We start from the raw sequence: 72,089 nt of genomic DNA on the forward strand, positions 1-72,089 counted from the left end.
TATTTATTTCGCCTGATTACATGTTTAGTTATTATTAACGAAATAACCTCTAAATAATATAATCAGAGCAAAAGTGTAAATCGGGTAACTGAAGGCCATCGTGAAAAAATCCCGTTCCATCTTTCTGCTGTTCTGTACATGCTGCAATAATGTTCATTTTGAGGCTCAAAGAAAGCCCGCAAAACAAAGCCTCGCTCGACTAGCTACGCCGCAGTTATTCTGTTAGTTTTTTTTTTTTTTTATTTTATCACCCCTCTCGGCGTTTCTTATCGCGCATGTGCACATCATGCGTCAGCTGTTAGCGAGTCCGGTGCAGTGCCCTGTCTTGTCAGCAACGTTTCTTTTTCTCTATCTCTTTTAGTTTACTCACTATCACGAACTCGCCCAAAAACGTGTCTTCTTATGTATATCACCTGTTACCTGCTTTGTCAATGCCTTGATTTTACCGAACTAAGAATAGCGCCCTCGTCCAGGCTATATACCGACTAGCTTCACAATGATCCGCTCTCATCAATCAAAATTCTTGCACATTCGCCCGGAAGAACATCTGTGCGGGAGTCTTTATAGGCGCAACTGCGTTCCTCAAAAGAGACCGGATTGTGCTACCAAACTGTGTTGCCCTGTGCACGGCGTGACACTGAATGTCTCTTTTTCACTGTGTGAGCGTTCGAGAGACAGTGCGTTAAAGCCACTGGATCTTCGAAAAATAGCGAAAGGCTTTGATCTCGCCGGCCAGCTAGGCTTTTGGAAGGTAACCTCGGCGCGCTTCCTGGTTTGGGCCAGGAGCAGCTAGTAGAGAGAATACGCCCCCTGCGCGCGTCGTTCTCCGTTCTCAACCAGCGCTCACGTTTGCGCCCGGTCTCGCCCTATGATCTGATGTAGCTTTAATACGACTATAACTGCCTTCGCAGTTTCCGCGTTCTTCTGGATCTTCTGCTTTGGTCGACGCAAAGGGAAAAGAGCGAACAGCTTTAAAGAGACGCCGAACTCCAGGATTGGGCGCTTATTGTCATGCAGCTGCTTAATGGCTCACGAGTCGTAGGGCTCACGCGCATAAATCTCTTTCTCGTGGCACAAACCAAGAGGCGCTGCCAGCAGTTGTCGCTACATTTAGAAGATTCCGGGGCTTTATTGTGCGTGAGAGCACACATAGAGACAATCTTACGTGTTTGCGTCTCCCCACTGTTACATTAAAGCGACGCTCTCCTTGGAACAATTTCGGGCTTCGCTTTTCGCCTATTGTAGACTAGCTCAACGCAGGACAGCACATTCATAACTATAATAGGCTTATATGGTCATCGCATCCCTTCTGCTGTTGTGTCCATAACCAGCTCTGCTTTCTCCGCAAGTACGCAATGGAACAAGAATATAAGTACCTAAATATTGTGACTGCCACAAATATGCGCCTTCAAGCGCGTCGTTTCTTTATGAAAGCCAAGCTTTCTTTGTCTTGGGCATCTAATCGGTCAATTTCACGGCAAGTGCACCGATCTTACAGATATTGCCGTAGCAAAGTGGGTCGCTTAGGAGAAAGTGTAGACCACTGTCGCGAGGGTCACGGGGGCCCCGAGGGAGGAGTGGGGTGTAAGCGCATATGGTCTTTCTGCCGGGCAGGCGCTTACTTGTACAGTTGCAAAAGGTGGTGCAGCACAAGAACAGTCGCATGTGAGATGCCCCGAAGCTAAGGAAAGAGAGCGACAGAAAGCACCGACAGGATAAGTTGGCAGATCAACCAGACGAGAACACGCTGTGGTGGTGTAGTGGATCATATTTCGGCCACCGTGGTCGCATTTCGATGGGGTAGAAGTGCGAAAACGCCCGTTTACCCTGCTTTTGGTGCACGCTAAGGAACCCCAGGTGGTCAAAGTTAATCCGGAGTCGCCCACTACGGCCTTCCTCACAATAATATGGTGGCACTGGCCCGTAATACTCCATACTTAACAAGGCAAGAGTCTGGTCTGCTACCCTCTACTGGGAATATGAAAAAAAGGGGGAATAAAGAGAAGAAAATAGGGAAAGAAATAACGCTTCTCTCACGTGGGAGGATGCACTGAGGGGTCATAAGCGGTCACTTAGATCGTATCAGCTTAAAAAACGCACTAGGGCGCGATTAGCTTCTTACGCCACTCATGGATGTTATCACGGCCGGGTTTCTTTGATTGAGGAAATATTGTTTGAGTTCAGCCCGTTTTAAATTGTCCGGAGAGACGCGCGATGCCAAATGACACAAAGCATTTGTGATGGGGAAAGAACAGGACCAGTTCTATGTGCGTGCTTGGAAATCAAATAAAATTGCACCCATCATTTGTATCATCGGATTGCTATAAATTGATATGATTAAAGCAACGCTCCAAGCTTCGTTCATTTGCACCAGTGCGTTGGATCTGTCGTACATTAATTTTTCCCGTACCTTTGACAAATCTATTCCCAACAGAGGGTAACGAACTGATGATACCTTCTTGGTAATCTCCCAGTCATTCCTTCACTTTCAAAACAATGTTTTCTTTGCTGAGTCATGAAACAAGGCCGCCATGTTACAGCACCAATCTAAGAACACGGGCCTCTAGCGCTCTTAGCTTCTTAGCAACGTCGACAAAATCTAAAGAGGATTACGCAGTTGACAAGAACGCTAAGGGGATTAACGTCATTGCATTCGACAAATAATCGTAAAGAAACCTTGAGTGATAGTAACGCTACACAAAAATGGGACGTCCGTCTGATGATATATCGAGAAAAAAAATGTACAGGAGGCAATGGTCATGCTGGACTGGACAGACGCTTGAAGACCTTCTTGAAGACCTTTTTCGTTACGAAGTAGACGATCGTAGATAAGCCAAAGCTTTCAGCTTCACTAGACTGTGACAGGCGAAGATCATATTATGTTACTTCTTAAAACTAGGACCGAATAAGACATGAGAGAGAGAATTTTCTTAAATAACAAGTATGGCTCAGTCACCTAAGCCGAGGTGAGGGTCAGTGGTCGAGAAAAATAGCAAGAAATGTTCGGGGCGCTGAACAGCTACCGGATTACTTCGAAGGCTGCTTCGGGTAAGTGGGGACAGTAAGCAATATCATCCCTTCTCTAGAAAGATTAGCCGTATACTATTCGAGTTGCTTTCCGATTTCTCTCAGGAAGACGGAAAGATAGCGAGAAATTCATTTTAGTTTGGTAGCCGGCTAATTGGAGGAGCGAGGGGGGGGGGGGGGGGGGTAACTCCGCTAAGACGGCGGCCAGAAGCCCTTGGGCTCTGGCGGCATTCTCGGCCTGCTGGACGACCAAGAGTTGGTCTTCAGGGACGGAGCTGAGTAACATGGTATCCCACTGCTTCCAATCCATAATTTTTCGGTCCTCTCGGGACGCCTGAGGGCAGGTTCAGTTAGTGTGATGATAGTCCGCCCTTCTTGGATAAAAGTTACATCTGGCCGAATATTGTCCTGCGTGATAGTGATTATAAGCCACCGGGTTTGGATACGTATTTGTTTGAAGGAGGCATCATGCAACCGCCTGCTGCTTAATAAATGATGGATGTACGGAAAAACTGACCGAGCTTTATTTATTTCAGTAATACGGGGTGTTTCAGTGAACACTTTCAACAAATTATAGAAATTGCCTGTGGTAGATAGGAAAATTCTAGTCAATGAGTTGGTCTACTCGAAGAGGCGGACATTACTTGCATAAAAATTTGAAATGCATTATCGTTTAATTAATAGAAATGCACTAATTAAGTTTTGAAGTAGTTACCTTATGGCACATATTGCAATTTACAGATTCTAGGGTGAGACTGAAAGTAATATCCACTTGAAAAGAATTGTGCAGATGACGCCATTTACGAGATAGGCGCTGTCAAACTATCGGTAAAAATGCGCTGTCGTTCTACTTACTTTCTGAACAAAGCGTAGTTTTATGCATTGAAGCACAAAAATAACTGGAACGCCAATGCGTCTCTCCGCAAATTTCCGGAATTAATATCTCTAAACTGGTGTCATCCTAAGAGTTTGTTCCAAGCGAATCCGGCTTGCCAACTTCCCGGCTAGAAATAAACATGCAAAAAAATGCAATATGTGCCAACCGGTAATTAGTAAAAAAACTTAATTAGTATTTTTGTAATTAGTCAGTTATGCATTTCAATTTTTGTGCAAGTAATGTCAGCCTCTTAAGCCTATAACGACCGTTTCTGCTATAGGCCACGACTACTTCCGATGCTCACTCAGTTACTTTAAATTGTTTTTATTGGAATGATCAATAGCACGAAATGTAATGCAAGTCGTGCCATGAAACCGTATAGATCCCCTTCTGCACTACTGCCCGTTCTACGAAGATGAACATATTGCCCTCCAGACCACTCTAAACCAGCTTCATTTGAGGCATTTCTCGTTGGACAAGGCCTTGAGGTCATGGTCTCCTATATAACAGCCAACAGAAGGTCAAAGCAGTGCTGCTACGATTTCTAATGTCGACAGGACCTAGCCATTGCTTGTGACGTAGCGATGAGAATTTACATCAGGTAGGTGAGAGAGAGAGAGAGATAATTTAGGTTCTGGCCCGCCGCTCTGCACAGGTAAAAAAAGAAAGGGGGCAAAAAAGAGTGATGAAATATGATCATGAGAACAGGAAGAAGGAATGCATATATACACGAACATTGTGGTTTCCTTAAAGTCTTGCGTCTAGTTCGGTGATCGTCAAGTAGTCCAGAGCAGGCCCTTGTAGCTATTTATGCTACTGTACGGTTACACATTGCGGACAAAATATTATTTTCGGACAATATTTGCCTGCCGATAACTGCTAGCGTCGAAGCCAGCATCTTCCGCTGTGATGCGTAGAGAGGGAAGTCGTAGAACTATAGATGTTGGAGAGTCTCAGACACTTGGCAGCGTTCACATTTCGGGCTGTCTGTACAGGCCAATAAGAGGTACATAGCGTCGAGTGAAGGCCATGCCCAGGCGAATCCTGTGAAGCATGCTTGCTTGGCATCGCTTGATTTCAGCCGGGAGGCGAAAAGTGCCGCCACAGTCTATTTCCCGCAGGCGCCTGTACCGATGGTCTGGTTGAGCCCAGTAATGTACTGTGCAATCTCGCGTTAGCGTAGTCAACAAAGAGTTTACATCACTTCGCGAGTAAGGAATCCTTATTTCGACGGCTATAGGAATAGATGTTCTTGCTTCCGCATCATCTAGCTCGTTGCCGGCTATGCCACAGTGACCAGGTACCCATTGGAAGGTGATTGAGTGACCGTTACTCTGAGCAAGATCAAATATGTGTAGGATGTCTAACACTAGCATGTAGTACTGATCTCCACTCGAGAGAGAATCGATAGCTTGCAGCGCTGATCTTGCGTCAGACAGAATAGTCCATGTACGTGGTGTCCGGCAGGAGACAAAACGGACAGCTTCCCGTATTGCGAAAAGCTCTGCAGCTGTTGAGGACGATTTGTGGTCCAATTTGTATTGGCGGGCCGGATGTGCCCAGCTGAGGGATCATGTAGGTGACTCTAGTGCAAGCTAAATGTTAGACTTTATGTTGTTCACTTAGCTTTTATTCTCCTTTCTCCAGTGCAGGGTAACCAATCGGGCTTATGCCCAGTTAACCTCCCTTCCTTTCGTCTACCATTATGAGATACCAGCGTTAGGAAACGACGGTGACATGAGACGGCGTTAAGCTGTAGTTCTTTCGCCTTCACGTCTTGTCTCGTCCCCAATGTATATTATATAATGAAAAAGTATAAACCCCATCGCATTGTGTGAGCTGCTCTCATTTGACCTTTTCTATTTCGTACTTTGCACCATGATCTGTTGTTCTAAAACAACAACAACAAAAATATTTCACAAACATATTCCAACCTGACTAACTGATACATTAAAGAAAGCGAAGCGGCGTGAGCGAGCTTTAACACCCTTCAGAAGTGCTATAGGAGTTTGTTTGCTAGCTTTTCGTAGTGATGATTCAGCACCTGCGCTCAAGTGATGTGGCCGCGTCGGGGCCTCCACGCAGGCAGCGTTGCTTAACGACGTCGTCAGCTTTCACTACCGTGGTCGTACAAACTCCTAGCTGACATTCAACATGGAGCTGGCAAACTACGACGTGACGAACAAAGATTATGAATTGGTGACTACAAAAACGAACAAAAAAATGAAATAAACGCGAAGAAGTCGTCCCCTATCTATTTGAGTGAGATACCAACAAATTTACTTTTTTGTATAATCAATAATATACAATTACGTTTGAAGGCAAGACTTCGGGACATCCGCTCTGACTATGTTGCTTGGGCTTGTTTTGTCGACCTTCGATATGGAACACGCCGCCCTCCTTCGCGGATCGAAAACGGTCGCGGAAATCCCCTTAACATCATCATCATCATCATCATCATCAGCCTATATTTATGTCCACTGCAGGACGAAGGCCTCTCCCTGCGATCTCCAATTACCCCTGTCTTGCGCTAGCGTATTCCAACTTGCGCCTGCGAATTTCCTAACCTCATCATCCCACCTGACTTTCTGCCGTCCTCGACTGCGCTTCCCTTCTCTTGGTATCCATTCTGTAACCCTAATGGTCCACCGGTTATCCATCCTACGCATTACATGGCCTGCCCAGCTCCATTTCTTCCGCTTAATGTCAACTAGAATATCGTCTACCCCCGTTTGTTCTCTGATCCACACCGCTCTCTTCCTGTCTCTTAACGTTACTCCTAAGATTTTTCGTTCCATTGCTCTTTGTGCGGTCCTTAACTTGTTCTCGAGCTTCTTTGTTAACCTCCAAGTTTCTGCCCCGTATGTTAGCACCGGTAGAATGCAATGATTGTACTCTTTTCTTTTCAACGACAGTGGTAAGCTCCCAGTCAGGATTTGGCAATGCCTGCCGTATGCACTCCAACCTAATTTTATTCTTCTGTAAATTTCTTTCTCATGATCAGGGTCCCCTGTGAGTAATTGACCTAGATAAACATATTCCTTTACAGATTCTAGAGGCTGACTGGCGATACTGAATTCTTGTTCCCTTGCCAGGCTATTGAACATTATCTTTGTCTTCTGCATATTCATCTTCAACCCAATTCTTGCACTTTCTCGATGAAGGTCCTCAATCATTTGTTGTAATTCCTCTCCATTGTTGCTCAATAGGACAATGTCATCTGCAAACCGAAGGTTGCTGAGATATTCGCCATCGATCCTCACTCCTAATCCTTCCCAGTCTAAGAGCTTGAATACTTCTTCTAAGCATGCAGTGAATAGCATTGGAGAGATTGTGTCTCCTTGCCTGACCCCTTTCTTGATAGGTATCTTTCTACTTTTCTGGTGGAGAACCAAGGTAGCTGTGGAATCCTTGTAGATATTTGCCAAGATATTCACGTATGCCTCCTACACTCCTTCATTACGCAATGCCTCTATGACTGCTGATATCTCTACTGAATCGAATGCCTTTTCATAATCTATGAAAGCCATATAGAGAGGTTGATTGTACTCCGCAGATTTCTCGATTACCTGATTGATGGCATGGATATGGTCCATCGTAGAATATCCCTTCCTGAAGCCAGCCTGTTCTCTTGGTTGACTGAAGTCAAGTGTTGTCCTGATTCTATTGGAAATTATCTTGGTGAATATTTTATACAATACTGAAAGCAAGCTAATGGGTCTGTAATTCTTCAATTCTTTAACATCTCCCTTCTTATGGATAAGTATAATGTTGGCGTTCTTCCAGCTCTCTGGTACGCTCCGCCATAAAAAAAAAGAAAAAAAAAATTCGCTCACCGTCAGCAGGCGTGAACCTCGGGGTGCTTCCTTAGCGCTCCGAAAATGCAACGGCGCAGCCATCAAAGGTCATTTGCATTTGAAAGCTTCTCACGCACTTATCGCAAGCTGCGAAAGAGCACGGCACCAACTGCAGCGCTGCGTCACCCTCAAAGTTCTCGCGAATAGCGAGAGTGATACTTCACCGACCCTGTGCGTGAACGCGTCGAGACTTCGTTTAGAATTCAGGCGCCCGCATCACCTAACACTTTTGAAAATGCACGTATACTGTTCAGCAGCTCGCTGCTTCATTGCGCAGTTGGCCCTGCTTTTTAGTTACCAGGATAAAACGGCTTGAAATTGCTGGCGCTAAAGCTATCCGCGCACCTACGTCTCACTACACAAAGACGATCATTTGAAAAGGCACCGACTTCGCATTTGGCGAGACTTCACCAGTTTTCTGTTTATTGATTCTTCATAAGCGGTGCATTTAAATCGAGTTGCAATCCAGAATGAGGTATATCCTCTTATCACTTAGGAATACATTATTACTATTTTTATAGGAACTCGTTAGGGGAAAGAATCAAAGAATGTATATGTTACCCACCTGTTTAATAGCCTTCCCAACTCAGCAAAGGAGCAGCAAAATTTACCTGGTAGAAAGGCCCTGAACATAAATATTAAAATAAGAGTTTTCACATGTACACAGTCTCCATTGTTGTAGATTGATTTTTGCCAAAATTATTGCAAAACTATAATATCTGCTATGTTATCACATTTTGTGTTCAAGGTAGATGTTAACTTTATTTATATCTTGGTTCATGTTTTTGATCGTTGGGTGCTACGTGTTTTCATCTGAACATTTTTAAGTTTTGCAGATTTTACATGTCCTACCTGAGAAGCCTGTGATGCTTTTTTTTCTACTTAAAGAACATTGATTTTGTCGTTTAATAAGGTTACGGAAAGAATTGTCCCGCTTGCCACGTTCTTGCCATTCAACTCCACGAAAGCTTTCGGCAGACCTACGAAAGATATGTATACCAGTTGCTTATTTGTAATAAATATGATTATTAGCAGTAGTGCTAGCCTTATCATTATTAATAGTATAACACATGCATTGCTTATCGCTTTTTGGTAACATTCTTTTACACTTAAAAATTATGCAGTGCAGCATACAAGGGACCTAGAAAAAAAAACAGCAGAAAACCACAACAGATGACGAGTGGAGAAGTTGCCAATGAAGCAAAGCAAACGAACCACGGGAGTGGGTGGGGCTGAGTAATAATAAATTGCTAGCAACTCTAACACAACCAGATGCATCAAGGCCTTTTTTTAGAAGTTTGGAGTTGATGTACATTTAGCAATATTAAACTGCAGAGCTTCTCTTCTTCTTTTTGACAAAGCAGCGCCTTGCGCCATGAACTCCAGACCACTTGAGTGGCAGGGATATCAAGACGTAGTTCTTGCAACAGCTGCAACGTTTCACTAGGAGTACAGCACTGCGTGTTCAAAGAAAAATGAACGGAACGAAGAAGAGGAGGTGATATATTAATCATAACTGAAGCGCAGCTTGGGAGATAGTTTATCATGGCCCTTTCCGGTATACATGGACAGCTTTTCTAGCTGAAACGCAATAGAAGACAAATAAAAAAAGCCTTGACAGAAACTCGCCTGACGGAGACGACCTCTCCTCGTGTTCGCATTGATACTCCGGCAAGGTATCTGCTCTTATTTAAAATTTAAACGACGCCGATGCGGCGGAGAGAGTAAAGTGGATGCAGGTGTCGGTAATCTATAATCCACGTTTTACGCAAAACTGATGCCAGTTTACCGCTTGCTTTACGTTTCCTTTCTTAGTTTTCTTCTTTCTTGCTTTTAAAAATTTTCTTGATAATCGATATCCTGCGGTAGTACTAACGTAGAACAAAACCACGAGAGTAGAACGTCTCAAAGGAGAGCAAAAATGTGTTTTCGAAATTTATTTACCATGCTTTCAAGTTGCTTTCTCTTTAACTAAAGAGCGTGGCCCGTATTTACAAAAATGTTCTTGGGCAATAGCTGTCCGCGACATAACATTCCTGCCAACCATGTTCTAGGGCATTCATAGTGAATAGGGCTTAACCAATGGCAAGCAACACTTACGAAGGCAAAGATTTCTGAATTTGGCCCCGTATGTTTAGTGACAGGATATCTGGGGCTACATTAAATACGACCTTCACTGTGGACTAGTTCGCTGCTTCTAAGTCACTATAAAATTAGAGAACGGAATACCAACTTACAAACTGAAAGCATTCGTTAAGAAGCTTATCAATTGGTCTTTGAGAACCTATGAATGTAGCAGTACATACACAGATGACACATTCAGTGTAGAAAGTGCGAGTCAATAAAGTTCTCTCATTTCTATGACGTCACAGCGGCGATGAATTCCTTTCAATGTCGGCGTCTCTCGGGAAATGTGTTACAGCACGGAGGCGCAGAAGAGACATACAGTGGGTTGATTGTGTAATGAATGCGAATGTAACACTCCCAACGGATTGATTCCTCCTTGTACGTGTTCGTGGTTGAAGTTTTCGTCATTTCTTGCAAGCGCGGATCACTCAAGGTAAAGGATTGAATGTGTCCTGGTGTGTAAACGTTCATAACGACAAGGACGGGCGGACAACCCATCTTGTGGTTCCCGCGAGACACTTGATCACATTATAGTAGAGTTTCAAGCATTCCTTGCGCAGCGCTCGTCGCTACTGATGGACTACGGTCTGTACTTGGCCAGAGGTGTGCAAACATCGAAGATTGTCCGTACCCGAATGGTTATGCTTCTCGACGCCACCAGGCTCGCTTTAAAACCTCCTTACTTTCCTACAAAAACTGACTTGGCTGCACCAATAAGGCGCTTGTCAATCTTGACAACCACTCGCTACTAGAGCTTACCACTCATCTTAACAAAGTATGGAGGGAAGGAAACATTCCCGAGGACTGTAAAATGGCCGCGGCTCGTCTGATACCGAATCCAGGCAACCCACCAGCCATTGAGAACCTACGACCAATTTCCCTCACTTCGTGTGTAGGAAAGCTCATAGAGCACACCGTTCTCAACCGGCTACAACCATTCCTGGAGGACTCGGGGAAACTTCCAACAACGATGATAGGATTTCGTTCACACCTTTCAACTCATGACATCCTACTTCAGCTGAAAGAGGAGGTGATTGTACCAGCGACACGCAACTCTCCCAACGCTATCCTCGCCTTAGATCTTAAGGGGGCGTTCGATAACGGCAAGCATACAGCAATCTTACAGAGGGTAAACACGCTGGGTTGTGGGGCCAGGACGTATTACTATATCAGAGATTTCCTCTCAGGATAGAAAAGCCATCCTAAAGGTCGGGGACCAAGCCACAAACCCCTTCTTACTGGGTGAGCACGGCACACCACAGGGCGCAGTGTTATCCCCTCTCCTTTTCAATATCGCCCTAACAGGCCTTCCGCCGTTGCTCTATAACATCCGGAGGATCCGACATGGCCTATATGCCGACGACATTACCACCTGGTCATCCACAGGGTCAATCGGGTCAACGGATAGCCACTTGCAGGAAGCGGCAGATGTGGTGAGCGACTATGCTAAGTCATGCGGCCTCAGCTGCGCCCCCCAAAAGTAGGAGCTACTGCTGGTCTCACCGCAAAAGAAGCACGCAACCGACTCGCCCCCTATTAAGATACAACTGGAGGAACACACCATCGTTCCTGTCTTAGAGCGTAAATATATTGGGAATGGTTTTCCAGTCGGATCGCACCAACACAATATTAATTAACAAGCTTAAGAATACAACAGCCCAAGTTACCCACATGATCCGGCGAATAACAACCAAGACAAGAGGCATGGAGGAGGCGGACACGCTTCGGCTTGTCCAAGCCTTCGTCGTGCCTCGAATAATTTATGCTGTTCCATACTCACTTCTCAACGTGACGGAATTCAAGAAAATCAACACACTGATCAGAAAGGCACATAAGCAGGCGATGGGCCTGCCGATCAGTACGTCCACAGAACGCCTACTACGACTAGGAGTGCACAACACGGCCGAGGAGCTGATCGAGGCAGATTTATCCAGCCAGCGAACAAGGTTGGCGGTTACGGAAGCAGGGAGGTCCATCCTCTTACGCCTGGGGCTCTCTGCCTCTGTCAGCCATCCGCCGCCTCAGACTGTTAGCTTACCCCATGCCATCCGGAGCAACATCACCGTACCTCCTCTACCTCGCAACATGCACCCAGTGCACCACGCACTGCGAAGGGAGGCCCGGGCCATACACAAGCAATACGGGACTTAACCTTCTACAGCCTACACGGATGCGGGGTCTTACCCCAGACGCGCAGCCACAACAGCCACCGTAATCGTCAAAAAGAACATCGGAGCAGCATTTCGCTCACCCGATACAATCCCCTCCAGGCCGAGGAAGCGGCCATAGCCTTCGCGCTCTCCCAAACAGAGGTTGAAGTCATAGTGACTGACTCCAACAGGCGTGCCGCAACTTCGCTAGCGGCAGAATTCATGCCACTACGCTCAAGATCATCAATCAAAAGCCGCCAACCAGATCAGTCATGATCATCTGGGCGCCAGCTCATCACGGCATTCCTGGCAATGAGGTCGCCAACCACGTGGCTGGAGATTTGACCCACAGAGCCGACACCGAGGACTCTGAACCCGAAAGCATGCACCCTCTAGTCTCGTACCAAGGCATCACACAACACTACAAACTAACCCGCAGAACATACGCACCCCCACACAAGTCATTACCTAGAGAACAGGAGCGATTCCTCCTATCTGCACAGGTCAATAGATCCCCCCCCCCCCAACCATTAATCACCTCATAGCCCCTACACAATTCTCTCCACAATACCGCTTGTAGCTGCGCAGAGCTCAGGTCCCAAAGGCACACAGTAGGGAGTTGCAGACAGGCACCACTAAATCCTCCGAACCCTTATCACACCAACGAGCTTTGGGAGAGAGTATTTGCGAGCCCCGACCTCGAGGATCAGCAACCACTGATTGCGAGGGCCCAGGACGCTGCCCGAGCTCAAGGCATTGTGGAATGAGGACGCCTCTCTAAAGCTTCATTTACCCAATAGAGATGTTTATTCTCTCTCTCTCCCGCGTATAACCCATTTTTTTTCATTGCGAGGCACGAAATCTTCCTTAATTTCTTGCTTTCTTAATACTATTTTGTAATTAGTGTGACCAGCGAGCTTTGGTTTTTTCATATAGCTGTATGTGTTTAGCTTTATTTACTGTTGCGACTGACGTACTCTATTCTTGACCCGCCGTGGTGGCGTAGGGGCTTTGGTGTTGCGCGCTGCTAAGAAAAATTTAAGACGCAGGCAGGTACAAACACTAGAAATGTGGTTTTGGCGCAAGGACGACTAAGAGGAAAGAAGAAGGGACAGAAAGAACGTTCTTGCATTCTTTATGTCCCTTCTTCCTTTCTCTTAGTTGTCCACGCGCCAGAACCACATTTCATGCATGAACCAACTACCCCAACATCTTCTGCAAGTACAAATACTGCCGGAGTGACAGTATTGCCGTCGTCTCTCTGCACTCCATTCAGTGCGACTTTAATTGCTCCTTAAAACTAAAGCCGGACTGCGGCAAGACACAAAAGTAGAATATATATATATATATATATATATATATATATATATATATATATATATACTCTGCAAACTGGTGCCTCCCAGCATCATAGAGGAACTTCGTCTCAAACTTCTCTTTTGAGAAATCACGGTCCCATTTCGCATGCGAAGTAAGGCGTTCGTTGAAATGCACACGTATACACACAAACACCAAGCACAATATCTTCTAAGCTCACATTTCTAGCCTTTTCACCAAAGCAGAAGAGCAACGGGAATGGCAAAAAAAAACGCATGGTAAGGTTTGCCGAATTATGAGAAAAAAGTGTAAGGAACGCTATTAATCTTTGCACTGTTACACGAAAGAATTTTCTTCGCTTAATACCCTTCGGGGAGAAACCTGAGTGCCAAGAAGTAAACAACGCGTCTTGAAGGAAGCATCCAGTTTCCTCATCAACGTTGAGCTTCTTGCGTTTATTTCCCTGCAGACTACGTGGCGAGCATAACACGGATGGCGCCCTTTTGTCTTTCGGTGCAGATGCTGACCTGTGCTGCAGTGGAGGAGCGCGAGCCTTGAGTCTGTCGGCGTGGTGCAGGCCGAGCTGCCGAAAGCGCAGTTGCCGCAGTCGTGGACTCGTTATTCAGGTGGCAGAATGTCGCTGGCGCGCTCCTTCTGGGAATGGCACTCTGTTTACGGTAAGACAATGCCATGCATCGCTATTGACAACACCCATATGGCCCGGAGCCCCCCTATCCAACAAACCTATATGAAACATGTGATGCCCATATAAAAAGAAATCCCGTATGTTCTGCCATGCCATGAGAGATTCTTATGGTAGTTATCGGGCATGTGTGTTTCTTTTTCTTTTCGATAAGGATGTGCTTGTTTTACGTCTTACTTCACTGCTTATTGCCTAATTTTCGCTGTTATTGTGTTACCGCTCGGCTTAAAACCCGCTTGCGGTACCCGAATTTTCCTTAGCGTTGTCACCACTTATATTGCACCCTCCTCGGTGGCTTACTGGCTCTAGCGCTTCCCTGCTAAGAACGAGTTAGCGGGATCAAATCAAATCGTAGCCATGGCCGCCGCATTTCGATGGGGACGAAATGTAAAAATGTTCGTGTATCACGCATTGGGTGCGCGCGAAAGAACCGCAGGTGGTCATAATAAATCAACAGTCCCCCTCAACAGCGTACCTCTTAATCAGATCGTGGCTTGGCCACGAAAAACCCCAGAATTAAATTTTTTTTTCATTGTGTAGTGACAGAGGCAAATGTAATCAGTCGTACAACCTCGAATTAACTAGAGCACGAGGGGTTATTCTGGAATCACAGGTTACGCACGTTTAAATAGTTCTAGGATTGACCCGTGAGATTAGGTTGGACTACGCTCGACGCCTGAATGAAATGTTCGCGATTATTGTTGCAATCTGAGTGTTGCTTTACTTTCTGGACACAAATTCACCCTACGGAAGTTAAATTCCTCAATCACACTTTGTAGTGTTAATGCTTCCTTATTGTTGCTACGCCGTAATATTCTAATCTTTCCAGTATGGCAGCCTCTATATAAGTTCAATAAATTGCAGCCGATCCTACTCGATCAACTGAAATTTCTAGTCTAAGTAACAGTCCAACGCACACGACGATAAGTGAGGCTTCCTTATCCTTGGAACTGTTTTGAACACTAAAGAAGATATAATCACAGCCGACCAGATAACGTTAGTTCATATCATTCTTTGATGATAATTATTAGTGGCCTGCGCTGCATGCACAGAACAGTGGAGGACAACTACCAAAACAGATATTTATGCTATATCCTTGGTTCTGTTTAAACACGTGTTCCGTTTGCTTCACGTTACATGTTACCGCTTTCATAGACATAGTGCAACTCGAGTTTATTTGAGCAAAGTGTAATAATGAATGCTCACAATGTCACCAGGCAGAGAAGTCACACAAATTATACTCGTGCGCTTTCCCATTGTTTAATCAAATCTCTGTTTTAAAGCCAAACTTAATTAACAAGCCAAATTCGCGGTTGCCTTGTTAATTCCACTCGCTTTGTCCTAAGCTAATTATCAAGATACTGTTACGCTTCTGTTAAATGTGCGCAAGTGACCGTACAACCTTGCTATCTCAGTTCATCGATATACATCTAACTCTTCAGTTTGCGTGCTTCGTAATTTGCAATGAAAATAAATAACGCAACGCCACGTTTTCTAAACTTCAAATCGTGACAGGAGCTGTCGGTGTAACCTGACACTACAGGACATTTTGCCTGACGACCCTAGCCAGTATGACAGGTCGTCACCGCCAAAGAAGGAAGGTGAGTGTATGAAATGCTCCTACGCCTTCAACTGAACCGTAGACAGCAGGGATCAATTGCACGCAGTTCTCAAGGTGAGCATTACGAGTGATCAAAATCAACTAACACGCCTGCAAAGCGGAACACAAAACACCTTTCACTGTTGAAGGGTGTTATTTTCGTGGCAAATAATAGAATGAACTTCTGGAAATATCCTCTCCGTAAAGGATCTATTCTCGTGCTATTCCGGGAGAATCACTGCAAATCAGTTAAGTGAGAAACCAGCAGTTAAAATCATCTATCGTGATCAAATTCAAGCTAATCGCTGCTAAATTTATACAGAAGCAGGAAATTACATGCGAGAAGTCAGGTGAGCTCCTGAGCTTCAAACAGAAGTGTATATTTTCACCTCTGTTAACCAGCGGTGAAAAAAAAGTAATAATAAAGTCGGGCTCTGTCGACGCATGCAGAGGGGTCTGTGGTAAATTTGAATTCGCAGATAATTGCGGTGACGATGGAAAAAATTTCTTACTTTTATTCCTTTTCTACCATTAAAAAAACATTGATGTCCATTTTGTTGCTTTAACGATCAAGAACCTATTTAGGTTTCCTCTGCTAGGAAACGAAAAAATACTTTACGCAGCTCTAGCACCTAGATGAATTCGTTGAGCAACACGGTTGAAAGCTATGCCAGTCGGCCCATGATTAAAGGTGAAAAACCAGGAAAAAAACAACAAACACAACAAAATAAGGACGTCCAGTCGTCTGCTTGCTTGGGTATGTTGTGTTTTTCATTCGATTTACACCTTGAAAGAAGTCGTTCCATTTATTCGTTATTTCAAGGATTTGTTATAACGTTGCCTGTCAGCTAGTTAGTAGGCTATGTACTATTGATTGACCTGAAAACCTTCACTCTGAAGTGGAATTTGAAAAGACAGTGCTAACTAGAGTTTCTGAATTTAGCAGCAGGCTGTTAAACGCTTTATGAAGTGTAATTTACAGTATGGCATGGTTTTCGCACACCAGGTTAGTACAAATGAGGAACGCTCCGTGACTCTTGGCGCCTTGTCTTACCCGTACAGGTCGCCCAACAGTTGTGCTTTTCCACGTGACCGTCATGAGCTTGGATTCTATCGACGAAGAATCCATGGTGAGCTATACAACGTTCTTTTACCGCATGTCTTTCGCATTCCAGAAAGCATTCGAGCACCAGCTATTCTGCTGGCTACAGTTGTTGCGATTTGAATGCAGCCTGCTTTCCTAGGCACAAGTAACAAAAAGCTTATTATTAGCTCACAACCTTTCGTAGCCTTTATTTCTTCACAGCCACTTTAACGTGATATTCATAACGTTAGGAAGGTACTTGCATCAGAGTGCTTTATGAAGTGTAATTTACAGTTGTGAAAAGTACAAATTGAGCATTAGTAACAAATAAGCAGTTTATTCGTGAAATCAGGACTCACTGCTGGATGCCAATCATAGCTGTTTAGCCTAACAAGTTCGGTGAGGGGGGATGGGGGCTTTGAGGTAAGGGGGATGTAGCGTGCTTCCCTATACATCTTCCTGTTCTTTATGAGTGCCTACCATGGTCACGGAGATTACACTTATCGCACATTTGTTCTAGTCCAACGTTTATTCTTGTACAGTTGACAATTTGAAATTTTTAGAAACAATTAGAGAAATGTGAGGGGAACTTGGTAATGGTGTAGTATCGCAATAAAGCTATGATGTTCATGAATGAAATATGTAGAATATGGCTTGACAAGACCCGTCTTCAGTGGTCTTTTTCTCTGAATACTTCCTGCGCGAGTTTTCCTAACTGCTACTAGGTCCAACAGGCGCGCAGTTTGCGAGTGTCATGAAATCCACCATTAAAGTTTATCTGAGGATCGATACCTGCTATTCCCTTGAATGAGAATGTTTTGCCGTGCGAGATGAATGGAAGCACATTTCACTAAATTGCGTTGTCGAGTACCTGCTTTAAACTTATCTATGAAGAGCTGGTCTGGCGCCCATTATGTGGGGATGATGAAACGACAGATAATTTCTTAATAAGCAACCGTTTCTAATCATTAAGGAAAACTATTTTAGAAGGACCATTTCGCCACATTGAACCAAACCTTTCTGTTCCTAGTTTTCGTTTTTAGTAGAATCATGAATAGGAGATTGCCATAGGGATGTCGGCGCAGCCGTTGAGAAGTGTGTTTGATCCAAGACTATTTATTTCCTTGCTAAATTCAAGAAACGTTGTATTACAAATTTTCTTTGATTCTATCAAATTCATACGTGAGTGTTTCTTTATACTTTACAAAATATATTTCTAACACAATCCAATTCTTGCTCTATCCTCTATTGTCAGTACGAGCCAGATGAACCACGCAAAAAGACAGGGAAACGAAAGAGCGACACGCACACAGGACTGTCGCTCTGTCTTTTCGTGTGTTTTTCGCGATTTGTGTTTTTTTTTTCAATGAGTCACCGACACGCCCAAGCTTCCCCGCTAAGTCAATGAACCAAACTAGAGAGAGATGGAGAGCTCCTTATTTAAATGCAGAGAGGTTTGCTGGCATAGAAGTAATCGCCTACATGCTACCCTCCAAGGGAAGTAGGGAAGGAAAAGAAAATCCCTAGGAGGAGGAGGGTATGAAAAAAAAAACACTTGATATCGTCATTTCGCTTAGCCTCTCCACTTGTCCGAATATATGAGTCTTCTTGATCACCAACCAATCTTCAGACCGCCGTGGCTTTCGCGTAAGAATCCCGTTTCTAATCTTTGCAGACGTTTCAGTCTAGCGTTTCAAATTTAAAGGCACAATGGAGCTTTAGGCTCCGACGTCGGCGCTTTTATTCGTGCCGTCTAAGCGAATACATTGGACCACTAATTTATGCAAAAATATGTCGCAGCAGCATCTTGTATCGTATTCATGTAGGGATATCCAGATCCCCACATTGCGCTCACAGGAACCTTGGGTCAAGGCATAGATTTATGCGGCCACAGCTAAAGGTTACGAAACTGAAATATGACACAGACAAAAAGCAACCAAAAACGTTCGTTTTATGTCGCGGTGAATGGCAGAGCGCTGGCGGTTTGTTTTAGCTTCTCAATACCTTTGCGCTGCTGGAAATCCCAACTTTTGCACCTCTTCCATTGCATTACTTACTTAGGTTGCTTAAGTAACCTAGGTTACTTAGGTTACGTTGCATTACTTACTTAGGTTTGCGTTTTCTAGTGTGGACAAAGGCACTCTAATTATGCAGACTTAAGTTTTATTATTGTACCTTTTTCGATTAGCAAATCCTGCTGATTCATGAAGGTCAGATGGATGCAGAGGGTGCATTTTTTAGACTACACAGAATTTTTATAACGAATCTATTAGCGCAGCGAATGTGGCGTTCTTCTAGTAGGGTTCCTAAGCGAGGCGGAGATACTTTGCCTGTAATAATGTTATCATCATCATGATCATAATCATCATCATCATCATCATCAGCCTATATTAATGTCCACTGCAGGACGAAGGCCTCTCCCTGCGATCTCCAATTACCCCTGTTTTGCGCTAGCGTATTCCAACTTGCGCCTGCGAATTTCCTAACTTCATCATCCCACCTGGTTTTCTGCCGTCCTCGACTGCGCTTCCCTTCTCTTGGTATCCATTCTGTAACCCTAATGGTCCACCGGTTGTCCATCCTACGCATTACATGGCCTGCGCAGCTCCATTTCTTCCGCCTAATGTCAACTAGAATATCGTCTATCCCCGTTTGTTCTCTGATCCACACCGATCTCTTCCTGTCTCTTAACGTTAGTCCTAAGATTTTTCGTTCCATCGCTCTTTGTGTGGTCCTTAACTTGTTCTCGAGCTTCTTTGTTAACCTCCAAGTTTCTGCCCCATATGTTAGCACCGGTAGAATTCAATGATTGTACACTTTTCTTTTCAACGACAGTGGTGAGCTCCCAGTCAGGATTTGGCAATGCCTGCCGTATGCACTCCAACCCAATTTTATTCTTCTGTAAATTTCTTTCTCATGATCAGGGTCCCCTGTGAGTAATTGACCTAGATAAACGTACTCCTTTACACCTCCCTCATGACTCCGACAATTAATAATGTTATACTGAGTAGTTAAAAAACGTTAATTACCTATTATATTAAACCATTTGGGGCAGTCACAGAAGAACATAAGGCAAATTTGGAGGCAGTCGCATTTTAACGCGCCCAAATTTCTTGAAAATCCCCAAAATCGCCCCTAATTCGAGTTAGTCAATCAGTTTTCAAGGCTCAATCCAGGCAATATCGAAACCGACAACGCCACGCTCCTATTCGTCACACGGAAACGTCTAGTGACAAAGCAAGTCACGAGGTTTGAATGATTCCGTGTCACAGCAAATACTGATAGTTTCCGTCTCTGCAGACGCTTACAAGGCCAAATGATATGAATTACATGGTCCGCTTACCTGCCGCGAACGGCCGCGACGTTCAGTTTCAAACTTCCGGTCACGATTTTCGTCACGGGGCGTTTTCGTTTGATTTGATACAGGGCAGGCCTCTTATGCGCTCCCGGCGAGCAGCGGCTGTGTCTGTGTAGTGCAAAAGCCGTTGAACACAACAGTAGGTATTCGTGAGTTCAAATGCCTGAGAAAGGTTGCGTTTAGAGAGGACTTGTTTCCTTCGCATACACTTGCACCAATTTGTTGAGTGAAGTACCAAAACAAGTCCTTCCGCAGAAAGATGTCCTAAAATTATTGGAGCCACACAAAGAAAAAAAAGTTACGCGACTGCGTAGCGGAAGCTTACCGCACTAAACCAATTGGATCCTTTCGCTCATGACCAGTGCTGAGTGACAGCCGGCGGCGGCTGATACATTCTTGCATTTCCCATGGCAGAGGTGTTGCGGGCCCTTCCTAAAAAAAAAAAAGGCAAGTGATGAGCATGTATTTTATCCTTCCGTAATCCGTGATTCCGGGGTCTCGCATCTTAAGACGACAAAAATACACGCAGAGTGATTGCACGGTGGGACGAAATTCGTTGCAATATCCCGCTAAGGGCGCGTTTTAGAGTGGCTCATACTCACCAAGGCAGATAGGTTACGAATCGAACTGTATGAGTAAAAATGTTTGGTATGGTCTAGAAAGCGGAAGAATAATTTTGGGAATGAATGGAATACTTAGGAAGAAGCATAACATTCGGAATAGGAACGGAGAGTAATTGTTGTGACAAACTTATTAGCCCATCGATGGAGAAAGAAAGTTACACTAGCTAGAATAGGCAGCCTAGTTGTAAGTTTTAAATATGCTGCTCCGGTAAGTAATAAAATACCGAGAGTAATTCATATAAAAAGCACAAACATGCATGGACACACAAACACACGTAAACCTCACAGCTCTGTTTGTGCCAGCTTGAGCCTCATTGTTAGAAAAAAAATTCCACGGACATTTTATTTCTTTTTTTCCTGGCCCTTTAACTAGCAAAAAGGAAATATACTAATCATTCGGTTTTATTTGTTTTTAATTGCTTTATTTATCTGGAGTAACAATAACTGGTGTTTGAATATATTTCAACGCAAAGTACATTAACCACGGAAAGTGCATGAACTTGGAAAATTCGCGTATTTGGTACGTAACGTTTGGCAGTGGACAGAGGCACACTGAACTATAATATCAATAAAAGTACCTACTAGCAAATAAGATGCTCGAAATTTTGCCTAAAGTATTTTTCTTGGTTTATTAGTGGAGTATTAAGTATAAGATAAGGAAGATAGTGATTTTAGTGCACTTCAATCATACTAGCACTCTCGGTAAAAAAAATTGAAATGACTGAGAAGTAAACCAACGTGTCTAAAAACTAATTTTCCATGCATAGATAATAACAAGCATATATATATATATATATATATATATATATATATATTGTATGTGCGTGTGCTTGCGTGCGTGTGCGTGTGTTATTGCAGATGTGAAATGGGAACCTCACAAGCATTTGGAATTAATTCCAAATGCCTTGCTCTCATATGGAGACCATTATTCAATAACAAACTGTAGTTCAGTGCTGTCTTGAAACATCAAAGTGTAGATTCTAGGCTTCACTAGTTATGTTGGGCTGGAATTTCAAGTTTAAAGATGGGAGGCAGATAGAATGCGCCTGTTGGAATCGAAGAAATGGCTAATTAAATGCTATATACAACTACATGCGATGACAACATTTGTCTTTATTTAGATTTTTATGCGACTTCTAATCTTCAGCAACGTTAGTGTGCCGCACAAGCCACAACATTATTGTAATGCAATGTTTATATTCAGGCACTATACTACACTGTTCACAAGCTATGCCGAAACAAAATGTTGCAATTGTTGTGCCAAAACAACATAATTATGAGGCACACAATGGTGGGGGAATGTGGATTAATTTCGACCACCTGGGGTTCTTTAACGTGCACCCCATGCAAGGTACACGGCTGTTTTTTGCATTTCGCCACAACCGAGATGCAGCCGCCGCGGTCTGGATTCGATCCCGCGTCGTCGGGCTTAGCAGCGCAATACCAAAACCACTACGCGTCCCCATGGCGGCTGAAAGATGCCGAAATTCAAACACCACCTAAGGCAGATGTACATTGTGAGATGTCCGTGATGTTTGATTCTAGCCGGGGGAAGCATGATGGGGAGAGGTGCCGGCGGAGAGAGAACAAGATACATGTATTGTACCACTTGGGTCACAGTGCAGATGTGTGTGTGCATTTAAATCTTCTGTAATGCTTGTGCAGCTGTGGAGCATATCAATTTCGGGGGACTGCTCAGGAATTTTGTCAAATATCATGCGCTATTCTATTACGAGGTTTATGAGCATTGGATATACCTGTGATGCTGTATTATGTGTAATGTTTTATGTAGTTAGTTATTGTGTGAATATGTATGACAGACGTGCGCGTAGAGGCACTATCATATATGTCGCTAATATGCAGTGCTTGTGCAAATATATATATATATATATATATATATATATATATATATATTAGTGTTCCTGTGCGTAAATGCCGTATATATCCTGAAACCACATATCTATAGTGTGCTACGCAATGAAAGCTTCACTTGAAAACGTCAATTGAGAAAGAACTGAAAAACCACGCAACAAACGATGGACAAACAAATAGTAAGCGTATATAACTTTGCGCAAACGTCAGAGTGCAGACATTAGAGAGCAAACCGGCAAAGCTGATATTCTACTTCAGATTAATTAGGAGATATAGAGTGGAGTTTGGCAGTGCTTAGAACGTATAAGCGGTTGTTTCTTAGAGTAACAGGATGGATATACCAATGGAAAGAAACGTAGTCGACAACGGCACGACAAACGGTAGCATCAAATCAGTAGTGCAAATAATCGACAAGGCGGAAGAATTTTTGTGAAAGAAAAAGAAATGTCATCTACCGGATAAATAGGGCACAGTTCAGATAGTAACGCGGCGGTAACTAAAAGTCTTTGATACCGTGTTCGATCCCGGCTCGGGACGAAATTTTCATAAACCTTTCATCAAGCTTTTTTTTTCGAGGATTGCCCATGTTTCATTCGTGGCTTCGTGCCACAGTCGGGTGGATGACATTAGTTCACTTTCATGCATTAGGTGTTGTGTAGAGGTGCGCAAACATTTCAAATTTTTGGATAACGAATCCACTAGTGCCGTGTTAGATACGGCATGTGAATGTAATAGTCACTGTTAGAAAATAAGAATTCTTTTCACGTAGTGCCCGAATATTTCAAAACGTCAATGGCGTGCAAAGAATCATGAAATTATAGCAAAAGTAAGAGAAATTTCATCCCCGTAGGTGCAGTATATATATATATATATATATATATATATATATATATATATATATATATATATAAGTGTAAGACATCAGAATATAACCAACGGCTACGTGGCCGAACGATCCCTACTTTGCTGGCTTTACAGCAATTGGTCGCGCTATCCTAAATGTCCTGTGTATGCGAACGAACATGCTTCTTTGTTCGTAATGCACCATTTGTGAATTTTTATAAACAACGTTTCATAACGTGGAATGTAATGATGGAAACTTGCTAACAAAATGAATACTGGGATGTGAGCATAGTTTTACATCAGTTGTGAAAATGGCTGCTTGTGATTCGAAAACCATTCGAAAAGTATTTCGAATTCAATTCGATTTTATTCGGTTTCGGCTCTATTTGATTCGTATTCGGCTCGGTCTCAAAAGTGATATTCGCACACCTGTGTAGTGTTAGGAAATTAAGAAATTCGCCGGCACGAAGAATGGAGTTGGATGATGGAAGACAGCGCGAGTTATAAATCGCTGGGAAAGGCCTTTGTCCTGCAGTGGCCATGATATACAATGACGATGCCGATGAATTTTTTTATAACATACTCTTTGCACACTCATTTTTTTATTTCTGTCGTGTGAGCTTTTGTTTACCATAATTTGTTATATAATGTATTATATTGTTTCGTTTATTTTTTATGGTTGCATGAATGTTTTGCCACCGTATATACTGTCATAGACCCTGCAATACGCGCACACTGTGATGCCTCTCCGTAGTTGGTTTTCTGGCTCCACGTGTCCTCAAGCCACTGTCCGTCATCTTTTTCTCAGGCGTACTTTCCCTAATACACTAGTGCGAATAAAAGCATTCATTCATTCATGATAATTAATATGAGGATAGTAGACGTTGTTACGTAGCGTCCACCGTGTACTCTTAAGTTCGTTCCGCGTAGGTCTCACTAAGTAGGTGGAACGCATTCCCAAAACAGTTCTGCTTACTAAGTAGAATTTATGTGAATCAAATATCTTTAAGTGTCGACTCTTCCTTCGGTCGAGCTTCTTTTAACTGTTACTGCTTATCGTTTTTAACCTCGTTCCACATAACGTTCACCCTAATTACTGGAACATGCATCACAATGCCGTTCCACAAACGTTCCACAAAGCAGTGAAATATATTTATAAAAAGGTGTCACTTATTGCAACTGCCGTGGTGCAAAAAGAATACGAGTATATCATTCGTTCTTTGGCTGAATTAGATAATGAGCACAGCTCTTAGTGGGGCGAGGAGCTTCAAGGCCACTAGCATACCCGTTCAGCGGTTTCTTCACCCAGGCAACGATAGGCGTCACGTTGGGCTCCCGCGCTGGCTTGGCCAACTGGCACTCATTATCGATCCTTCGCAGGCGCGTATACGGGCGGAAGGTTCGCGGGTAAGAGAAGGAGTCTTCGTTTCCTTCTTTCTCGGCCTTCTCGTTGCGGCATCGCGATCCGCATGCTCCCGTTGGTTTCTCTGTCGTGGCACGCTTCAGCAGACAGCGCTGGCACCGACACTCTGCGCGAAGTTCCGTTAGAACGTGACCGCGCGACTGCTCTCCCTATTTCGTACAGAGGCACTGCGGGCCCAGGGCCGTCGTGCGTCCAGTGTGACGTTCCGTGGTATTCAAGTGGAAGAGTGATGAACGACCAGCTGTTTCATTCTCACGTGCGCTGTAGTCTGAGGGGTTGTTTTTGTCGAAGATATCGGCGGCCGGGATTCCTCGGGATCCCCGAAACGCGCTGGGCGGCTAAAATGGTTTCATTTTGTTCATTTTATATGCACTTGGACAGAAGAAAACTGTTTAGACAAAATTAATGTCAAAACGCATCTATACTCAGATCGCCTTGTGTTCCTTATGCTCCAACCACACACTTAGCTTTGTGGTTACGATGTTGCGCACCAAAAACAAGCGCTATCGAGTCATGATACGTAGGCTTAACACAGTCGAAGCGGCAAGCGCGTTTATACATAAGATCATAGTTATTTGATCGAACTAAACGAATATTTGCATTCTTTGCACTAAGAGGTCAGAAAGATTCTGGCGAAGAACCCTTCGTAGTATTGCAAAGACTATTACGAGAATACAGCGTCGCATGCACAGTTAATTTGTGAAGAAGATTATTAACGCTGGATTTGTGGTTCTGTCGCTCTTCAGTTGAGCACGACATCGTTGGCACACTTCCGGGCTGCGGCGGTCCAGTTTCATGATGGAAGCAGGGTATGAAGACACTTGTGTCGTGACCAGTGAGCGATCGGTAAAAATACCAAGCTGGTCGAAAATAAACCACTGTCCATAATTAATTCCCTGCGGCCTCTGTCATAGCTGACGTTTTACTCTGGCCCGTTAAAACCCTCCGATCATCTCCAATCGTTGGTTCGTAGCGCGATGGATGGTGCCTTGAGTTCCCAACCCTTACTAAGTCTGCCTAATTGTACATCTGTCGCTAATACATTTCACCTCTCTGCTCTGTGAGGCTTACGCCGATTAGTGACGAAATAATATAACAAGAACTTAACGAACCCGCTTCCAACGATACCCGCCGAAGTAATGAAGATATAGGCAGTTTTTGTAGTTGCAATGGAAGACACTATCCGCACAAGTGCGTAATTGTGTCCCCAATTAGCGACCTAATGTTCAAACGAATTCCGAAGGTGAAACCAGATTGCGCTTACAAGAATTGTGACACCTATTTTCAAAGTTCTATAAATTGTACCATGTGTTTATCACTTGTGAAATTATCGCACTTAGCAAACACGAACACTCTAGAAAACTTCAGAGATTTCGAAGTGTTACTAAGTTAGGTCTCCAAACGTCGGACGACCTGGTTCAATCAATATCATAGTGATGTCGAGACACAGAGCAAATTTTGACTGATGTTGTGTAGCAATAAGGATAAGTAAGACGATTTGTCTAATAAATGATATACGCAAGGATTTTAAACGCGTGTTTCTCCTGCCTCCGCTAGCGTGTGATAGCGGTATACATATAGCGCTCGCAGGAATGTAGCGAGTCAGTGGCGTATCACATCATGAAGCATCCACCTCTTGGATACCGAAGCCGAAACTGGTTCGTGAAAAGATGTCACAGTAAATTCTTCACGCCGTTCTGACGCAGGGCTTATAGCCTTTGTATCATCATTAAGGCAAAAAAGAAAAAGGAGTCGCAAATGTCATTTTATTACTCTTACCCGCCGCGGTGGCTTAGCGGCTATTGGGTAGCGCTGCTAAACATGAGTGCTGAAAAGCACCAACTGAGACGTTGTATGACGAGGGATAACCGCACTGCAAATCCAGATTGTGGTAAGTAGTGGCATATTCAATTTTTCTTCGCAAATAGCACGGGAAGCAGTAATACTGAATGGGCCAGAGCTAGTAATGTCACAGAAAAAGTAACACCAAGCAATATAAGGCCAATTGCCAACCAAATACGGGACCGCAGGGTCTGACGCCGCTAGCAGACGACAGAAAATGATGACTCTAACACTGCAGCGCCCCTGACGCCAAAAGGAGGAAGCCCGAACAAAGTTTTAGTCACCTCGCTCTAGACGGTGCCGTTGAGACACCTGTATATTTTTCCACCGTCATACGAGTCGACCGAGCGAGCCGGAGCGAGTGTCAAGTCGTCGCAATGTCCTGCTCCCAACTGACTACCTTGTGCGTTATGACGTCACTATACTGCAGAATCGCAGTAAAACTTAGGCGCCCATGGATTCCAAGGATCGCTTCCATGGTCTATATCATAGGTAACTGGTGCCACTTCCGTGCGTTCTCTTCCAAGTACAATCTCAACTTTTTCACGCGAAATGCAGTAGTATATACATAATGTGTGTCTCGCCGGTTATATGAACTCATTTGCAAGTGAGTAAGGTTCCAAGCAGATAACGCAGTGGGCTGCAGCTGCCGCCGGCCAGCCATTCATGGCGTAGAATTTTAGATGGCTGCCAAGGGGATATGGCTCTCTCTGGGATCCACATACAGGGTCCTGAATATTTCGCTGCGCCTGTGCGAAAAAAAAAAAAAAAAGGTTTGGCGCAGCGCAGCGCTCCGCGCTGCACTGTCCTTGCTCAAAGTTTGGAGAACGATGGCATTTTGTGGTCTGCTTCGTTCAGTGCAACACTTACCACAGTTAACTGCCTGGTTTTTAAGAAAAAAAAGTGCACATTTGCGTTCACTTATGGGGATGCGAGCTGCTTCAGCAACGGCGCTAGCATAAACTTGTGTCGCCGCCTGCCAGCTGCTTTCTTTTTTTTTTCTTAAAAACCAGGCAAATAACTGTGGTAAGTGTTGCACTCGACGAAGCAGACCACAAAATGCGATCGTTCTCCAAAATTTGAGCAAGGATACTGCAGCGCGTATCGCAAAACCTGTTTGCGAACAGGCGCAGAGAAATATTCATGACCCTGTGCACTAACCGTGTTTTAGCCTTCATCACCGTCATTTTCAGAAAGTAACCATCTCATCTGTCACACGCAAAAAAAAAAACGGTAACCTATGCTTTACAGTAACTAAAACGGTGAAGGCTTCCCCCAAACGACACGTGCACTCGAACAATAAGAGCAAACTTGACGAAACGAAAAGTTCCGACTCGACTAGTACGCTAGGAACCCGAGTGTCCCGAAGTGCTCGTTAATTTACTGACTCGCAGAAAATCATGTACAAAATTGTTCCCGGCATGTTCGCGTTGTATGTTCGGCCCCTCATTACAGTGACTTCGAAATTTCAGTCACCTGTCTGTGGCTCTGTGGAGAGCGACCCGTTTATACGCAAGAGCGAAAACTGCTTGCGCAAAATGAGTTCTGACATCTCTGACACGTACGGTCGAGTGTACGAGTATAAGTAATTTCCGGTTCCCTCTCATTTGCTTGAAAGGGCAATAGCTCTGCTTTCATTTTCTGTGTTTCTTCTTTTTACGTACATGCTACTCCATATGCTCCCATCGCAATTATTTCGCAATTTACCCAAACGACCCAGAGTAACATTGCGTTTGAAAGCGAAAACACTCAATGCAAGGACCTCGTCTGCTGCTTATTAGGCTTGACATTAGACAAGGGGGGTGGGGGGGGGGGGGGGGGGGGCTGCAGCATTCTGTAAGTGGCCACCTAGTGACCATGTTCATTTCCTCTGCTTATAAAGTTCTGATTGGTTGGGCTGGGGAACGCGTGAAAAGGAGGACAGGCGCCGCCAGCCAATCAGCACTTAAGCAGCAGATGAAATTGACATGTCCACTAGGTGGACACTTACATAATATCCCCCCAGGGCTTCAGTAATTTACGAAGGCTTGCAATGGTTCAGCTTCGCAGCGGACATTACGAAATGGGCAAAGAAAAGCAGACACCCTCATTTATTACGCCTGCCTCTCGGGGTTATTCTCCACTTTTCCGAGCCGCTTCGGGCGTGCCAGTCGAATGACTTGCGGTATTTTTTTTATTTTTGTATTGTAGTGGAAAGTCCCGTTGTATGTGGAAATCCGTGCAGAATAGCTGACAGCGTAAGGCGCGGCCACTGCACCTCTGACATCGGCAGCGAGAAAAAGAGAGAGAGAGCGAGAGCGAAGAAAGGAAAAGCAAGCAGGTCAACGAGGCAATCATTTGGTTTGCTACCCTACACAGAATCTAAGGGAAGGGGAAAAGAAAGAGGAAAACAGGTAGATAATTAGTGAATTAGCACTGCTTGCACGGAGGACGGCTACGATCGGTTACTGAGGCCTGGTGTTCCAGAAAAGCTGCCTGCAGCTCCCGAATAGCTTTCCGCGCCATCGACGGATGTGGCCAGGGTCCAAGGATTTTCGTTTGAGAAAATGTTCTAGTAGAGTCCTGTCAGCTTTTGCACTCGGCAAGAAATGTACTGGACGTCGTATTGAAGGAAATTGCACAAGAGGTGTTTGACAGTTTCGTCATCACCAATAAAAAATATTGAGCTTATTGTGAGCTCAAGGTAATCAGAATTTGGAGTGTGCGCGTAGAGGCCACTGCGCAAGACGTTGATTGGGGTGAAAGAAAACCCAGAATTTGAAAAGAACGCTAATTAGAAAAGAAAGACGTAGAAACTAGGCTGAAAAATCGGCTTGATTGCTACACTGATTTAGGCTGGTAATCATCCCATTGTACGTATTTGGCACGAAGCTGCAGAAAATACATACTTTTTTTGTCTTGTTGACGTTTCTTTGTTCTGAGGAAAATATTATTACAATCTCTACTTACAAGTCTTGGTCAGGATGTGCCTGTGATATCGTTTCTTGCAGCCTATTTGCCTTCTGTCCAGATACAGAAATTTTTGCTCCGAAGTTGAGAATTACCTGCTCAACCCAATCGATTATCAGCATAAATCGTTTCTTATTATGCTGCTTTTTGTACAATTCCGGACTTGTACTTTTTTATATTTCTCGTACTCTGAATTCTGTTATTTCTATGTAAAAACTCCCAAATTAAAGGTTCAACTCATAACTGGCTATTTCTGCTAACCACCCAATTACTGGCAAATTCACGAATATGGGTACACACGAGCCTAGGGCCTTCATGTTGAAGACAAAAACGACAAACGCTGGAATTCCAACCAAAGCAATGTTGATTACTTATTCGGCTCGCTTTCCTTAGGCATGGTTTCTACTTAGGCGAAGTTTTCTTTGCCTCTTCCCGGGGTTTGGCATTCGTCGTTGTTTCCTCACTGGATATATTTGTGGATACAGGTGGACAACGTGGACCCAATGGCCTGACTGCTTTCAGGCCTAATAGACAACATGGGCGACTAGATATGCGTCCGAATAGGCAACTTGCTGCTGGTTTCTGTCTAGCTTAGTGCAGAACTTTGGTCCCGGTGTATATGCGACTGGCTATATGCCCATTTTTGACCAAATCCCCAGAATAAACACATGCCACGACATGTGTCAGCAGTATATAAATACATTCAAAGCATCATACCTCTGGGACACAAGGGGTATGAAGCCTTACATGTATTTACAAACGTGCCGTACTTCTCCGCGCATACAGCTATCGTCAACGCTCTTCCCTCAACAAGTAGCATGCATGGCCTTAGTCCTTGCGACGCAGAAAGCTAACGGCTGCAGGCGACGAGGCTGCACTCATGTCATTCGCTACTGCTGCTACCTCGCCATCTAGAACAAATGTCGCGTCATTTTAGAGTCAAACATTGTTTTCAATCTGCATGCTTTATTTTTTTGCTTTGAAACGTGTGTTGCATCCCTCAACGTTTTCCGTGTCTCGAGAAATGACTGCCCGATAAAAGCGTCAAGAAGGCTGCTTTGGACACCTTGTAGCTGTCATCGCAATAATGGACCTCACGATTGTTGTGACTGGTTGTGACGCCACTGGCATTGTGAGCACGCATAAAATTCGGCATGAAGCTCCTTTGAGTAACAGGCAACAGTGATTCAATCCTTATACCATTCGAACGAATCGGCCAAGGGTGGTGGTGGTTCATTGGACCATGGCGAGCGTGAAGTTCAGGTCGGTAGGGAACCCGGCTTCAGTTAACGCGTCATACATTACACGTTTCTCAGCGTTCGCATGCACCGGTGCGTCAAGATACTCAGAGGCCATATGCAAACTTAACGGCGTCGCCAATAGATGGCACACCATGCCCATGAAGAAAGGCGAGAGAGGAACTGGGCGGCAGTAAACGCCTCATCCATGATGCGTTCCGGCAGTGTGTCAGTACATTGCTTCATTGCTAATCGTATTGATGTCGACAGCTATCGTGATATGGGTAAAGTCGATTTTTGTTTGTTTTAACTATAACACGTGCATTTCTGTCCCTATCGCAGACGTACGCGGCGGATATCTTTTTCTCGCAGTCGTGGAAGGACCATCGGCTACGGCTGCCGGACAACATGACGTCCGAGTACCGGGTGTTGGAGACAGACTGGCTGGAGAGGGTTTGGCGGCCGGACTGTTTCTTCAAGAACGCCAAGCAGGTCACCTTCCAGACGATGACCGTACCCAACCACTACATATGGCTGTACAGAGACAAGACCATCCTCTACATGGTCAAGTGAGTCAGAAGGAAATAATTCTCATATCACCGCTAATACGCCAGTAGCCAGTTCCCACGCTATAGGGGAGTGGACTTCAGCACGAACTTGCGCGTTTTCAGAGGTAGGATAAATAAACGTGGCTGACGATGGAGACAGGATTCGTCAAAAAGTGCAGAAGTAAGGCTCAGAGATAAAAACAGGAATGTTGCTGAAGAAAGCTGGTGTGCTTAACACTTGTTTGCTCAAGTTATGTGCGGACGTATCTCCGTGAAGGCTGTAGGCAATTGTAAATTTCCCTATTGAAACGCCGATCAGTCTTTTGACTCATTGGGAACCACTTTGGTTAAGCCTTTTTCTCTTTGAACAGTATGTTTAATACAGTCAGGAAGGTCAACATGGTTCCTTGTAATAGGGTTAATAACTGGCTAGTTGAGCGCCGTAAAATAAAGTGAGAAAGTTATCATGAAAGTCCAGAAGAGATTTTCATTTGTAGTGACACTGAGAATTTGTCAAAGCTTTTTGTTTACACCGCAGGCTGACGTTGACACTGTCCTGCGCGATGAACTTCGCCTCCTACCCGCACGACACGCAGACTTGCTCGATGCAGATGGAAAGCCGTAAGTTATTTTTAGCGGTTATTTACTGGGCACCATAGAAGTTGCATAGTAACTGGATAATTAGAGATCCACCGCACACATTGGAGTTGAAATATTCTGGCCAACACTTACTGCCGGTTTAGAGCGAGTGCAGTAGCAGCAATTACTTCCGAAAAAGTTTAGCTAGCACGTTGCAATCTTCGATTGCTGCGCGCTACACGTAATCGTACGAAGAATGTCTTGCTAGGCTATTTTCTCAGATTTGAGCAGCAATAAAGGCCATTTTGCCTCTCTTAGTTTCTACATTAAAGGCTTTGCACTATAACTAGAGGTGTCCTTATTACGTTGGTCGGAAATTAGGCCCGCCAGTCACCTTTTTAAGCTTACTTAGTTCTCAAACTAATCACTGTAACTTAATTATTTTCTTAATTTCGAATGTCTGCCTTACAAAAAAAACGAGAAGCTATGCTCACAAGCACGAAAAACGATTTGTATCTTTCAGAAAGTTTAATTAGGAATGCGCCAACTACGTTAATTTATTTAGGGTTTTATTGCCAGAAACAAGATATCGCGTAGTTCGTGTTGAGCCTGTCAGAAAACTTAACGCAGTGCGTGATTTCTTCTGTCAGTGTCACACACAACGGACGACCTAGTGTTCGAATGGAATGACCGAGATCCACCCGTGGTGCACACCGATTTCGAACTGCCTCAACTGGACCTGGAGCACACTGACCCCCAGGACTGTACAGAGTCCTACTCGACAGGTATTGTTATTAGACGTTATAATTCTTAGTACGCAACACAAAGTGAACTCCAGCCATTTTCCCAAGCTGATAAATCAGGCAAAAATATTGAACCAAATTACCAAGACCAGTTTGCCACACACACAAAAAAAGGCAGCAGTGTGAGTAAATTCTCGTCGGAGGTGGTCGCGTCGTCGACGTGGACCAGCTGTAGGTCGCATGCAAGAGTCACCCGCTCCTATTACACAGGTCTAGCAGATGGTGCAATCGACGTGGGGTTGATCCTCTAGAGACAAAGCGTCAAGTTAACACGGACTCTCCGGATTCGAATCCTCAGTTAACCACGGTTACCTCTGGGTAATCGGAGCTCCGATTACGAACACGTACTGCAGTATGTGTGCCCACACACAACAAGGCGATGTTACGACAAATAATTGACCACCTGCAGCTTCTGCTTTCTCATTGTTATATACGCCTGCGACGATAACCGCCGTGCAAATCACGAGGGCCATAGGCTGTCTCCAGGCTACGCTCCTGTACAGCCTCGACCTCTGTCCGCCAAGGTGCACGTATGCGTTGCACCGAAAGAGTAGAATGCGCAGCCCTCATCGTCACCTTTGTCCATACCAACCTCCTTCATCTTCTTACTTTGTCTCTGTCATTCCCACAAACCGCTTCCCCAAATTGGAGCATCAGGCTCAAGTCACATCACCCAACCCGACCTCTCCACCTTTCCCAGATATAAAGTTTATATCCCTCCCCTTATTCGACAGGAAACACTGGGGCAACTGAGTAGATAGTGTCTGGGAACCAATATGCATATATACTTAAGACACGATGACCAAGATATCGTGTATGTGTCCGTTTATGAATGAATGGCATGTTTGACTGTGGAGTACGAGAAGTAATTTGGCATAAGAAAAGAATCCACCAGCCCGCTGACAATACCTCGTAAATAACGGAACTTTCCGATTTCGAGGCTACTTGAGTAAAACAAGCGTCATGGTAGGTTAGCAGATATGGCGCTGCACTGGTGAACTCCAGGTCACCGAGTCTATCCCGGATGCGCTGGCCGCATTTAGATGTGGGTGGAATGCAAAAAAAAGGGGTAAATAAAAAATTAAAAAGAAAAAGGATCGTTTAAGCAGACTTGGGTGCATGTTGAGGAAGCTGAGGCGGTAAAAACGTATCCGGATTCCCATATTGCGGCGTTCCTCATATTCATATTTTGTTTGGCACGTAAAACTCCACAATTTATTCAATTTTTTAATCGAATTGAGTAAACCTCGGGCATTTTCGTGAGCCGAAAGTACCATTAGTGTATACAAATGAGAGGAGTGAAGGGGTTCGAATGCTTGTAGCATGGTCGCGGTGCTGTCCTGCGAAAACGTATTGCAAGAGTGCTAATTAGGTATACCTGTATTTTTAAGAGATCGCTCAGCAAGCTTGCGCCTATACCCCGGGGTTACTCTGGCAGAACCTACCACGTGACATACAGCTCAAACACTACATATGCAATTCCTATGCATTGTATCTGATATACCTTTTCGTACAAATCAGATTCAACTTGTTCAGTGCTTTGAGAAACAACTCAGTCTTAACTGGATCCTTTCTGGCTCAAAAGGTTTCATAACTCCATGCAAGTGTCACCGTAACTTCATCCTAGTATTCGATTACCGCCGGTTTCCATGGCGTTTATGACTACGTTCAACATTACAGGCAACTTCACCTGCCTTCAACTGACGTTCAAGCTGAAGAGACGCCTTGGCTACTACATGTTCCATACAGTACATTCCGACCTGCCTGATCGTCATCATGTCGTGGATCTCCTTCTGGATCAAACCGGAAGCCGTGCCGGCCAGGGTGACACTCGGTGTGACGAGCCTGCTCACGCTGTGCACGCAGCATGCCAAGAGCCAGGCGGACCTGCCTCCCGTCTCGTACATCAAGGCCATCGACATCTTCATGTCGTCCTGCACCATATTCGTGTTTGCCTCGCTCATGGAATACGCGGTGGTGAACATCATCCTCGAAGACGGCCAGAAGCAGTTCGACGCAGTGCGTATCCGCATGGTGAGAAAGTTGATGCGAGTAGTGCAGTCACAAATCATATCTGATGGCGCTGGACTTGAGGGTGGCAGCGCTAAAGCTGGGACAGAACCTTTTACATGCTGTACAAAAATTTCGTCATTTTAGTAGGCAGGCGCTCGGCTACGTTTCCACTTTCTATCAAGCCCAGGCCCTCTGTGATACCGCCAGCAATCTAGCTGTATAAAACTGGTTCACTCGTGGAACACGGTTTGCCGTCAGGCTTATTTCTTTTCATGAGTTGCAGCACTACTTAGTGTTTACTACGCCAGCAACACTGGTGTATTCGGTAATCTCGCTTTTTGTTTCACACCAAGTATTTAAGTTTATTTGCTCCATAGCACGATGTCCTCGTAAACACGACAACGACTTCCGCTTGCAAGCAGTAGCAGGGCTCAGTGCAGAGCAGTACACATCGCTGAAGAGGGGCCTGCAAACCTGAGCATGTTCAAATGTTCGCGATTGTCAAACGAATCGCACTAGACGGCACAAAGTAAAGGAACCGCGTACAGTCTAATATGTGTTCTATATACATAACTTGCCAGTTTGGCGGGCTCGTATGTTTTTATGACTATTTTTCAGCCTCGTTTACTGCAGTGGGATGGACGAACAGGTTAGTTGGTAGACGTTCATCTTGACAACTTTTTGAAACGCAACAAAAACACGAGAGAGAGAGAAAACGACAGGACAAAACGTTTGCTCGCATTTACTACATTGCTACACTCTTCACCTGGTTCCACACAGGTTCTCCTAAGTAAAACATATTTGTAAGAATGTTCCACTCACTAAATTGAACTAAAGGGGCACAAATGTTCTTTCATGTAGGTTTTTACCTGTGCTACATTCCACTAAGTAAATAAAAATATCTGTAAAGCTGATTCACTTACGTATTATAACCTATGCAGAACAAAATTAAGAGCGTAATGTTCATGAATCACCTGCATGTGTTCCTCTTGTACAGTCTTCAGCGATTGAAACACAGTAGTCTGACCGCATGGCATCCGGAGCGCTTTACGCTACCGGTGATCGCTGAGGCGCATAATGGAGTCAAGATGTATCGTAAAGGCTCTTGCTTTCATGTGACACAAAAATGCATCAGCTTGGTGTGATCGGCGCCCACCGGTGGCGCAGAATTCGCGGCAGCCGCCACGCGCTCCAGGTATCGCGCTTGAATCGTTCAGCACTGTACGTAATTATTAAACGCTGTGCGGAAGTCCTATATGTTTCCTTTCGCCATAAGTCGGCCCCGTAAGTGGAAATTTACTCACTACCTACTCACCAATACTTTTGAAAGGTTACGTAATCACTTGCACTCAAGTGCTCTCCCACTCCCTGGTACCGAATCACATTCATACTCGCCGTGTATACTTCCACTAATCGGCGCTCACCTACATACTCATGTCCATTGAAACTCGCCGCCACTGACCCTTTCGTTCATACGTGAACTGGCAGTCGCTCCCTTTCATACTCCCGTCCCCTCCCACCCTTAGTCGCTCACTAACGCTTGATCTTACACCCGTGAAATGAGCGCGGAGCGGGTACCTGTTAACAATACTGATGAGTGAGTATGCCGACCTATGCCAATGAGAGCCTCACTGAAACGTGATCGTCGATGTCGTTGCAGGATCCGGGCAGTCCGTCCCAGCCTAGCCGGAGAGAACAGGGCCGACTTCGGGCTCTGCTCATCGACAAGGTGTCGCGCGTCGTCTTTCCCGCCAGCTTCGTGTTTCTCAACGTCTTCTACTGGTTCTTCTACGTGATCTGCGCGTGACGCGCAAGACCGGCGGCGACGACGACCTGGCCACAGATACGCGACGCACATCATAGGCACTTCCTGCTGCACTTTTGACCGTTTCAAGCTCGACGGAGTTTATTTGCACTGACTAACGAACGCGTCACGTGATCACTGGACCGCACATCAAGAATCGTGCTCACCTGCAACGAACTATCGTGTTGTGTTTCAAGAGACGTATACGTAAGATACTAACTACATCACTGGAATTATCTGAAGCACATATTTTCTGTCTTTCAGAGTTAAGACGCACAATAAAGAGCCGCGGCTTGAATCTTTAAATACAGAAACGAGTGGTGTTTCTATGTTATATATGTATCACGCTCAAGTACTGCGAAAAGGTTATCAATAGTAATTCTTTTCTTCTGACGACTTTTGTGTGTATGTACGCGTGCTGTAAGCAGCCCCATTACAAGCGGCATGCTGAAACGTTTCTTGACCTCCAACTTTTCAATGTTTCCCACGTGAAAAAAAATTAAGCTCCGTGGCTTTGCCAATGCTAAGCTGGGTCCCTGCTAATCAGACATTAGAATTTTACAAAAAAAAGTCTTTCCTCAAGTCGCTTCCACTTGACTTTTTACTCTTTTTGAAATTATTGGGTATAGATCACGACACCTCCTAAATGCCGAGGAAGCGGTGATAAATACGAGGACCCTCGATCGAGCACTACCAAAAGCAACTCATCAGATACTCAACAGGATCAGCGATGAGCAGCCATACTCTACAGGAGCAGCCATTTAATATGCAATAACACGCAGGGTGATGGTGGGAGGACTGTTTCGCGCGACAGCACTTGGCACCTACCGAACCAATAAACCAGGTGAGTTGTGTTATTTAGTTCTGAAAAGCATGTCAGGAGCGTTTGAAGACGCTTGCGCAAATAAACACTAAAGGCACAATAAGGTGCTGACGTGCTTACATTTTAGGCATATTGCGCGCACATATGCAGGGTGCTATGATCGCGTCCACTTCAACGGCAGAAGCGCACTGCCTTCCACACCCTCGTCGCCCCCACCCCCTTTTAATAAAGTTTCCTTCTTCCCCCACTTATGAAGCCATGCGCATGCGCCATGTAGGCAGAGAGCAACGAGGGAGTGCGGGAAAATGTGAGGGGGTATAGGTCGAGCGAACGACCGCGGGAGCTCGTACGAATCAGCTCGTACGACCCACGTAATCCCCACCTGTTCCTTGTCCAGACGTGCAGAAACGAGCCAATTGTCCGTACCGTCCGAACGGTCCAAAAGCGGTGGCGGGAAGCCGCTAAAAAATAAGCTGCTGCCTATATTTTGTTGTTTCTCACGGTCCCGAACAATGCTTTCCAATGTTGTCGAACGTAAGAGCGTCCCTCAGCTCTCAGTAATCATGGCATAATTGTGTTAAGAATGCTTAATCCAAACGTATTTGTCCTTGACAGACGCGATCAAAGGACAAAATTTGTGCTGCAGCCCTCGTTTGCTTGGTGCTGTTCTGCTCGGCCGTGCATCGTTTATGGCAGCCGACACACTTCACGCTTTCCCTTTTTTTAACGTTGTCTTGAGGTGGAAATAATAAGCATCGTGCCGTGTGTGACGTCTGCATCCAGATATAACTATGCGACAATGACGCTAGAATCACGGGTGATATAGAATGTTGACGCATCAAATATTACGAGGCTAAACGGAGATCTTGCGTATCGTCGCTTTATTTTATATTGGAGTAGTGAAGAATATTGTAGTAGTGAAGAAGTAGTGAAGAAAGTGAAGAAAGATGGCACGATTTGCTGCTTGTATCACTGTTTAATTCGCACACACTTCAGTTCTAAAACGTATAACGGAACGAAATGATGTTGCGCTGGATCGATAGCATACTAGGTAGTTTCATGACTGAGAGTGAAGACAGTGACGTCGTAGTCGTGATATAAATAAACATAAAACGCTACTAGACGAGCCAGAATTGTTTAGGACCAACTGATGCTTTTGGCTGCTAGAAATGTTTGTGTCGTGTATGTCTACTTCTCTTGTCACGAAGGATTCCGCTAATAACGCGCTTCTCAGGGTGCTATAGTCTGAACATGATAGCTAGCCAGCCCGAGTCTACGAAGTAGATTACATAATGTAGTGGTTCATTACCTTGCCTCTTCTCATAGCTGCTTTTTGCTAGTGAGAATGTTGTGCTTTTTAGGTGTATCTGTGATGACTCAACTATTTGTGCATGGACAGTTTGTTCACATTCATGTTTAGTTCTTTGCAGGGCATTTTGGGGTTCAATTGAAATTTTGGTGTGAATGGAATAAAATGAAAGGATATGTACTGCATTCCCTGGCAGCAATGCATTGTAGCGCGGTATGAAAAACTAATTAAGAGTCGTTTGTTCTCTCTCTCCTCGATTACGGCATTTCTTATAAGAAGGATGCAGCCGGAAGAGCCGATGCGCACTACGCGACAGTAGTAAAATACTTCCTAATATACTCGTTTTTCGCTTGTGTTTCCCGGCGCCTCGCAAAAGCATTGCGTTCATGACTGCGAAACCAATGCTTTGCGACTAAAGTTCAACTGTCACACTCACAACATCACGGCGGCAGAGCTTGCTGCCCTGCGTCTGCTGTACAATACCTCCTGCAAGAGACACCTCAGAAAAATGGGTCATATTTTGTGATTCTAAGGCAGCACTCTTCAGAGTCTGCATTTTGCCTTTATCACAGGACTCATGAGCAGCTGGTATATGAGATAATAGAAAGACCACCATCAAGCTATCGCTAGAGGACATGAAATTATATTTCAGTGGCTACCGGACATACAGCATTGCTGGTAATGACCTCGCCGACGAAGCCGCCCGGTCTGCTCATCTGGAAGGCCGACCAGTCCCAATCCCCTTATCCAGGACCGACGCTGCAGGAAAACTTCTTTTCGTGGCTAAAGCTATGACACACAAATATTGGTCTTCTATTAACCCGAAGTGCCATCTCCATAAAATTGACCCATCCTTGAAGCTTCAAATGCCATCAAACATTTCCCGCTCTGAGGCGACAGTATTGTGCCGCCTCTGGCTCGGGGTGGCATTTACAAAGGCCTACTCGTTCCGCATTGGAATGGGGGATACGCCCATGTGCGACTCTTGTGGAACCAGTGAAACGATTGAACACGTCTTATGTCTCTGTCCCCAGTTCGACGTCGAGCGTGAAGCTCTCCGGACAGCATTGAACCGGCTGGATTCTCGACCATTTTCGGTAATGAAGATCCTTGGACCATGGCCGTATGCGTCGATGGCACAGAAAGCCACGAAAGCCTTGTTCCACTACCTCAAGTCGACAGGTCTTGGCGACCGTCTGTAGACTTCGTGCGAAGTGTCAAATGTGCGCGAAACTGTGCTCTCGACTGCGACTTCCTCAGTTCGACTCGCATGTGCGATAGACCATTTTTTTCGCTTCTCTTTTACAGATTGCTGCATTACGAAAATATCGCCTCTATTTGCACCATTTAGTTTGAAGGCGCCGCAATTATGTTCTCAAACGCGTTGGTGTCGGCGACCCTGGCACTGGCAGTGGCTTCGCTGGCAAAATAGTGAGTGGGCCGAAGGCGCACCGCAAAGCGGCACACCGGAGGTTACGTGCACCCCAGGGAAACAGGCCGACCAGTGGCCACAAGAAATACCCCCCCCCAGGACGTCGAGAAACATAAGTAAGCATAAATAAGAAAGACATCGCCCTGAAGAGTGGTGAAAAAATCGCAGTTTCACCCGAAAGGCGAAGCATCAATTGCGATAGCACATTTACTAGCAGAGTATACGGAGCAAGGATAGTAGTTTTATCGGCTGCATAAACTTGGACACATTCGCTTTCTAACTGTATTGACAAGCATGGTGTGAGCACGCTCAAGAAAACATAAATAGATCACACTCAATGACCGCAGACAAGCACTCTCAAAACGCTGGCGTGAGCGCGCGCGGCTGGAGCCGTGACCGAAGGTTCGTGCGGTGTATCTCTTCAACGGAAACATGAGCGGCGAAAGCACACCGCATACAAAGGTGGAGATCGCTTTGAAGATACGGTTCGCGCGACAGCCCTCAGCCGCGCAAAGTGCAAGTACGCAGTTCCTGGCAGAGTTTAGAAGCCGAGCACCCTCCCTCCCACGCTGCCTTCCCGCTTTCCTCCTTTCGCGAGGGAGACTGAGTCGCCAGTTCCCCTTGGGCCTGGTCGCAAGATACGCATTTAGAGCCGCAGCTAAACGTCGTCTCCCCTCCCTCCTATCCCCCCACGGCATTTCGCACGACCGGAGACGTCGTGTTTGCTCTCCGCCGTGCGTTCGCTCTCCGTGAAAGCGCGCGTCCCTCGCACGCTTTCCGTCGCACATACAGCATACGGCGCGCGGTGACGAGTTTATCGCCATTGGACTTTTACGAAACCTCACGGCGACGATGACGGTGACGGCAGGAATGTGCTTGGAGTGTCCATATAAATACTATCGCAATAAAACGAAGTGTTTGAGCGAGTGGTGTGGTGCGAGTTTCTGCCAGGAGGAAGCATGTATATTCCCACGCATATTCGGAGCTTACACAGCCTGCAGTCGCTCGCACATGTAGGTTTTCTGCACACGTACATTGTTTTCTTTTTTATGTTTTTTTTTTCGCTTTCGGTAACCACTGTTGCAGGATTATTACACGACGTGCCTGCACGTACGGTAACCTTCACGTATGTTGTCGCCGATTCTACTGAGAGAGAATGTTGTCTAACGAAATTGTATCCGCGATACGAATGGTGGTATACATTCTATAACATACGCGAGCGCACCAGTGATTGCGGTGGAATGTGCAATGTCATGTGCAAATAGGGAACCACAGATCAGATTACGATGACCGACGAATGAGCTCGCCGCTATCGTTGTTCTTCGAGAGTTAATTGTTTTCTCCGAGCACAAGTTCACCCAACAAAATCTCATTGGCATCTCGCAGTTTGACATTGAATAATTATTCACTCTCACCACAACGTGGCAACATAAAAAATTTAAATTTTGTTGTTTTACGTGCCAAGCCCACGGTATAATCATGAGGCACGACGTAGTGAGGGTCCTAGGTTAATTTTGACCACCTGCGGTTCTTTAACGAGCAACCAATGCACGGCACTCGGGCGTTCTTGCATTTCGCCCCTATTGAAATGCGGCCGCCGTGGCTGGGATTTGATCACACGCCCTAGGGCTTGGCAGCGCAACGCCAAAGCCAGTGCACCACCATGGTGGGCGTGGTAATATCAGATTTAAAATATGCGAGTGTCTAAGAGAACAATGGGCGCGTTAAGTTAGCGCGCTCCGAACTCCAAAGGAGCACGCTCGAGTGCGCTTGAGTACGACGCCTTCGGAGCTTAACTGAACGGCGATTTTCGCCGACTGCTTTCGGGCGCACGAACGCGCGCCGTCTGGCGAATGTTATGTTGCTTCCGCGACCGCTATGGCATTGCGCGCGCTTTTTGAAGATGGCGCCGCCGATAAACACCCTCCTGCAGTTCTTGATAGACGATGAAGAGCTAGAAGAACTTGACGCGCGGCGACGGACGCAGCAGCAGCGGCTTCTGTATGCGATGCAAGCTGTTCGTGCTGTTCTCAGAGGTACCCTGTCAGAGGATTTATTTCTGCTCCGCGGTATGCTGACTGCATGACTCATTGCCGATCGCAAGAGGACAGAAAGCCTTATGATCCGAGTTATCCAGGATTATGTGATCAACCTTGTGCCCAGATACACGGACACACAATGCAAAGAGCAGTGCCCCAACATCTTCCATGATAACATGAGGCCCTGAAAAAGTCATACTCATGAACGTAGCGACGAGAAGGCGCCAAACTGCGACGGTTCGGTTACGTACCTGAGCGTCTGACAAGTAATGATCGGGCCGTCATTTTCGGTTCGTTATAAGCTCAAACGGCGCCAACACGCGAAGTTCCCGATCATGCCTTAGAGCAGACGCCCGGCTGCGCAGTGGTGGCAGGAACGAGTGGGCAAGGAGCACGGACTTGCATAAGTGGAACGAGTCGGAAACACGTCAATTTTCCGGAAGCCGTAGCAGGCGCGCGCTCTCGCGCACCGTTCCCAGGGTGGAGCGCGTAGAGCGCGCTCCGTAATCATGCACTGGAAGTCGCTTTTTAGCCGTTAAGTTTAAAAGAGCGCGCTCTGGCGGCTAGAGCGCGCTCGAGTGCCTTAACTTAACGCGCCCAATGTTTTCTCAGAATGTCAATGCGTGCGCGGTTAACAACCGCTGGGATCCTTGCCTTAGGTCATCGGCTATTGCGTTGAATCATCGCTAGGAAGCAAGTTAACGCCTCCTAGATAGCAGGTCTGTGCACGCAGCCGCGCAACTTGATGACGTCATGCTATTTGGACCAAAATGTCCGCTGTCAAGCCTGACGTGACGAAATCGGTGACGTCGAAATCACCGCGGCTTACAGGGGAACATCCCAATTTGATTCTATGACAGTCGGGCTGTGCACTTCGATCCATGACGTCATGGATCGACGTGCACAAACCTTGTGCTCTCTAGGAGGCGTTGGGCAAGCCTCCCTATCTGATTTGTGGCCTAGACATTCGCCAATAAGAACCGACTGGCGAGCTTTATTCAGGCGGATCGATAAAGGCTCCGAGGCTCAGGTTCCCGACTATTGACCTTTGCCTAACGATGATACTTCGCGAAGGTGCCGTGAACCATATCCGCAGGGCATTACCGGACGTGAACTTGCACTCAGGGTATTCGCTTGAGACGCGTTTCATCTTGGTGCATTTGTGGCCTTTCTCCGATCTTGTAATGTTTGTGTTATGCCCCGTGGAGTTATTCTTTCGTTGTGCTTTCATATTACGCCTGCACAGTGATACTTGTGTGATACGTTGTGTAAAGTAATTACATATTATTTGCTCCCACAATAATTCTAAGCATACTCGCAGTAACCCGCTAAACATAAGTTATTTTTCCGTCTTTGCTTTTTTTTTCCCTTTACTTGCTTACAAAGGTTATTTTCGAAAGTTTATTGCATCATGAATGTAGTTATCTTGAAGCACTCCAGAAAAGCTAGGTGTCGAAGGCACAAGATTTTTCAGAAACCGTGATGAGCGTCTTTCCACCTCCCAAAGCTTAACTTATGTTTCGCAGCTAATATAAAAGAACAAAGTTTTGCCATCTAAAGAGCTGGCTATATCAATAGCGCAGCCATGAAAAATAACAGAAAACATTATAATAATATAAAAGACTTTCAAAACAAGTTTATACCAAAATAACAACACGCTTACGTATTAAGTCTATAAAGCACGCAGAAAAACACAAAAAGAAAGAACAAAGCGTACGAACGGGAACGGCGACTGAGAGGCCCGGTTTTGTTGGTCACAATTACATCAAAACCAACAGACAAGAAAACCAAATAAGGCATAGAGTAAATTACCTGTTGGAACTTAAATGTAGAAATGGTGTATATATAAATATAAGTGGAAAATGAAAGTAGATGAAAGAACCAACTGACGCGTTTGAGATCCGAACCCAGAGCGTGGCATTATGCTCGCGATGCTCTTACCACGGCACCCTTTTCCCATCCACTTTTTCGGGTACTTGCGCACTATAATTTACCTCTGGGTAATGATAGCTGCGCTATCACTCACGGCCACTCACGGCGGATGCAGAAAATTCTTTTCTACCGCTACAGACTGAACACGTGGCGAAAGCCCTATGTGCATAGTAACCCATAGACACGTGCGTGCGTGCACGTGTGTGCGTGTGCGTGTGTGCGTGTGTGTCGAAATATAAATGCTGCTTTGCTTCGTTTCTGAGTAGACGACGTCCCGAATGCCAATGTTAGGGTGCCAATGATTACAGAAACTATCGGGTATAACGCGTTTTACATCGAGGTTAACCTTAACAGAATTGAGACCTTCAAAGCATTTAACTCATGCACTTCTTGTTTTAGTTCTGCTCAATCATCACAGCAAAGTTTAATGTCGAAGTGCTTTCAGCATAGTTCCTAATGTACCAGACTGTATACATAAAACATGCGCGATGAAGCAAGAAAATGTGTGTCCCCCAGAACACCCCCCAACCGACCCGACACATTGCTAAATTCTGTCACATGTTTCCCAAGGTGCACTGGCATTCTTTGCCTCTGCGTTTGCACTGAGCTAGTGGAGTAGCTATTGCCAGCAAAAACAACGGAGTTTCGAGGAATTGCCAAGGCGTCAAGAACAGCTTAAAAAGAGAGTGACGGCTTCCTCGTCTCGCTACAGCCTTCTTTGAGCCGCATGGAGGTCCCTAAAGCATTTATTTAAGTCTAACGTTACGCTAGATTGACGTTTAGAATTTAGCTACAAAGAACTAAATGAATAGGTAGTATTCAAGGCGCGATGCATAAGTAAAGTTTGTCAAAAAAAGCCTAGAAGCACGATCCATCCTAGGCACCGCTCATGACATTCGAGCAAGACTTGCGAATTAACGCCAATGCTTCATTACTTACTTTAAATTCGGTAACGTCCTGCTCTTACTGCATTTATCGTAATGTGCGTGCCACTAAGGAAGTGTGAAAAAGTGTTTCGATAATGTCCTGCGCATTATTGCCAAAGTTTAAGCAAGGGTCTGAACAGGGAATCCTCACCCTCTAAAGGGCAGTGGCTATAGGTTATAATTTGCAGTAGTCTCCGAGCCACACTTTCATTATCCTACGTGTGACCTCGTCGAAAATTAGTTTTGTAGCTATTTTAGGCAAACCGATTATTATACTTTGAGCTCACGATCCACTCGTAAGGGTTGCCATAACATGTACAGTTGCTTGCTGAACGTCGCAACAATCTCACGGTCGCGCTGGCATTGTTTCTCCGTTGCCACGTCGGTTAAGGACGCCAGAAATATGAGGTTAAACAAATTCTAGACTATGATAACAACAAATGAGTGAAGTAATTATCCAGAATCAGGAAAATATGCCTAAGAGAACAACCATGGGGCAGTCCTAATATTTGATGCTCTCCAGCGCTCACTGATATGGGTCACTGGTATTGTGCTAAAAAGTTAATTTTATACCGACGTGGCCGATATGCCCATCGTCTGGGGAGCGACTAAATCCCCACCAGAACACATTAGTGTTGCCAGATCTCGTCTTGTGCGGTTCCCTAGATTTGCGAGGCGGAGATGTCCCTAGTGAAGTCACGCGACTGCGTGCCGCGCTCGCCTTCTTATCGCCTCCCCCTCCTCGTACGTGCGTGTGCCAGATTTCAACGTGTGTGCACGCAGGAGATGAATGTGGGCGCAAGGTTTACACTTGCAGCTTATTCTGAAGAGACACGAAACTATGTTTCATTTATTTATGAGAAATCTAAGTTAGCACGTGTTACGACAGGGTAGGTGAGGCTCAGCTAGGCGACTGGCCACAGCCGTCTGGTGTTGAGCGATCGGGCAGAGACGAGACGCTCTAGCTCTCGACTCGTTCTTGACGCCTTTTATGCGGTCCCCCATACTTAAAATTATTTTCTGTTACGTTAGTCACTGTCGCACTCTTCAACATTCACCTGATTTTTGAACGGCGTGGCGGCGCCTAGCATTCCTATATTTGTTTCTGCGTCGACTTCGGGGCCATTCACCTACCTGCTGAGCTCCCACCTGTTGCGGTTTCTTAGCTTCCCTGGCCCAGCACACCCGTCTTTGACATATCTTGCCGTGCGCAAATGAGCGTTCGGTAGGTCGTTCGATTTTGTCGATGCTCAACACATTTAGCAAATGTAATGCTATCTATTCCGCAAGGCAGTTGCTAAACTTATGGTGGTGCAGTTTATGTTGCAATCAGCATGTCATCAGCACTGCATGGTTCCAGCTAGCAGGCTGACCTGAACCGATTATTGTAAAAATTTTGCAAGTCTGAGAAAACTTGATCTCGGTTCCGTTTGTGCATTCGCATATTCTGCATCTCATAGCAGCACACACTGCGCAACTTATCGATTCACAAGTTCAAATAAAGTCAACCTATAACCTGCGTTGACAAACATTCTGACGATCTACAGGTGCATTGCCAACAGTCGCCTTACTTCTTCGACCTGCCAGACTTCCCGTAGCTCTAACCGGCAACAGCTCACTGGTTCAAGAAAACGTTAAGATCATGTTTCTAACGTGACTTTTTGGAATCATGAGGTTAGTGGGCGCATAGATGTGAACAGATTGCGCAATTTGAGAACACAGAAAGAGCCTGAAGCTTTACCGCGGAGCGAACTAAATTTCTTGTCAAATAAACACACACACACAGGTTAATGCGAAAAACCGATTCCTTATCGCGCACAATCGACCACTTACATACACAAAAAGGGTCCACAATCGTCGCCACCAAGATTATTCATCCAAATGATCGCACATGCCACACAAGACATAAGGCATCGCCGAAGATGAAGTTGTTGACAGTCCTAAGAATGTCTCCGTGAATTCATGTGAGCGCTCGCAAGATACCGCAATCCTGGCTAAAACAAACAAACAAACACAGAAAATATTATAAACAGAACAAGGCGCATAGGCGGGTCCATCATTAATCATATGGGCAGCAGCGAGTTTCACTTCGCCGGTTCAACTGGTCGACTTGACTAGGGAATTTCGGCCTCCATTCTGGGTACATGAAAGAGCTAGTTTTGGTGAGCAGCCCAGAGTTGGCAGCATGATGTTTTCTATACCGCTAACCTTGGGCGATGTTGCGGTCGGTATTTAGTCTCACGCCATCGTCTGTACCATATGTCATCATCATCGTCATCAGCCTATATTTATGTCCACTGCAGGACGAAGGCCTCTCCCTGCGATCTCGAATTACCCCTGTCTTGCGCTAGCTGATTCCAAATTGCGCCTGCAAATTTCCTAACTTCCTCACCCCACCTAGTTTTCTGCTGTCCTCGACTGCGCTTCCCTTCTTTTGGTATCCATTCTGTAACTCTAATGGTCCACCGGTTATCCATCCTACGCAATACATGGCCTGCCCAGCTCCATTCTTCTCTTAATGTCAGCTAGAATATCGGCTATCCCCGTTTGCTCTCTGATCCACACCGCTCTCTTCCTGTCTCTTAACGTTAGGCCTAACATTTTTCGTTCCACCGCTCTTTGTGCGATCCTTAACTTGTCCGCGAGATTCTTTGTTAACCTCCCAGTTTCTGCACCCACCGGTAGAATGCAATGATTGTACACTTTTCTTTTCAACGACAATGGTAAGCTCCAGTCAGGATTTGGCGATGCGTGCCGTATGCACACCAACCCAATTTTCTTCTTCTGTAAATTTCTTTCTCATGATCAGGGTCCCCTGTGAGTAATTGAACCTAGATAAACGTACTTCTTTACAGACTCAAAAGGCTCACTGACGATCCTGAATTCTTGCTCCCTTGCCAGGCTCTTGAACATTATCTTTGTCTTCTGCATATTAATCTTCAGCCCCACGCTTACACTTTCTCGGTTAAGGTCCTCAATCATTTGTTGTAATTCGTCCCCATGGCTGCTGAATGGGACAATGTCATCTGCAAATTGAATGTTTGCAGTTACCAGCTACCAAATGTAACAGCTGTCAATTTCTTTTCTCTCACTACTTACGAGCTTTGAGATTTTCCTAAGACGGACAAATGAAGAAGAACAAAGAAACTGTACGCTAGAGCACTGCACGGGCCGATTTTTTCAGCCCGGCGTTTTTACGTTGGGCTGCCCGCCGGAGCCCGACCAAAAGTTTTATGGCGCGACCCGAGCCCGGACATAATCTACGTTACCCGCCCGGCCTGACCCGCCACACCATTACCTTAGGCCCGAGCTCGGCCCAGCCCGGCTCGAAATCGGCCCGAACCCGGCCCGAGACCGAAAAAGACCACCGAGCGGCATTACAAAAATAAAAATAAACAAGAGAATGAAAGGAATTTATTCTTAAGGCATAAATACATGTCATATACAATTATGAACACCTATTTGAGCGGTCTGAACGCAAATACCAGCGCGCAAAGTAGCACGAATGACCCTGCCGAGCAGTATCGCTAGCAGCTTCCAATGGCGCGACGTTGATGCGGCCCAATCCACTTCTTTCGCAGCGCCGCCACAGTATTTTCCAGCGTTGGGCGCCTCACTGCAAAGCATGCGCCGCCCCCCAGTCGCTCGTCCCACTCTACCGTATTCTAGTATACTATAGCCGAAGCGCAGCCACGACCGGTCGTGAGCGCAGCGCATGGATGGAGTCAATGGAGAAAGAAAGATTCTCGTTCCTCCATGGTGCAGCGTAATGCGCTGCTGCTAGGCGACCGGTTGAGAACATGCGTACAATCATGGATGGACGCTGTGCCACACTTCAGCCGCGGCACAAATTATCTTATCTAACCAGTCATCATTATACCAATTTGCTTTTGAAGAATCAGCAAGTCGCGAAAGCGCTTACACCGCGCTGAAAGCATAATTACATTGATTTAGGTAAAGAATACAATGGTATCTTTTGGTTTAGGTGACTTCGGTCTTTCTGGACTTTTACATTCTGTTCAAACAGCGCAAAATACGACGGAAGAAGAAAAGAGAAGTACAAAGGAGTAGCACGGCTAGCTTCCAGCTGCACCGGGGCGACAGGTTTTTCAGAGTCGAGACGCGCGAGGATAACTCGCTGCACGTTACATGCACACCATTAGAAAGTCTGAGCCCGGCCCGGGCCCGAGTCAAAAAGCACATGCCGTGCCCGAGCCCGGCCAGAGCCCGGCCGGAGCCCGTGAAAAAACTGCCCTACCCGGCCCGACCCGGCCCACGGGCCGGGCCGGGGCGGGCCCGTGCTTTCGGGTAAGCCCGAGCCCGTGCAGTGCTCTACTGTACGCTACAGCTGCGGTAATCCACCTGAAGAAATGGCGCTTCTTTAAAGGATTTTACTCTTTCAATCAAATCAATAAATCAAAATGAGCTTTATTTATACAATGCAAAGAATGCTTAGAAAAATAGTCAGACAAATAGCCTATGTGCCTAGTACCTGGTCCAATACAGAAATAGCATATAGGTCAACAACGTACACTTAGGAAGCTTGACCTGCTGTTGAATTCTCTTAATTATGATTGTTAACGGTGGCTGTGTTACGATGGTTTATTAGATACATTTGAGAAAGCCGGTGAAGAAAACGAAATGTAGCTTTTCATAGAAATAAATATAGAAGTGTTGTAAAATGGGCCAATCAGAAGGAATTCTTTCCGTTCCATTTCAACTAAGCATAATTTCATAATCTCAGCTGAACATAGAACGGTGCTTTCTAAAGAAAAATTTGCCGGGGAATTCGACGATGGTCTAGTTGGTTGAGCGTACTACAGTATGTGTGCAATAACAGTTAAAAGACTAGACTTGAGTAAGTACAATAATACAGGACTAGAACGGTTTGCGCAGTTTGGTCCTTACGTTGTTTTTTTGTGCACACACTTTATTTTCTTCACTGGAGTTCCTAAGAAGCGACCACCACCGCATCCAACTCCAGGCAGTCCAGAGGGCCCACGACATCGCAACGGGATTTCGCCTCCCGGTGCCATCGTGGGTGGAGCCACCGACTTGACCTGAGGGAGCCTTCGGCTCCCCCTGGCCAGCTTCTCAGGACCAATAAAAGTTCTTGTCACTGTCACTGGAAAGACGGGAAAACAAGATCGGATTTTCTCTTACATCCACTAACGGAGAAAGCCACGAACATGCACTCCGCGCCGCGATATGGATGGATCGTCCTCAGGGACACAAGATATACGTCCCGTCGTAAAAGCTATGCATCATGTTCAAAATGCAAGCAAATACATAGATCACATTGATAGGGGACTGGCCACAAAAAGAAAAGCACTAGAAAAAGATGGCCACGACGAGTTACCGCTTACTGCCAGCGACCAGATATAGAACAACAAAGGCGAACGGAACTAGGAAGTCTGTAAAATGCAAGCGACAGTTTCTGACTGAGTCTATCTCCAAGACATGGTGCGCAGATGCTCTGAGGGCATTCGACGACGCTCCATTCATTACGGTGGGCTGCTGACGCCACTGTGGCAGCCCTTTATCGATTCCCGATACACAATGGAGCCGGTTCCCGCATCGTATCGCAGCGTCATAGGCATGTAGTATGCGAGAAAAAAAAAAGAGGCGAATTCCCGAGATCGCTCGGCACCGCATCCTGTTTTCCAGAATTGTCTGAGGGATGTGTTCAGCTGTTCATTTTGCCAGAGACATTCCGCGAGTGCTATATCGGCCGAAGTTATTGGATACCTTGAGGTAAAGCGTCAAAAGAGCGCGCAGGACGACAGAGGAGACGAATACGCAGCGCTATGTCTCCATCTCCTCTGTCGTCCTTGCGTGCTCTTTTGCGCTTTACCACAAGTTATGGAGTACCAACTAGGCCACCCGTCTGGTCTTTCAAACTTGTTGCGTTACTTGCTGCTGAAACTTGAATAGGATACACGCGGTGCCTCAATATTTAGAGGAAAGCAATATTTCCGTTCAAGGTGGGACCCTGTTTTGTCTCTGCTGTATTAAGGTCCCGAGGTGAATTGTCAAAAGTCTACGGAACAAAAAGGTGTACACATGCTCTTACACACTCACCGAAGGGACGGCAGCGGAGCACTTCTTACTTCGCTACACGGCAGATTTGCATTTGTGTATGGAGCTTTGTGCTAATTATTTTATGAAGAAATGTCGAGCAGTGATTCTCGCTTCTCGGGACATTGCGAAATAAAAAATCACGTGCTGGAGTAAGAATTACGAAACGCGAGATTATGACCACCTTTTCATGCGTCAGTAGCAATCTTGCGAATATCAACAGAACTGACCAACGGCGGGAAATTCATCTCCAAGACATTTTTCTTGGCGAAGACGAGAAAACAAATTTTCAACGGGGCTCCTTTATCTAAGCCTAACTTTTCTTGCCCTTAATTTACATTCGAGTGCTCATCTTCCGCATTGATGGTCGAGTGAGGCACGTATTCTCGTACTCTTGGATGCCATGGACAACCTAGTTCTTGCGCTTGTTGGGACTTGTCTTCCAAATGTTCATGTATCTAAAACAATAGAACAATGAAACTCATTGCTGCTGCAGTGCTCTTGATGTTTTTATTGCTTTCAAGAAAGTATTTATTAACCTAGTGCCTATATTGTTGTGCCCTTTGTTGCCATTATTCTATGCAAATTCCTTTGCAATTGTGAACCGCTGCCTGCGTGGTCTCATTACACGATGCACTTTACGGGTTTCTTTCCCCCTGGCAAAAATGTGCGGTTGATAGTGGTGTTGGTAGCTGTGTAATAAAGGTAAGTAGTAAAAACTTTGACCTTTGAAAACTCGAAGCCATGGAGTGCCTTTTCATGGTAGCTTCCCTTAGTTACGCACAATCACATCAGAGTATGCACGGCAACATCTTGGTACGGGAAGACAGGCGTATAAAACAGGCGCGCAAAAAACGTCCATGTGACCAATTTGTGAGAATTTGGGCACATTTATTTCGTTCAAAGTGATATCTCTCGTTTTGTGTATACACACTGTGGACTGCGGACTTTCTGCCGTACAAAGCTTCCATGTTCTAGCTCGTTACTTTCTTCGGAACACCTTCGTACGACGGGGCGTATTTGGCACGGTGCCTCTCACCTTTCAAGATTTCTAGCCAAGAGAGCTTTGCTGCTTACCTATTTTCAGTGTAACTTTACTTTGGACTCTATATTATCGTTATTTTTTTCTTAGGCTATGTTCTCTGGTAATACATATAAAGAAAGCGTTTCTTGAACTGCTTCTCCTTTTATCGGAAGACCGAGTCACTCTTCGCGCTAATACACTTTTTCTCAGCAAGTCTATATATGTGTCTTCCAAGCCACGAACGTAATGTCAACGGGAATTAAAATTAAATTATGGGGTTTCGCGTGCCGAAACCACGATCTGATTATGAGGCACGACGTAGTGGAGGACTCCGGAAGAATATTGTATTACTAGCGATTATTTGATGTGCACCTAAATATAAGTACACGGGTGTTTTCTCATTTCCCCCCTATCGAAATGCGGCTGCCGTGGAAAGGATTTGATCCCGTGACCAAGCGCTTAGCAGCCCAAGACCATAGCAACTAAGCAACCAAGGAGGTTTCACGGGGAATCTACAAGACAGGCCAGCTGTCTGGGGAAGTAAGGCTACTCTCATCTGGTATTGAGTTGCAAGCAATTAACCTTGGGGTAATGCATTCTGAATATATGTGTGCGCGTGTGCTCGTGCGCGAGCGCTCTCGTCTGCTATTCTGCACTGGGGAGAGGGAAATAGAGTAACAAGATTTTGACGGATAATGATGTGGAGAGCTCCGTGTTATGCAAGAACTTCAACACTTTCGTTTTCCTCATTGCTGTTGCAGTATACCGCCATGGGCCGAGAATAGTGCACTGCGGCAGTGGCTGCCTGCCAACGCTTGGCTAGGCAATTATCCAACGTCCAGTCGCTCCAGCACATACGCTGGGTAATCACGTAATATCTGCTGCAGCGTTTCAGGCATCCGACAGTGTTCGCCATCGGGGCTGTTCTACTGACCGATGAGGTGTGCGTAGCAGCGGCTGGAAGCAACGCCAAAACGAATCTTGTTCTGCGTAACCTTCGGGAGCAAACAGAATTTACTATCTCGGTCGATCACATGTAGGCGTCTATGGATGTTGTCAGTGTGGGCTCTGTATGCCATGGCCCCAGAAAGGGATTGTGCCATTGCGAATGTAATCAAATATACAAACAGAACAAAAGGGAAGAAGTTAATCAGTCGGCAACAGAAAAATAAAGAAGTTGCAGAAGGAGACCAGTCTGGAGAAATAAGTTATGTGAACAAAATGCGACCAGAGCGTGCATTGAGCGAGGAGTGTTGAGCTTTACATAAAAGTGAATATGTTGTGAAAGGGAATAGAAATTCCACATCGGCGTGGGATCCTCCAATTTTGATCCAGACTAAACCACTTCTCCCTTTATGTAATTACAGTCGTGCGGAGTTTGCAAACTTATGCGTGTGTTAAGGATGTGCCACTTAGCGCGGCTTACCGTTGCACCATCTGCCGCCATGCCTGGCAAATCTCAACCGTCCAGTGCGCGCGAGCTCACCAACGCAACTATCTAATTGTCCAACCGAGGTGCTTCACTAATAGGCTTCCATAGTTTATGCACGGAAGCTCGTTCGCCAGCTGGCATCGGAAACCTTATGCCTCTGGAAAACCCCATTATCGAGAAGCAATTTGCTCGAGCCCTTTTCGAGAAGTGGATAATGGAATTACCCGCGCACCATTTGCCCTTCGTCCTATTCCTCGACCACCGGGCAATCCGCTGCAACATTATCCCTGGATCCCCGGTCTAGGCTGTTGGTGCTATCACTGGATGTTTTGAGAGACCTCGAGGCTTATAGAATAGCTAGCCCGGAGGCAATTGTTGGAAGGGGCTAAGTACTCTTGTTGATACCGCGGTGAGGACATGAGACAATGAGCGATTCCTTAAGCTAGCGTTCCACGGAGAGAGAAGAGGAAAAAGCTAAGAAAATATGTGTCAGCTTTTCTGAAGTAGTGCTTAAATGTTTTAGGGAGAAGACGAGAAGGGAAGTTTGCGTGGTTAACCATTGCATAAACTGACAGGCTACACTGTGCTGGCGGAAGGGAGTAAAGAAATTTCAGGTGATAGGAGACACGGGCTGTGCAGCTAGTGCGGCCAAGTTCTAAATTCACCTTATTCGTGGGGTATGTATCGTTGAGCTCTCGTTGCCTCTTCTACGGAAGAAAGACAGGAAGATCTAGTGTGCCTGTGCGAGCAGCACAGTCGTTGTGTTCCATTACGGAGCTCTCTTATCAGTTAGGCTAAGTAGCAGCTCGCAAAAGAAAGTGGCACGTAGGACGCGTGGCACTCTGCAATCCTTGACATACCCGTCTCGCGTCTTATATAAAGCACGTTCAGAGCTGCCGCGCCGTGAAATATTTCGCGCCTACTCGCGGAAATCGATGAAAGGCTTCACGGATGCCATGGCTGACACCGAGGAGTAATGAGAGCTCGCAGAACCGCCTCCGCGTGGGTGACAACGGCATCCTACAAATGAATTCGCTCGCAGTAGTGTAGAGGTAAGGAATGAATGTTTTTGTCTTTATATATTAGGCGAATTTCGGAACATCTTTTACAGCTGTAAAGAGTCTGTTGTCATGGCGACCACTTCTTCGGTGAGCGGAGCGACGATCTAGATTCTAAGTGAAAGAAGTGACAGGAAAGAGCGCTCTTTCCTGTCACTTCTCTTACTTTCTATGTAGATGGTCGCGCTGCTTGCCATAGCTGCAACATTACTGACATGCCCGTTGAGCCACTTTCGCGCATACCCCCTTAGTTTTAGCTATTCTGTCTATTTTTTTTTCTCGTGCGGTTCGCCACAGTGATTTCATCTCGAAAAGTCCAGCCTGGCGCTACCATGAAAGCAACTGTCGCGTAGGCAACATCTCCTTCAAGGCATTTGAATGCAGCCATCTACATTTAGCCAAAAGCTACATGTAATTGCCTGTACTGTATTCTTCGGAAAAGTCTTCATTACGTCCTCATCGGCAACGCAAGTCAAGATTAACGAATAACTCTACGGGTGACAAGAGGGAAAATGTCAACTCTGAGGCAGCGCAAAAAACCGTCACGTCAGCATACAGCCAATGAGAGTTTTTTACTATTACCGGACGCGACCATAGAAGATTGGGCCCTTAACAGCTTCGCTGTAAAAGTGTGCGTTATGCCGCGGTTTTCGCCTGACCTTACGTTTGCTTCTTCATTACGTGACGTTGGTCACCCTGGCGACAACGTGAGCGTGTTAGCGCTTGTGTGCGCACCGCGACTGGCGTAGCCGCCTGCAATAAACGATTTAACGTTATGGTGATCGCGACTGTGTACGTTCGCCCTGCAACGCCTATGAAAGACATCGAAACGTTCATGAGAGACATATTCGGTTGGGTGATGCCCAACGACGACACGCTCATTCTCATCGTGGGGGTGGTATTGACTACAGCAGACCCACCATTGTCACAGCTTCGCTGGCTTCCATCTTCACAGCAGTGAAGGGCTCTGAATTTTTTTTTATATAAATGGTCTTTCTTTAGCATACTTTTTTGCAGCTCTTACCCATGAACCTTCTTACCCCCTCTCAAGTATAGGGTAGCCAACCGGGGACGTCCTAGGCTAACCTCCCTACCTTTCCCTCTTCGTTTCTCTCTTTTTCGAGACGAAGTGTATGGCCGTTTACCTTGAATCTTAATTCTGTTTTGAGATGCAACCCCCGCAAACAGACCCCAAAACCTTTCAAGTGTTTTCTCTAGGTCTTGCATACGCTCAAGTATTGACCAATCAATCAATGTTATTCACGTCAACTATAAAATTGTTCTTGTCGAAGACATTGGCTATGTGCCACGAACTGTCAGACTTGATCAAAAAGTTAAAAATGACGAAGATAGGATCGCTAATTTCAGCTTTAATGACACCCGAGTTACGTGTAGAGGTAATGTTAATTAACGCGTGATCTGGAAGCGTCTTTGCTCCATGAGTAGTACACTGCATAGTACACTGCATTTGCGATGTTACGACTTACTCAAAGTGTTGTCGAGGTGAACCAAGCATGCAACCATGCTGGATGATAGCGAGCTGTATAAGCACCCCAGTACAAACATTTCAGAGTCAATGAACAGAAATGAATGATATTTCAATCCACACCGACTCACACTGTTCAGTGAGAACAGAAATGTCACGCCTTCTAGTGTAAGTGATATCATTGGCAATAAATATAGCTGATTCTCCATAATAATCTCTTCAACGGAAGCTATATTCTGAGTGATAGGACGGATATCGAAACATATTAGCGTCATACTCACAAAAAAAAGTCATGTTTACGTGATGCATATGAAAGAAACTCGGTGAGAAAGAGAAGAAAATGCTCATGCTATCACGATTGCGTCGAAGGCTTCTTGTGTTGAAGTGCACACGGCAGTAATTATTTAATATCGAATATTTAATTTCCGTAGGCAATAGCAAAGCCATGTTTCTTGTGTTTGCTGTATGTCAGGAGCCCACGGGAAAAAGAAGCTAAAACTATGTAAACATACGAAGATGCAATTCAGGCATCGTGCGAAACACCCTGTTGTCATTTGGCAGTTAATTCTCTGTACAGAGGATCGAACATATTTCTTCCGTCTTCAACGCAAGGGCCTTAAAAAAAGATCTTTCAGATTTTAATTGTCAAGTGGTCATTTACATAACCCATCCGATCAGTTGCGCCACTAAAACCGATCTGGGATATCTGAATTCGCGCTTTGCGTGTCTTTTCGACAAATTCACCCTTCTTTTGGCGGGGATAAACTTGCAATGATGCTCTTTTCACAAGGTCTTGACGCAACAAGGTGAACACAATCACTGTCGTCCGGGGAAAGTAGACAGCCTGCACAACCTGCTTGAGACTTGTCTACCAGTGACTGTCGATGCGGCACCCACCGAATACAGGAAGGTGAACTTGGTACGATGCTGGCTTGGCCGCCACTGCTACCGAAACTATATCTTTGTAGAAGGAAGAAAAGCTTTGCACAAGGCACACGTTATTTACCGCAAGCTCGGCTACTAAGTCTTGCTAGTCGAAGCCACAAGCTGCACCCTCGTTAGATGCTTCGCAGGTGGCATCGGCACCCGAAACGACGTGGTCCTGGGTACGGTCGTGTGCGTAGGATATGTATGCATTTCTTAAAGCCAGTCAGGATAATCTCTAGTCTTTTACAGTGGAAGCGATGGAGAAACTTCGTTAGCTTAGTACTTTTGCTAGATTAGTTCACGAATATAAGTCGATATCCGATTGTCACGAATATAGGTCGATAGCTTATTTTGGGTAACATATTAAAAAAAAACGGATGTCGACCTAATTCAAATAAATACGTTACATTATAAATCTCGAGCTATATGTTACACGTGTTACCGAACTACGTGTTACAGAGCTGAAACGCTTATAAGCACGCGCTTTCAATTATTGCCGGTACTATATTTAGGTAAGTCTGTGTGCGCTGTGCTTGCCACCGAAGTGAGATGTTATTAGATCACCTAAGTTTCTCTACTGGCGTGCTATAAGCATGATCTCGCAATTTGAATCGCCAGAGTCGTATTCACTTCGGACCTTGAGCTTCCTTTACAAGATATCTGACGTTGCTTTTCCACTGAGCTAGGACCGAATCTGCTTCTCTAAAAAATAAACACGTGTCTACTTCCAAGTAGATAAGCTTTGTCTCGGAAGGAGGCTTTCTTAATGCAAGCATGTTAGGCATCTTTGTAGAATGGTCAACAAAGAAAGAAGTCATTTCAGTTTACGAGCGCTACCCTATCGTGTCACAGCACAGCTGATAGGTCCAACGACTTTAGCTGCCGCGCAGCATTAAATTTTCATGCGCAGTCACGGTCGACTGCATTCTTACAGCGCTCATGCATAATGGACACTTGGCAGAGGGCGACTGAAAGGCTTGCATTTTGATTAAGGGGGAGCAGGGTAAGTGGTTGTGAGGCATTGGAGCGCGTGCTGTTCTCATCACGCGCCTGGCGTTGTCGTCTGAAAGTGGAAGTCATCTCAAGGGGGACACACACTGCTCCGAGAAATATAATTATATTATATTTATAATAATTTGCGGCGGAATAGCAAAAATTGTGATTTTGAGAGACGTGCACTGAGAGATAAGCTTGCAGTTTTTTTTTCTCAAAATGATTATCCAGATTAAATGAACATGTTGGAATCTGTGTCAAGCGAAGTTTTAGTCGACAGGTGTGATGGCCCCTTATTAAAATTTATTACGTGTGTTTGTTGACATGTTCATGTTTTTTCACACTAGAGGCATTAGAATTTCTTGGAATCCCGGATAAATGTTTGCAGCGAGAGCTACATTGGCCGCATTCTCGCCGTTTTGCTGTGGCCGGTGGCCACACCGCAAACTCAGCGGTGGCCTAGCAACCGCCGCAGCTGGCAGCACCACTCGTCGCGCCATCTGGCGCTGTCTGCTCGAGTTACCACAGCGCGGCCGCCGCGGTTGTGTTGCAAGCGTTCGCCACTTGCATCTGGCATGACATCAGAGGAGGAGCCGCTGAAACGGCGTTGCAACAGAGGAGGGGCTAGCGTTGCATCGTATATATAGAAGGGGCGGCTCGGTGGGATTCGTCGGCAGATATGAAAAGTGATTCGGAGAGACTGAAAGAAGCCAGGCTTCGTCGTCGACACGAAACTAAGAGGAGGCAGCGCGCCGACGAGACGGAGAAAGAACGAGCTGCACGCCTCGAGAAGCGTCGTGAGTACGAAGCGGCCATGCGAGTGGATTCAGATGAGGATAGCACCCGAAACGTGTTCAAGTCACTGGACGACAACCCCTTATCCTCCCGCCTCACCGAGAATCGGGCCGTCTTTGTGACAATCCGCCTTTTGCATTGCGCTGTGGCGCCACCTTAGCGGGCTCTGCGAGAAACAATACGTACGGCGTTAGGGCCCCGCAGGACGCAGAGGCACGCTGCAAGAAGCGACTTGAAATGGGTTTGTGCATTTGTCAGTCGTTGTAATTTTCGTTCTGTGTGAGTGGACGCTTGTTGGACAGGATGCCTAGGCCGGCAATGACTCTGGTGCGACTTACAACCGCAAGTCGTCGAAATATGATGACGGGATTTCGTGCAGCTACGCCGACAAAACCAGTCACCGTGCGATGTGCCTCTGAACGAATACATCGCACCGTAACGCGATTGACACAGCGCCTACGCTTGTATTCCTGTTATTCATATTTATTCGTACCGAATATGAGTCCAAACATGCTTCGAAAGTTGAAATGCACGAACGTGAGCACTCGACAGCCGCCCACATCAAGTTTAAGCTGTGGTCGATTCCGCTCAGCGGGGGTTAGCCGTATGGGGCTCTTGCGTTGCCCAGGGGGCGCTGCAAAAATGGTGCTAAAAAGCGCCCTCAATCCGAAACTGGGTAGTACCAAGCTCGGTCGTCTGCTTCGGGAAGCACGTTTACAATATGGACCCGCCACTTTCGGTTGTGTTGTACCACGGCTTGCAGCGAATATCGGGCGCCGAAGATTTTTCCATGGGTGGCATGCTGCGTAAAGGCAAGAAATTATGCAACGCCATATACGTGTACGCCGTTCAAAAAATAAGCGGCGAAGCTTTAGCGCGGTGTAAATCGCAAGTGAAGCGAGTCACGCACGTGCGAAGTTGAATTTCAGGTAAGGTTTGCACGCTACTAGATTCAGGCGCACAAACGCGAGGAAATGCTTTCTATAAATGAATTCACAGCAGCGATAAGCAGACATGTGTACGGAACTGCTCGAGCGCACGATGGTACGCGCCGCGACGGCAGTGGTCTTAATTTCAGCATGCCGCGACTTACGAACTGCTCGAGCGCACGATCGTACGCGCCGCGACGGCAGCGGTCTTTCGACATGCCGCGAAACGGCGGGTCTCCTGCAATCTTTGTTGGCTGCATGCCGCTATAGACAAGTAATTATGCCTGCGCTGTAGTAGCGGCCATCTGTCCCTTTAGCAATTGATAAATAACTGATGCAATGCATATAAGCTCGCAGTAACGTACGTACGTGCGAATCGCGCTGCAGCGCGAGCTCGTGCGCCGCTCGCTTGATGTAGCTTTTAATGACAGCGCTCAGCGCTCGAACATTGATGTGCTGTAATCAATACTACCTTGCTGTGCTGCCTCAACGTGCTGGCTTGAGGTCAATGATGAGCACATTCAACTCTCTAACCTGTGCTGCTCGTAGTGGGATAGTGAATTGTCACCGAATGAGCCCGACCATTTGTGGTCATTTGCACACACCTGGTCACTTCACCAATTCGCACCGGTCGAATTGTTAATTTTCGCTGTGGCCGGGTCTCGAATCGGGAATCGCCAGCCATGCCTGCTGCTATGTCGGTCTTCCATTTCGCTTACCCAGCGCGACGAACTGCAGTTATCCAGCGCGCCCGACGCTCCACTTCGTGAGGCCTTGAAGGAAAACGGTAGAAGCTGACGTTGGGATTCAGGCCTTCTTGTTCATGGCAGCCCACGACGCAGCAGTAACGACGGTGACGCATTTTCGAGGCTGAGCTAGGTCTCTCCGGATGTCTTCTGCTTCCAGCATTACGTACCACGGCACACGGAGAGTCCGTTTTCGCATAACTATAGGCTGCGGCCAGCTCGCAGCCTGGTCGCCATGGTCTTTGAGAAGCGACGAGCCTTTTCGCACTCGAAACAGGGCAGAAAAAAGTGCCAATCGACGCAAAACACGGGCTAGAAACGTGCTTCGCCACAGCCACGGCTCAATACTATCCAAGCTGGTACTACCCAGATGATGTTTCTCGCCGCCACCAGGCGCTGCTACTATACACTCTCTACTATACACTCTCCGTAGTTGCACTTCGTTCATGGAAGCACCGGCGACTGCGACCTACAGCCTTCGTTCAAGAACGGTGCCTGTACTGCGGTATTAGCACTGCGCCGTGTCGCCGCTTCCCACTCTCTGTGTGTGCATCGTACTATGCTATGAGTGGTTTACTTCAAGTCGGTAAGGTCGGTACCGAACTATATAAGCAGTTTCCTTCATCGTACTTGCATATCCTATATTTCAGGTCCGCCGGTAGCGGATGAACTCGTAGGCTGTGTTAGGCCTAATGACGCTGCCTGAACGTGGTCGACACCGCCTCAAACTTGATGTGGAGGGCTGTAAAGGGCTGGAAATCGTGCATATCAGAGTCGGAAGCACGTTTCGACTCAATTTGAGCGTCAATAAACACATACACAAGCGCATGTGCGGCTATATTCACGTTGTCGGTGCGATGTTCTCACTCGGCGGCCGCTCGCACGGCGATCAGCACACTGGTTTTGTCGGCGTCGTCGGCACGAAAGCTTATCACACTACGATCACTCGCTGTCGTCGGTCGCGTCGACAGTCACTTCTTCGTCATACTTGTATGACAATATAGGTCTCCCACTGGCACAGTATCACAACTACAGCCGGCCGAGCGTTGGCGCCGGCGTGAGGTCGACTTCTGACCGACATCTGTGTCGTGTTGGCATATATTGTGATGTACCGGACGTTAACCGAATATCGCTGTGAACAGCTGAAGTTTCTACCGAAACACAGTGCAAATACCGCGTCGTCGACTGGCACAGCGCCGACAATAAAGAGTTCGCGTCCTCGACGACTATGCTGCATACGCGTGCGTCGTCGGCTGCACGAACCACCGACGCCGTACAAAACGCTTTCGGCGCTCGCCGCTAGGGTACAGCGCGTGCGCACTCGGGACATGCAAAAGGCGGATTGAGAAACAACAAGGTGAAGACTTTCAAAATAAATGCGTTACACTTTAAAAATGTCTAGTCTTTAATGTAACCATAACTTAACGAGAGGTAACAACCAAACCTAAACACTCAGACGTACGAAGCTAAGCGATAAAGATTTAACCGTACAGAGAACCAAGGTAAATAATAAGATTAACCGTACCTCTCGCTACGCACACCCAGACATAACTGAGTTAAGCCACAGCCAATTTTTGTAACGATAAGCCATTACGCCAGGTTTTCGCCTCTTCGCCGTCGCCGCACTTTGAGCCGTGGCCGCACTGTGACGTCACACCACGGCCCTCGATTCTCCAGCAACTCGGCTCGTCGCGGTAGCCGCAAGGTAGATATACCTGGTAGCGAAGCTTCAATAGAAGCCCATACGTTCAAAACATGGTTGCTTACCGGCGGTTCGTGGGGCTTAGCGCCATCTGTGTGAGGAGGGAACACTTCCGGCAGGAAGAAAAAATAATTTGACGTCATATCCGTCAAAAACAGAAGTGACGTCATTTTGTTCTCATAGGCGCGAAATTTGTTTTCGGAGGCCTGCCTTTAGAGCTGTATATTCAAATGCCCCGCCATTCGACTTCATGGGCGTTCCGAGTTTTCAGCGCGAAAAACGATGCCGGAAAAGATCAACCGTACGGGTGTCGAAGTCGCATCCCTGCACAGAACATACTTTCTTTGGAGGCGGACGAACGTTTTGGGCCTAGAGTGCTCGTCCTTTCCTTGGACGCCAAGCGCGTCGGCCAGTGATGTCGCACGAAAACAACTAAATTAAACAATTATCTGGCGGTCGCAACTTAACTGCTTTTAACTGAACCGGTTAAGAAACAATGAAACTACCCGCGTTATCAAATTTAGACAAACGTCGGCAAGCAAAACAACACAACATGTGAGGGGGGCGTATTGTAACAGGTGAACTTTACGAGCGCGCCTTAATGCACACTTCAAGAGCTGCATTGCATTACAAATGATAGCGGCGTGAACAGGGGGGTGAATCTTCGTATACCTCCCATTGGTTCTCCAATAGCAGACGCTCAGTCGACACTAGCGCCAAGGCGCACTTCAAGTAGGCCCTAGCGGATGGATGACGGTACTACGGTGGTAAAAAAAAAGAAAAAAAGGAAAAGCGGCGCGATTTTTTTTACCCTCCCCCTTACGCAATAGCACTTCTTTTTCTTCCTTTTTTATGATAACGTTGTTCCGCTAGTCTCCTTTCCCTCTTGACTTTCCTATCCCTCTCCCACGCCTCGCCTCACCCTCTCTTCATGCCTCGCGCAATGCTTTTTTTTTTGCATTTCTTTAGCTTTTTTTTTTTGGTCGCGGGCTTTATCAGACGCACCGCCGGACCGAAGCACGCGCTCCGCGCTCCTCTCCTGTCCAGCCGCGCCATTCGTGATGCGTGCTTGTGCGCAAGGGATTCTTTTTGCGTTTTCATGCACACAGTCGCGTTCATTATTACAATCAAGCAAGCATGTGCCCAAATTGTATTAAAAATAATTCCAATTACAAAACAGCAGTTCTTTGGACTCAATTTATTATGTTCGTTTGCGAGAACCAGAATTGGAGCAGACAGTGCAACACACTATAGAATGCAACAAAACGAGGATGGTGGTTCATGTACGCACATGTAAAAAACATTGTAATTGCTCTAATGGCCAATGCGCAGAATAGCTTCCCACGGCCTGCTACTCGCTCGGTCCATAAAATCCACCTCCGTGAAGTGCGCCGAGCATATTCTGCGGCTGTTGACCTTGTCTCTGGGCAAAAGCATTAAGTCCGTCCTTCCAGTGTAGTTTAAAAACGCTTCCATCCTGAAGAACAGTGAAGATCATAAATTATAACACCGCAGTTGGAACATGCAAAACTGAGCTCGTTTCGCGTCGCGGCAGAGTACTAGTTGTGATATGTCAACCTTAATTCTCAGAATCGCATTTTTGAACGATGGCGCACAATTACCGAGAAATAAGAGCAAAACGCACACCTACACACGTGTTCCTTGCGATACGCACAGGTGGTACTATATCTATAGGGAGCTTTATGTTCGCTGCTTGTTGACATAACGATTTACTGCATTGTTGTGGTGTTTTCAAATCAGCTAGCTCCTGCCTCACCACCATACAGCCATGTACGACTGCGCACAATTACTATCACAAATAAAAACCGGGAAGTAAACTGCACAGTGCTCACCTTGTCTTTAAGGATGCGGTAGAATTTCACGTCGCATGGCTCACTTCGTCTTGATGTGTTCGCACCGCATCGAACCACACACGAACAGCGACAAACGTGCAACGGTAGGGTACCACACGAACCACACTGCTAGCGCGGAAGGCGAAAACCGCAAACTGACCGCATAATCCCAGAAAAAAAAATGCTGCCGTTTTGGCCGTTATCAGCAAGGCCGACGACGAGCGCGGGCCGCGCCAGCCGCGCCACCGATAGTTGAAGGCGAGAGAGAAACGACAAAGTTGAGAGAGGGTCGACAAGAAAAAAAGGAAAAGCGATTTTGGTTTCGCATCCCTCTCATGGATGGCGCTGCAATTCGCGTGGACAAAAAACAAGCGGAGTTTCCGAGGCCTGCTGTAGCGATGAATCTAGAGCGCCGACCTCTGATGATGAATACTGCTCGAGTTCTGCGTCCATGTAGCCAGTCCGCCTTGCAAGACGTGCTGAAACTTTGAATGACTACAAGAGAAGCCTAAGCGCAGCCGGGGGTCTGTAGCTATCATCGCTACTCGACTACGTTTAACCAGAGCGAAACCACAGCCAATTTTTTTCTTCTGATCGTCGCACGTCTTTCAAAAGAGCATTGGCCACCGTGTTTCTGGTTGGTACCTGATGCGCAAGTTATTTTGTGGTTATAACGTGCTCTTATTTGTACAGATCAGAATTTATTCTCAGTGGTTGATGAACTTCCTTTGCCCCCCACAAACTACGTGAACAGCGATGAGTGTCGGATGCCTAAAAAAATCATCAATCCTTATTGTTGAAACGATTTACTCACGGAGAGGCTACCGTCCTGTATAGATTTAAAACTGGCTGCGCCTACAGGTAAGAATGCTTATTAATGCGAAATCATTATATGCTTCATTACGCGAAAATCCATTGGCGTGACAGAAAGATGGTACCAAGAATGGCCGACGCCGCTAAGATTAAAAACACGTCATAAAATGCTCGGATCGAGGTCACAAACAAAGTAAATTAATGACTCTGAAAAGAAAATTTGATGAATTTCGATCCGGGTGGGAATCAAACCCAGGAACCTGGGGATCGAGACGCCACGGCGGCACCGCGGCTGTGACTTACTAAAGGTATGCCTAGTGCGTGCGTCAGTGGGCACGTGACTATGCAGACAATGGGGAGGGGTGGCGCCACGTCATAAGTGTATAAAATGAGCATGCACTCATGACACTGCCAGGTCCACAAACGGTATAATGCTTTCGCGTTCCTACACGTAACCAGTCTTAAGTTATTCTGCCAAATTTTTTTAAGACTGGACGGCCAGCTCCCCGTTTGTGCCTTATGGGGTGAGATGGCTAATGCGGAACAGTTACTCTGGTTGTGTACACAATTCGACGACGAAAAAGAGGCGTTATTTCACCATCTACAAAATAGGGGCCTTCCACAGTAAATTTTTCAAGACGTAGTGTTCCTGGAAGGGCTCGGGAATAATCAGGAAAATAGTTTCGCTTCTTGGCTGCCTACTTCAAAGATACCGAGTTGATGAACGTCGCGTTAAACTCCTGTGCTAATAGCCTACGGGATGCTCAGACTGGAACGACTGCCGGTCGAGCAAACCGCGCTAACCCCGCCTGCTGTAACAAAACCACAACCACTGCAGGAACAGAAATCTCAGGCAGAACGTGTGGTTTACGCAAGAGCAACGCAAGAAAACAACAAATAAGAACAGAAATTTGTAAGAACAACAAATAAGAGGCATAAAATTGATTTCGAATACATTCAGGACTTCAGAGAAGGATCCGGTTATCATTTCAGGAAATTAACACGCTAATTTTTTGTGTCTCGGAGATAGTGTCAGGTGGCCACGAAAACAAGTTCTTGCTGAAGCCGGCTTTCACAGATGACCCCCGCAGGGGCCACCCCCCGCATCGTTTTAATTGCTAAACTTCAATTCTGCGAGTTGCATGTGTTTCAGCATGGTTTATTTGCTATTTTTGCCGATGAAACACCCTTTGCTCTGAAAGATGTTACACTACGCTTTGTTTTCCTCTAACGTTACCGTGAGTGGATACGACGTTCAGCCTGCAACAGCGGGAGTGCCAAGTACGTGTACATTCTTGAGTTGCCTGGGACGTTCAGTCTTTGCGAAATACCGTCCACGCGTTATAAAAAAAAATTAATGTCACTTCAGCATACGGTAGCGAGGATGAATGTGAAAGCCTGCGCGGTCACGAGAAATTCATTAAATTACTTGACATTCTCATTCGAATGCGCAATTACTTCCTATTACTTGTTTTCTCCCACCACAGGTCGTAGGTTTGAGCGCTTAATTACGACTATCTTAATTAGCTCTGCCTTAACTAACTTCGCCTTAATTAACAACAAAGGTCGTGGGTTCTTAGTAAAGAGTTGCTTAGAAAAGCAACGCCAGTCCAAGAGGTAAATCAACCATTCACTTTGTATATGCAAATTAGTTTGCCTTCAAGTGATCGATCGGAACGAGGTGCAATATGCTCGTGTTGGTTTTACTTTTCCAACCCCTTTAATGAGGCTTTTATTATTGGTGAAATGATGCGAAATAAATGAAGCCACGATAGCTTTAGAACAGTTTGCATTTGTGTAAAAAATTGCAGCGCTGTTTCGTTAATTCACAAGGCAAAATCTGCACATGCATTGCGTCATAAATAAGCAAACCTTCAATATCAAAGTACATCCGTGGTCCAGGGACGAAGGTTGCATCCTAGCAAAGACAATTCTGATGTTTATTCCTAGAAGTGCAAGAACGAGACGAAGTTGCACTTTCTTCGATTTACTCTGTTTTGATTCGGTGTACATCGCCGTTCCGTAAGTCTTGAAGCTTAGAACATGGTATTCAGATTCGCTTACGCATCTTATGAAACAAAACACCTTATGCAATAACTTATGCAGTTTTTTTACATTAATAAACATAATTTTTCTCAACCAAGTGTAACCTAGTAGCCGCGGAGAGCTTATGGCGGTAAATACCCCTCCCCCTCCCCCCCCCCCCATCCCTCCCTTTCGCTTAACCTTAGTAAAACAAAACAGTAACATTCCTTTGAAGTAGGCTTCGCAAAAGATTCTAGTCTCCCACCGTTTTATCATACAACGCTCATTTGCGATACAATGCTTCTTCACAGGATTTCGCAATGCCTGCCGTATGCACTCCAACCCAATTTTATTCTTCTGTAGAACGTCTGTGACTGGAACGCCTCCTTTGTTACCAATGCCTGTGGTTTTTTTTTCGCTCTCTCTCTCTATTTGCACTCTCTCCAACCCCTTTATCCCCCACCCCAGTGTAGGGTAGCAAACCGGAAACTGACTTCTGGTTAACCTCCCTGCCTTTCCTCTCTCGCTTGCTCTCTCTCTATTCTTCTGTAAATTTCTTTCTCATGATCAGGGTCCCCTGTGAGTAATTGACCTAGATAAACATATTCCTTTACAGACTCTAGAGGCTGACTGGCGATCCTGAATTCTTGTTCTCTTGTCAGGCTATTGAACATTATCTTTGTCTTCTGCATATTCATCTTCAACCCAATTCTTGCACTTTCTCGATTAAGGTCCTCAATCATTTGTTGTAATTCCTCTCCATTGTTGCTCAATAGGACAATGTCATCTACAAACCGAAGGTTGCTGAGATATTTGCCGTCGATCCTCACTCCTAATCCTTCCCAGTCTAAGAGCTTGAATACTTCTTCTAAGCATGCAGTGAATAGCATTGGAGAGATTGTGTCTCCTTGCCTGACCCCTTTCTTGATAGGTATCTTTCTACTTTTCTTGTGGAGAACAAAGACTGGGAGCTTACCACTGTCGTTGAAAAGAAAGGTGTACAATCATTGCATTCTACCGGTGCTAACATATGGGGCAGAAACTTGGAGGTTAACAAAGAAGCTCGAGAACAAGTTAAGGACCGCACAAAGAGCGATTGAACGAAAAAATCTTAGGAGTAACGTTAAGAGACAGGAAGAGAGCGGTGTGGATCAGAGAACAAACGGGGGTAGACGATCTTCTAGTTGACATTAAGCAGAAGAAATGGAGCTGGGCAGGCCATGTAATGCGTAGGATGGATAACCGGTGGACCATTAGGGTTACTGAATGGATACCAAGAGAAGGGAAGTGCAGTCGAGGACGGCAGAAAGTCAGGTGGGATGATGAGGTTAGGAAATTCGCAGGCGCAAGTTGGAATGCGCTAGCGCAAGACAGAGGAAATTGGAGATCGCAGGGAGAGGCCTTCGTCCTGCAGTGGACATAAATATAGGCTGCTGCTGCTGCTTCTTCACACGGTGCATCCTCTATGGCATCACTCCACGCGGGATGCATCGGCGAGCTCATGGGACTTTCGAAAACTTTCGGGCTTGAATAAAGCTCATAGATTACATCATTGATTAATAACTGGCTCTGTCTCACACCTACCTTTACTGCCACACTGCTGCACGTTGCCTATAGATATATACTTGTGTTTTTTTATATATTCAGGGTTTATGTAAAATGATAGTAAACAGGAATAGCTTTTGAAACTGCATTAACGATTTCGCAACCTGACAACACTTATCTTAATGATACACTTCGTAAGACAAGGTGCAAAAGATAGAAAGACGGCTGGAAGCGCAGCTCTGAAGATATTGCGTAAATTAATCGTGACGTCCTTAATTCTGACAGCGTCTACACGAGTCTAGTTGTAAAAACGTTCGGCACTCGGTTCTTTTTTTTTAATAAACTTTATCCATCAGCTTGCAACCTAGGACTTTCGTCAGTCAACTTGGCTCACTAAACTACACGTCAAATATTCTCTTCTTCAAAGCTTTTCTTCTCAGGCTGTTCCAAATATACCTTTAAAAACACACTGTTATTCACACGAACATTATGGTCCTTGATTTTATTCTTGTCAAAATACGTGTAAGAGCATTCGTGCAAATTCATGAGGTAAACAACGCAACGCTAGTAGAAAATGGTAGGAAAGAACGAAAACTGCACTTTAAATAATTACATGTTCTTGCCTGGCGAACATATGAAAAAAAAGACGACAATATTGGTTGCGAGGTGGGGATTTGGGAGGCAAATAAAGTTGGTACAGTCAGACGAAACACATGTCGCGTTGTTTTTTAGTCAGCGTGGCCCAACGCTTCAGCGCAAAAATAAAAAAAAAAGCGTAACTAAACGAACTGAATACCACAAAATGGATTCCGTACGCAGCAAGACTGTTCCCGCCAGTCACTTTCAAGAAATGTCGAACTGCTCAGTGAGCAGACAATGCTTTAGGGCGGCACAAAAGACGGCAACTTTTCAAGACCCCATTGTCCAGATAGAAAGAACACGCTGGAAATAAATTGAAGGCGCGAACAGAAAGTAGTGTCTTTTGTGGCAAGCAGTTGCGAAACGAGGCAAAATTCCTCGCCTTGTAGTAACTGCTACATTGTTTCGCTCGCATGATAAAGCGCCCGTAGCCTAAGCGATATTTGAAAGCTTTCCACTCCCATTAACGTGGCCTGCAAGGGCGCGTATAAATATTCAGAACCGAGTTGTTGGTTGTACTTTGAATACTTTTCTATCCACATTTAGTTTGATCTCCTCTCAAACACATAGTAGAAAAACTGTTTTCTTCTATACTAGGTGGTATCAAAAAATTTCCAGGCTGGTTTTGTTTTGAAGAAAGTTATATATGCGCGTCCAAACACTGTCACCTTTAATATAGCCCAGCAATACAGCGCTTTCAAGACAGCGCTTTCAAAACATAAACTGGAAGTATTCTTTCCTGTACGGGTGAAACACCCTTTTGTGATTCGTTCTTGATTTGCGCAATCATGTCAAGACGGCGACCTTTGAACGGGGTTTGTAATTGTCGGAGGAGAGCGAAATAAGTGAGACCAATACCTTACGAATGACCCGTCTTTCCCGCAGATGATCATCACTAGGGTCGGAACTTACGTGCACGGGTACGTCCTTGAGACAAAGAAACAGCCGTGGCAGTGGAAAAATTCAGTCTCCCGGACCGAAAAAAAAGAACAAAAAAAAAAAGACAAAGAGACTGGGTATGTCCTCAGCTCGGCAAAGTGCATGATCACCGTTCTGCCTCGGCTATATTGTGAATAAGAAATTGATGCCCAATTGCCAGACTACGAACAGCGAGTTCTACTGCCAAATTTTACGGATTCTGGTGGAGGACGCTCTGAGAGAGCAGCCCGATCTGCGGCGCACGAGGATAGGGATGCTGCGCGACGACAATGCACCCTGTAACAGGGAGCAGTCAACAAACCCGATCTTCTCGCCAGATACAATATGGCTTCGATCTCTTCCCCATTAACCCTACTCCTGAGATTTGCCCCCTCCTGCTTATTTCGATATCTTCCAAAAAATTTTTAGCCCAGCTCAAAGGTCACTGTTCTGACAAGATTAGGAAAATCGAGAACGAATCGCAGGAATTTCTTTCTCAAACAGGAAAAAATATTTCCAGTAAATATACCGAAAGTGGCAAGAACCCTGAACGCGCTGCGTTTCAGCGCAAGGGGACTATTTCGAAGGTGACAGTGTGCGAATGCGCATAAATAAATTACTTCATTTTTCTTTAAAAGAGTGCCAGTCTCTCAAAACGTACTGATACCACCTCGTACCTCTGGTCGTTCGAATCTTCCTGCAAAAATAGAAATAGAAAATACCGTGAAATCTAAGTGAAAGTAATGCGGCTTGCTTTGAGAGTTCGGTGTGTTGTAAAAGCAATGGCCCGTATTCAGAAATTGTTCTCAAAATAATGTTCATCTGAAACGTTTGTGTGTAGCCGTAAATTCAAGGAGTGTGCCGGTCGTCGCTTTTTTTTTTTTGTGCCTTTCTTTGTTTTCTGCCATAACAACGGAATATCTTAGTCAACTTTGGGTATAGCACTAGCCATATCGAGCCTAGCCTTACCAGTCAAAACTGCTCAAATGAAATACTTGTTCTGTTTACCCTGTACATGGCTCCAGATCCTTAATTACATATTGATCTACTGGCGTTATCTGGTTGTGACTCAGGAAAAAGGGGACACTCTGTTCCGCTCCTCCGTATATATAACGTATATATATATGCGTATGTATGAAGAAGCGGGACAGAGTAGGTAAGAGCCACATAAAGCCAACAGATATATCCACATGATTTCAAAGAAAAGGGAGCCTAGCTCGACGGACGTTTCGGCTACAGGGCCAGGCTTTGTCAAAGTAATTTTTTGTCTAAGTAAATAAGGGGAAACTATGCTCGCAGAGTCGACTTATATCAGGTCAGATCCACAGTTCCTAGATGGCACACGAGCGCCATCCTGACCTTGGCCTACAAGGCATCGTGCCTACACCCTCATGAAGCGTCTCGGGCCCTTGCGATATAAAAAGCGCTAGGGCAACAAAAGGATACGTCAAAGTCCAGAAACTCACACCGTAGAATATAGCGCCGCGTTTCTACCAGGCGGTTTCACATTTCGCGAAGGGGCAGAAGTGACGAACATAAGGAACAGTGGCTAAGGTTTCTGGAAAGAGGAAAGTTTTACACTGTCGGTATTTTTCCCCGTGAGCTCTGGATCCCGAAAAAGAAAACAAAAAAACATGTGGGCCATAAATGGCGCGGCTAAAAGGTGCCGGCAGCAATCGACAAGAACTAGGTCTTGACGAAGCACTCAAGGTATCGGGTGACAGCCGTTGAAGGAGGAGGGCCATCCTTTCAGTAACGACCTAAAAAGCACTGGGTCACTGAGCAACGGCGTAAAAGACGAGGATAGAGGAAATGAAGAGAGCCGTTTACTTAGAGGAGAAGAAATTAAAGAAGGGATTGGAGGCAGCCATGAAAGGTCAAGTGAGACAAAAAAAAAAAAAGAGCGTGGTAGAAATGGCGCATGAAAAGCAAGAATGAGAAGAGGGTAAGAAAAGGAAGCCGGAAACTGGTATTCTGTAGAAACGAAAGAAGGAAATCACATTGGAAAGTAATAATACGAACCAAAAA

At 45.7% G+C, this 72,089-nt stretch overlaps 1 pseudogene; it reads left to right on the plus strand.

The window, feature by feature from the left end:
- The first annotated feature begins 13,712 nt into the window (after nt 1-13,712).
- Nucleotides 13,713-36,944, plus strand: LOC119431369 (glycine receptor subunit alpha-3-like; annotated as a pseudogene).
- Nucleotides 36,945-72,089: the final 35,145 nt, after the last annotated feature.

The sequence above is a fragment of the Dermacentor silvarum genome, chromosome 10 (assembly GCF_013339745.2).
Source record: "Dermacentor silvarum isolate Dsil-2018 chromosome 10, BIME_Dsil_1.4, whole genome shotgun sequence".
Classification (NCBI taxonomy): Eukaryota; Metazoa; Arthropoda; class Arachnida; order Ixodida; family Ixodidae; genus Dermacentor; species Dermacentor silvarum.